We start from the raw sequence: 72089 nt of genomic DNA, 5'->3' as shown, positions 1-72089 counted from the left end.
ACCCACACATGGGTATACGCTTCCTCATTTCGGCTGTTTTATGTTCTTCTCCTTATCCTCAGCCTCCACCACCACTATACCACCAGGGTGACCGTGGTCCGTGTTGCCATTATTGAAAGTTCCTCCGTCCTTATTTTTGTCAGCTTTTGCTTGGAAGGCATAAGCAAAGACTGTGGGAGACCCACTCCCCAATAATGGGAATAATATTTTTAAAATGCTGTACTGTATGGCTCTTGTAAGGGGCATTAAAAGCGTCTTGTTAAGCTACTGCGACCTCCACCACTTTTCCGAGGAGCATTAAAACCGTCTTGTTAATCTACTGGGACTTCCACATCTCTTCCAAGGGCCATTCAAACCGTCTTGTTAAGCTACTGGGACCTCCACGTCTCTTCTGAGAGGCATTAAAAGCGTATTGTTAAGCTACTGGGACCTCCACGTCTCTTCTGAGAGGCATTAAAAGCGTATTGTTAAGCTACTGGGACCTCCACCACTTTTCCGAGGGGCATTAAAACCGTCTTGTTAAGCTACTGGGACCTCCACCACTTTTCCGAGGGGCATTAAAACCGTCATTTTAAGCTACTGGTACCTCCACGTCTCTTCCAAGGGGCATTCAAACCATCTTGTTAAGCTACTGGGACCTGCACCACTTTTCCAAGGGGCATTCAAACAGTCTTGTTAAGCTACTACGACCTCCACCACTTTTCCAAGGGGCATTAAAACCATCTTGTTAAGCTACTGGGACCTCCACTTTTCCGAGGGGCATTAAAAGCATCTTGTTAAGCTACTGGGACCTCCACCACTTTTCCGAGGAGCATTAAAACCATCTTGTTAAGCTACCGTGACCTCCACGTCTCTTCCAAGGGGCATTCAAAGTGTCTTGTTAAGCTACTGGGACCTCCACCACTTTTCCGAGGGGCATTAAAAGCATCTTGTTAAGCTACTGGGACCTCCACCACTTTTCTGAGGGGCATTAAAAGCGTCTTATTAAGCTACTGGTACGTCCACCACTTTTCCGAGGGGCATTAAAAACGTCTTGTTAAGCTAGTGGGACCTCCACGTCTCTTCCAAGGGGCATTCAAACTGTCTTGTTAAGCTACTGGGACCTCCACGTCTCTTCCAAGGGGCATTCAAACCGTCTTGGTAAGCTACTGCGACCTCCACCACTTTTTCGAGGGGCATTAAAAGCGTCTTATTAAGCTACTGGGACCTCCACCACTTTTCCGAGAAGCATTAAAACCGTCTTGTTAAGCTACTGGGACCTCCACGTCTCTTCCAAGGGGCATTCAAACCGTCTTCTTAAGCTACTGGGACCTCCACGTTTCTTCCAAGGGGCATTCAAACCGTCTTGTTAAGCTACTGGGACCTCCACGTCTCTTCTGAGAGGCATTAAAAGCGTATTGTTAAGCTACTGGGACCTCCACCACTTTTCCGAGGGGCATTAAAACCGTCTTGTTAAGCTACTGGGACTTCCACCACTTTTCCGAGGGGCATTAAAACCGTCATTTTAAGCTACTGGTACCTCCACGTCTCTTCCAAGGGGCATTCAAACCATCTTGTTAAGCTACTGGGACCTGCACCACTTTTCCAAGGGGCATTCAAACAGTCTTGTTAAGCTACTACGACCTCCACCACTTTTCCAAGGGGCATTAAAACCATCTTGTTAAGCTACTGGGACCTCCACTTTTCCGAGGGGCATTAAAAGCATCTTGTTAAGGTACTGGGACCTCCACCACTTTTCCGAGGAGCATTAAAACCATCTTGTTAAGCTACTGTGACCTCCACGTCTCTTCCAAGGGGCATTCAAAGCGTCTTGTTAAGCTACTGGGACCTCCACCACTTTTCCGAGGGGCATTAAAAGCATCTTGTTAAGCTACTGGGACTTCCACCACTTTTCTGAGGGGCATTAAAAGCGTCTTATTAAGCTACTGGTACGTCCACCACTTTTCCGAGGGGCATTAAAAACGTCTTGTTAAGCTAGTGGGACCTCCACGTCTCTTCCAAGGGGCATTCAAACTGTCTTGTTAAGCTACTGGGACCTCCACGTCTCTTCCAAGGGGCATTCAAACCGTCTTGGTAAGCTACTGCGACCTCCACCACTTTTTCGAGGGGCATTAAAAGCGTCTTATTAAGCTACTGGGACCTCCACCACTTTTCCGAGAAGCATTAAAACCGTCTTGTTAAGCTACTGGGACCTCCACGTCTCTTCCAAGGGGCATTCAAACTGTCTTCTTAAGCTACTGGGACCTCCACGTCTCTTCCAAGGGGCATTCAAACCGTCTTTTTAAGCTACTGGGACCTCCACGTCTCTTCTGAGAGGCATTAAAAGCGTATTGTTAAGCTACTGGGACCTCCACCACTTTTCCGAGGGGCATTAAAACCGTCTTGTTAAGCTACTGAGACCTCCACCACTTTTCCGAGGGGCATTAAAACCGTCTTTTTAAGCTACTGGTACCTCCACGTCTCTTCCAAGGGGCATTCAAACCATCTTGTTAAGCTACTGGGACCTGCACCACTTTTCCAAGGGGCATTCAAACAGTCTTGTTAAGCTACTACGACCTCCACCACTTTTCCAAGGGGCATTAAAACCGTCTTGTTAAGCTACTGGGACCTCCACTTTTCCGAGGGGCATTAAAAGCATCTTGTTAAGCTACTGGGACCTCCACCACTTTTCCGAGGAGCATTAAAACCATCTTTTTAAGCTACTGTGACCTCCACGTCTCTTCCAAGGGGCATTCAAAGCGTCTTGTTAAGCTACTGGGACCTCCACCACTTTTCCGAGGGGCATTAAAAGCATCTTGTTAAGCTACTGGGACCTCCACCACTTTTCCGAGGAGCATTAAAACCATCTTGTTAAGCTACTGTGACCTCAACGTCTCTTCCAAGGGGCATTCTAACCGTCTTGTTAAGCTACTGTGACCTCCACGTCTCTTCCAAGGGGCATTCAAACCGTCTTGTTAAGCTACTGGGATCTCCACTTCTCTTCTGAGGGGCATTAAAAGCGACTTGTTAAGCTACTGTGACCTCCACCACTTTTCCGAGGGGCATTAAAACCGTCTTGTTAAGCTACTGGGACCTCCACGTCTCTTCCAAGGGGCATTCAAACTGTCTTGTTAAGCTACTGGGACCTCCACGTCTCTACCAAGGGGCATTCAAACCATCTTGTTAAGCTACTGCGACCTCCACCACTTTTTCGCGGGGCAGTAAAAGCGTATTTTTAGCTACTGGGACCTCCACCACTTTGCCGAGAAGCATTAAAACCTTCTTGTTAAGCTACTGGGACCTCCACTTCTCTTCCAAGGGGCATTCAAACCATCTTGTTAAGCTACTGGGACCTCCACGTCTCTTCTGAGAGGCATTAAAAGCATCTTGTTAAGCTACTGTGACCTCCACAACTTTTCCGAGGGGCATTAAAACTGTCTTGTTAAGCTACTGGGACCTCCACGTCTCTTCCAAGGGGCATTCAAACCGTCTTGTTAAGCTACTGGGACCTCCACATCTCTTCCAAGGGGCATTCAAACCGTCTTGTTAAGCTACTGGGACCTCCACGTCTCTTCCAAGGGGCATTCAAACCGTCTTGTTAAGCTACTTGGACCTCCACGTCTCTTCCGAGGGGCATTAAAAGCGTCTTGTTAAGCTACTGTGACCTCCACCACTTTTCCGAGGGGCATTAAAACAGTCTTGTTAAGCTACTGGGACCTCCACTTCTCTTCCAAGGGGCATTCAAACCGTCTTGTTAAGCTACTGGGACCTCCACGTCTCTTCCAAGGGGCATTCAAACCGTCTTGTTAAGCTACTGCGACCTCCACCATTTTTCCAAGGGGCATTAAAACCGTCTTGTTAAGCTACTGGGACCTCCACCACTTTTCTGAGGAGCATTAAAACCGTCTTGTTAAACTACTGGGACCTCCACGTCTCTTCCAAGGGGCATTCAAACCGTCTTGTTAAGCTACTGCGACCTCCACCACTTTTCCTAGGGGCATTAAAACCGTCTTGTTAAGCTACTGGGACCTCCACCACTTTTCTGAGGAGCATTAAAACCGTCTTGTTAAGCTACTGAGACCTCCACGTCTCTACTGAGGGGCATTAATAGCGTTTTGTTAAGCTACTGTGACCTCCACCACTTTTCCAAGGGGCATTTAAACCGGCCAGTTAAGCTACTGGGACCTCCACGTCTCTTCCAAGGGGCATTCAAACAGTCTTGTTAAGCTACTGGGACCTCCACTACGTTTCTGAGGGGCATTAAAACCATTTTGTTAAGCTACTGGAACCTCCACCACTTTTCTGAGGAGCATTAAAACCGTCATGTTAAGCTGCTGGAACCTCCACGTCTCTTCTGAGGGGCATTAATAGCGTCTTGTTAAGCTACTGTGACCTCCACGTCTCTTCCAAGGGGCATTCAAACCGTCTTGTTAAGCTGCTGGGACCTCCACGTCTCTTCTGAGGGGCATTAATAGCGTCTTGTTAAGCTACTGCGACCTCCACCACTTTTCCAAGGGGCATTAAAACCGTCTTGTTAAGCTACTGGGATCTCCACGTTTCTTCTGTGGGGCATTAAAAGCGTCTTCTTAAGCTACTGTGACCTCCACCACTTTTCCGAGGGGTATTAAAACCGTCTTGTTAAGCTACTGGGACCTCCACCACTTTTCCAAGGGGTATTAAAACCGTCTTGTTAAGCTACTGGGACCTCCACATCTCTTTTGAGGGGCATTAATAGCGTCTTGTTAAACCACTCTGAACTCCACAGCTCTTCCAAGGGGCATTGATATGTTGTTTTTAATTAACTCTAACCTCCACGACTCTTCGAACGGGCATTGCAGTTCCTCTTAATTTTTGGCAGCTTTTTCTTGGAAGGCATAAGCAAATACTATGGGAGACCCACTCCCCAATAATGGGAATAATGTTTGTAATATGCTGTACTGCATGGCTCTTGTAAAGGGCATTGCAAGCTCCTTCGTCCTAATTTTTGGCAGCTTTTGCTTGGAAGGCATAAGCAAAGACTATGGGAGACCCACTCCCCAATAATGGGAATAATGTTTGGAATATGCTGTACTGCATGGCTCTTGTAAGGGGCATTGCAAGTTCCTCCGTCCCAATTTTTGGCAGCTTTTGCTTGGAAGGCATAAGCAATGACTATGGGATACACACTCCCCAATAATGGGAATAATGTTTGTACTATGCTGTACTGTATGGCTCTTGGAAGGGGCATTAAAAGCCCCTCTTCCGAGGGGCATTCAAACCGTCTGGTTAAGCTACTGGGACCTCCACGTCTTTTCCGAGGGGCATTAAAACCATCTTGTTAAGCTACTGTGACCTCCATGTCTCTTCAAAGGGACATTAAAACAGTCTTCTTAAGCCACTCTGAACTCCACAGCTCTTCCTAGGGGCATTGAAATGTTGTTTTTAATTATCTCTAACCTCCACAACTCTTCCAACGGACATTGCATTTCCTCCTAATTTTAGTCAGCTTTTGCTTTTCAATGCAAAGGCGAATACTAAGGGAGACCCACTCCCCAATAGTGGGTAGAAGGTTTTTAGTACGCTGTAATCCACGTCTGTTTCAAGGGGCATTGCAGTTCCTCATAATTTTTGGAAAGCCTTCCATTCACTGTTTAGGCCAACAGTGTACAGGAGACCCAGTTGCTATAAATGAAAAAAACTGTTTAGTTAAGGCCCTCTGACCTCCATGTCATTTCCAAGGTACATTGGAGTGCCTCGAAATTTTTGGTAGGCATTGCACTCACTGTATGCCCTATAACTGTGTAGCCAAACCGCTCCTTTTGTTACAGAAACATATCCTACAAGACATATGTGGTTGACTGGCCTGATATTGATGTGAATGGTCCCTGTTCCACCTGCTCTCCTTTGCCACCACCTCATCCATCATTCATCACCTGAAGCTTTGTTTTAACGGGAGTCATAGAACTGGGATAGTAGCAGGAAAACATCCAGCAATCCTCGGAGGAGGTAGGATATGCGCCAAAACGCTGACCACCTCAGGCCTTGCCGCTACTACATACATGCGCTTGCATTCCAACAAAACAAAGCAGATGCTAACTTGTATCATCATCATGGTCCTCACCTTGGCACTCTCAACTCCCCTGATGGAGAAGCCAGGGCCCACCGGAGGAGTCTGGTTCTCTGGTGGGCTCGTCCAATGCTGCCCTAAAGCAGGCCAGGCTAAGAAAAGTGTGTGGGGGGATGTTCCAAGGAGAAATAGGGGCGGCTGGGGACCGTTTATGGACACCCGGCTGCCCCCAGGCGGCTGGCGACCGATTATGGACACCCGGCCGCCCCCTGGCGGTTGGGGACCGAGTGTGGACACCCCGCCCCCGGGCGGCTGGGGACTGAGTATGGATACCAGGCCGCCAACGCTGCCATGACATGGTGGCCAAATTCCGCCTCCACATGCCTAAAAGGCCCAATTTCAAGTGCAAGCAAGCAGTATGGTATTGCAGTCTGGGGGTGGGTGGGTGGTTGGCTGCATATTTGCGCTTGCATTGCAAGGAATGGGGGAGGTACAATTGAACCCTGCCCTGGGACAAGAACTTGCACGGGGATAGTTGCAAGTCTGCATCTTCTGATGCGGCAAGGATGACTTCTGATGGGCACACTTTTAGGCAGTGACCGGGGAGTCAGAGATGCTTCCAGGGGTCTTCCCCATGCTGTCTCCATGTCTTTTCAGCACTGTATGCATGTGTCACACAGCACATGGCCAGATAAGGTTGTAAAATGTTAAAATGACATTTCCCGGTGAATGCATTTGTCACGGTTGAAGCAATACTAAAGTGCAAAAACGCATTAAAAATGCTACTTGTGAACATAGCCCAAGGTGTGGAGGAGTATTTTTTATTTTTTTTGTTATTTATTTTACCTTATACACAAGTCTTTACCCTGGAAAGGAACTTCCTTAACATATTTCACAGGAAAGCAGTTTCAGTTTAGTTTTTGAACGTTTTATTGTGAGCCCTTAAAAGTGGCTTAATACCTCTGACCACGTTGTTGACAGAAGTGACCTGGGGGTCAGAAATGCTTCCTGGGGCGATCCCCATGCTGTCCCCATGTCATTTGAGCACTGTCACTATCGTTTTGGGCACTTGTTAGGCTTTTAAAAGACAGCCGGGGATGCCGCCGCGAAAATGCTCGGGTCTCCCATAGACTAACTGTTAGAACCTTGCTGTTAGGTTTTTTTTCCTTTGCTGGTCACATGACCTTGTTGGCCTATTTAATCCTGCTCCGCCCTTCTGGCTTTGCTGGACTTCATTGTATATCTACTTTCTAGCTAGCCTGTGCTCTGTATCTACTCTGTTAGTTTGCTTGGTCTACGGACCTCTATGTTCTATCTATTTTGTTTGTTCGTCTGTCTGCTACTATTTCTGTTAGGAGGTGTCCCATATTCCTCCCAGTCCTTAGTACTTGTAGGGATTCCCTCCCCACATCTATAGGTCTTCGTACAGACTAGATTAGGACTTTAGCAGGTCTGATCGCAGGATCAGGTTCCCTGTTACATCGTAGGGATTCAGCTGAGTCCTATAGTAGGGACAGATCTCCTCTCTTTCCTTAGCTTTGGTAGCAGAACATAACAGTAAGTCCAGCCTGTAAATTCTCTAAGGAAAGATTTTTTTTTGTTCCATCATGGTGTCAGTTCAGGATTTGGCTAAACACCTGCAGGGACTCTCTCTGGAAGTGGCCGAGCTCCGTCAGCACGTGAGTAACTGTCCTGGAGCATATTTCTTGGAGCCTAAGGTATGTTTGCCGGATTTATTTTTTGGTGAACATCGAGAATTTTTTTCATTTAAAAATGCTTGCTTATTGTATTTTCGTTTGAGACCCAAGTCCTCTGGGGATGAATCCCAGCGCGTAGGGTTCATAATGTCACTTTTGCGCAAAGAGCCTCAGGAGTGGGCCTTTTCTTTGCAACCTAGTGATACATGCTTCAGATCAGTGGATAGTTTTTTTTCTGCTTTAGGACTATTATATGATGATCCTGACCGTGTGGCATCAGCTGAGACTGAGTTGAGACGTTTAAAACAAGGATCAGGTAATATGGAAAAATATTGTACACATTTTCGTCGTTGGTCCACTCAAACAGGGTGGAACGATTCTGCTCTGAAAAGTCTATTTCTTGCTGGGCTCAGTGAAAGGGTTAAAGACCTGCTAATTGCTTATCCTACACCTGAGGATTTGCAACAGGCTATGCAATTAGCTATACGGGTGGATAGAAGACTGCGTGCTAGGGTTAATGAGAGCAAATCCTCTGCTATGTCAGTTTCTGGTTATGATAATGTGTGTACTAACAGTGGTGAACCGATGGAGATTGGATCGGTGGCACCTCGCTCTCAAGAAAAACACCGTCGTTTTTCAGAAGGCTTGTGTTTCTATTGCGGGAAATCTGGTCATTTGATTAAAGGCTGTGAGCTTCGTATGAAGAAAGAAAAAAAAATGGTCAGTCACGCCCGTATTGCCTGTTTAAATTCCAAGGGTATATTTTTAGCTGCTTCCACGATTGCTCAGGAAAAATTAATGGAATTTCGGGTGTTTGTTGATTGCGGGTCTACACTGAATGTAATTGATGGGGGATTCGTGGAAAAACTCAATTTAAAACCTGAACCTTTATCATCCCCCATTGCTGTGGTTTCTGTGGATGGCTCCCCTTTGAAGAATATTACTCTCAAGGTCTGTGAATTTCCTCTCACTATTAATGGTGTTCACCATGAGAAATTGGATTTGGTAGTGTTGAATAACTTGCCTTCTCCAGTAATATTGGGTTTGCCCTGGTTAAAATTTCACAATCCTGTACTGGATTGGTCTACCAGTGAAATTAAATCCTGGAGCCATAAATGTTATGACAAGTGTTGTAACGGGCGTATTGCAGCTTTGGATAGGGGAGAATTGCCTGTTCCTATTCAGGATTTTTGGAGAGTTTTTTCTGAGAAAGAATCGCAGGTTTTGCCTCCCCATAGAGACTATGATTGTTCTATTGAATTTGTCCCTGGAGCGACTCTTCCTAAAAGTCGTTTATTTAACCTTACTATTCCTGAGAGGAAGGCTTTGGAGGAATACATACAGACAAGTTTGGCCGCCGGTCACATTAGGCCCTCTAAGTCTCCTGTGGCGGTTGGATTTTTTTTTGTAAAAAAAAAGGACGGCGGTTTACGTCCTTGTCTGGATTTTCGTGAGATTAACAAAATTACGGTACGCAATCCTTACCCACTGCCATTCATTCCTGATCTGTTTAACCAGTTATTGGGGGCCAAGTGGTTCTCTAAAATTGACCTTAAGGGGGCATACAATCTGTTGCGCATGAAGGAGGGTGATGAATGGAAGACTGCTTTTAACACTCCTGTGGGTCATTTTGAGAATCTGGTTATGCCTTTTGGTCTTACTAATGCTCCTGCATTTTTTCAGAATCTGATTAATGACATCCTTAGACCTTTGATCGGTAAAAATGTGGTTGTGTATTTGGATGACATTTTGATTTATTCGCCAGATCTGGAGTCTCATTGGCGGAGCGTGCGTGAGGTATTACAGTTATTAATGGACAATTCGCTTTTTGCTAAGCTGGAGAAATGTGAGTTCGCTGTACAGAGAATTAGTTTTTTGGGCTACATTATCTCCAGCAAAGGTTTTGAGATGGATCCGGTTAAGGTTCAGGCTGTGCAGGAATGGCCTAGGCCTATTGGTTTGAAATCGATACAGAGGTTTTTGGGTTTCGCCAATTACTATAGAAAATTCATAAAAATTTTTTCTAGTATTGTCAAACCTCTGACTGATCTCACCAGGAAAGGTGCTGATGCGGTTCAGTGGTCTTCTGAGGCCATTGAAGCTTTTGTGTATCTCAAGGAGAGGTTCACCTCTGCTCCCATCCTTATGCAGCCTGATGTTACTAGGCCGTTTTTGGTTGAGGTTGATGCTTCCTCTGTGGGGGTTGGCGCAGTATTGTCTCAGGATAACGGGGATGGATTACATCCCTGTGCCTTTTTTTCAAAAAAATTTTCGGAGACTGAATTGAATTACGATATTGGTAATCGGGAATTATTGGCTATTAAACTCGCATTTGAACACTGGCGCCACTTCTTGGAAGGTGCGGAATTTCCCGTTCAGGTTCTTACGGATCATAAAAATCTGATATATCTTGACGCTGCCAAGCGCCTGAATGCCCGTCAGGCTAGGTGGGCACTGTTTTTCTCGCGGTTTAATTTCTCCGTTACTTACATCCCTGGTACTAAGAATGTTAAGGCGGATGCCTTGTCTCGCAGTTTTTCTCCCATAGTCGGTGCTGAGAAAGAGGAAAACATTTTACAAGAAGGTGTTGTGATAGCTGCTTTAGACTCCGTTTTGGAAGATGAGATTCTTAAAGCTCAGGAGAATGCCCCATCTAACACTCCTCATGGGAGGTTGTTTGTGCCTGGGACCTTTAGGAGAGATTTGTTTGTTGAGTGTCACGAATCTCGGTTGGCAGGTCATCCCGGAATCTCTGAGACCAAGAGACTGGTGGGTCGCAGTTTTTGGTGGCCTGGATGGCAGAAGGAAGTCATTAAGTGGGTGCGCCAATGTACTATATGTGCTAGATCTAAGTCCTCACATACTCCTGCTGCGGGGTTGCTTTGTCCTTTGGAGGTCCCCAGTGCTCCTTGGACACATTTGGCTATGGACTTTATAACTGACCTTCCCCCCTCTGAGGGTTTTACTGTCATCTGGGTGGTCGTGGACCGTTTTAGCAAGATGTGTCACTTGGTTCCCTTCGTCAAACTGCCCTGCGCTAAAACTCTCGCTAAGGCCTTTGTCAAGGAAATTGTCAGACTTCATGGCGTTCCGACTGACATTGTTTCTGATAGGGGTCCTCAGTTCGTGGCTCGTTTTTGGCGTGCCTTTTGTGACAGGTTGGGAATTCATTTGTCGTTTTCGTCCGGATATCATCCTGAATCTAATGGCCAGACAGAAAGGAAAAACCAGGATGTTGAGCAGTTCTTGCGTTGTTTTGTGGCAGACAATCAAGAGGGGTGGTCTGAGTTTCTGCCACTTGCCGAATTTGCTCTGAACAATCATACATCTTCTTCTGCTGGTTGTTCGCCTTTTTTTTGTTGTTCTGGGAGACATCCGTCGTTTGGGTCGTTCTCCAAGTTGGGATCTGCCGTGCCTGAGGAGGAGAATTTTTCCGGTGATTTGGAAAGAGTTTGGACGGATGTGCGTGGTAATCTTCAGGAGGCCAACAGAAAATCTAAAGACTACTTTGATAGGAAACGACAGGAGGTTTTGTTCGCTGTTGGTGACATGGTTTGGTTGTCCTCTAGGAATCTGCGGTTAAGGATTCCTTCTAAGAAATTGGGTCCCAAGTTTGTAGGGCCCTTTAAGGTGCTTCAGGTTGTCAACCAATCTGCTGTTAGGTTGGAGGTTCCTACCTCCTGGAGAATTAATCCGGTCTTTCATGTCTCTCTGTTAAAAAAAGCTGTTGTGTCGGATGGTGACGCCTATGCCTCTGTTCCTCCGGTGGTGGAGGACAGGGAATATGAAATTTCTCGCATCCTTGACTCTAGACGGTATAGAGGTAGTTTGCAGTATCTTGTGGCCTGGAAAGGTTTCGGACCCGAGGATAACTCTTGGGTGAGGTCAGATGATGTTTCCGCGTCCAGACTTATCAGAGCGTTTCACAGGAGATTTCCTGATAAGCCTGGTCCTAGGGGATCCGGAGGATCCTCTTAGAAGGGGGGGTACTGTTAGAACCTTGCTGTTAGGTTTTTTTTCCTTTGCTGGTCACATGACCTTGTTGGCCTATTTAATCCTGCTCCGCCCTTCTGGCTTTGCTGGACTTCATTGTATATCTACTTTCTAGCTAGCCTGTGCTCTGTATCTACTCTGTTAGTTTGCTTGGTCTACGGACCTCTATGTTCTATCTATTTTGTTTGTTCGTCTGTCTGCTACCATTTCTGTTAGGAGGTGTCCCATATTCCTCCCAGTCCTTAGTACTTGTAGGGATTCCCTCCCCACATCTATAGGTCTTCGTACAGACTAGATTAGGACTTTAGCAGGTCTGATCGCAGGATCAGGTTCCCTGTTACATCGTAGGGATTCAGCTGAGTCCTATAGTAGGGACAGATCTCCTCTCTTTCCTTAGCTTTGGTAGCAGAACATAACACTAACATTGGGCTCGTGGCTCAGGTCGAGCAACCGAGTATCATGGCGAGCTCGGCCCGAGCTTTGAGCACCCGAGCATTTTAATGCTCGCTCTTCACTACTAAATACCCTTCATTATTTATTATTTTTGCACTTTGCGATTTACCCATTTACTTCTAGTTACTTGGGTATTTTGCTTGCCTTTGGTTTTTCTTTGTCTAGTGTCCTTGTGTGAACATGCATTTACATTTTGCATGCACATCAATTTATGTTTCAGTTCAGAATTCTAGGTTTTTTCTTTGTAGTTCAGTGTGCTTTAGTACATATTAGGGTGTGGCCACCCTTTGTCTGAGCTGAAATGTTTATTCTGCCTCAGGTCTATGCTTCTACTAGGGGGTCAGTCTCTCTGCCCTTATCCATATGTACGTCACTTGACAAATGGTAAGGTTTTAATATTAGAGTTAGGACTGTCCCATAAGGGTTGCTATGACGTGGCGGGATAGCTTTTACATTATTTTGATCAAAATTATGTTAACTAAATACCCTTCATTATTTATTATTTTTGCACTGTGCGATTTACCCATTTACTTCCAGTTACTTGGGTATTTTGCTTGTCTTTGGTTTTTCTTTGTCTAGTGGCCGTGTGTGAACATGCATTTACATTTTGCATGCACATCAATTTATGTTTCAGTTCAGACTTCTAGGTTTTTTCTTTATATGATATATATGCTGTATGTGCGGGAAGGGAGCTTGTCTGTACACTGCTTGCTATGTGTGGGGGAGGGAAGCTGTCGGACAAAGAGGGGTCCTGCAAACATCCAACTAATGGCCCCCCATATATATTACAGGAAGGTAGGTCAAACCCAAGGATTTTTGCTGGAGCAGCCGACCATGTGCTGTGTATGGGGCCATCTCCCCCACACATATAACCACATTCATGTATATGGGGGAGTCGGGATGTGTTGTGTGGACAAGCGTCCGGTCTAAAGCTAACTAGTGTATGGGCATCTGAGACTAAGGCAAGTTATCATCCAGAAAGTCATTCTCCAGCCTGCTGCAAAAATACCGGATAGAGAAAGGCTTTTATCACCTAAGCCAGATCTCACTGGAGGGGAAGCAAGAAGAAAAAAGGAGAAATGTAAAATAAGACACAAGTTCAGACAGTTGTCATCCAAAACTTTATCTGGTATCGACCAAGAAAATTACAATCAGTAAAAGTATAATCCACATTTAGGAAAAACACAGATGAGCTGCGGGACCATCGCTTCTTCTTCTGGGACTTTTTGGCGGACAGGTTGCTCTGCTGTCGGAGGCCTTTCTTGTTCTTGGACTTCTCCTTCATGTGGATTCTGAAGACTAGGAGGCTCCTGAGGGTCCATCTCTCCTGCCGGCAGCTCAGAGTGACTTGGAGATATGTTTCCTTCAGTCCAGGAAAGCAAGAGAGGAAAAAGATGAATGTGATGTAATAACAAGACAAACCTAAAAAAAAACATGTATAAAAAATCATGTAACTGCAAACTGCACAAAAATGACCCCAATAACATAAGTGCTGTAGCATTAAAGAACCTGCAAAACGAGTGGTGTGAAAAGACCTGCGACTTGTCAGAAATATGTAATGTTTTGTCTAAAATGACAAAAAAAAAGAAAAGATTCAAGGGATCAGCAGCATTTTATAACAGGTAAAAAATATACAAATTTGTGACAAGTGACCGGTATTAAGTATTGTGGATGATAACCAGACGTTTATTTCAAATGAAGAGTTTAATGAACGTCTTGTATTCGGCCAATTGGAACCTTCCCGGAAATGTCTGCGCCGGTGATAAAATCTACTTACTAATAGAGTTCCCGACTGGACACAAAGAACTGCAGCTCATGGAGGAATGAAGCTTCTTTCCTTCTCAGCCAAGAACTTCTTATACCAGTCCCGTACGGCCTCTATCATGTCCTGATATCTAGCAGAAAGAGAAAAAATCAATTATAAACTAAATAAAATTTATTAAAGAAAAAAAAACCTCCTGCGAACATGAAGCATTTGTAGCAAAGCACAGCCATTATTTACAGAGCACAATTGTTTTACTTTATTCTATATTAGTGGCCTCTCTGTGCAAAAACTTGTGGGAAATTACTGCAGCACTAATATTGTCCACCCAGAGAGCACCCAAGTATTCCCCAATTTCTGACTCCACCGCCCGATTGCCCCCACAAGCACAATGCTGCACCGCTGTCACCTGCCTGGTACAGGCTCCTTTATAGGGTCCTTTCAGCTGTTGTTCACCAAGATGTGAAGTAATCCGAGTACAGGGTTTCCCATGTCTGAGTGCAGGGGTGGAGAGCAGAGAGGATCAGACAGGGACAGGCCCATACACAGACTGCTGGTATATAGAGGACAAATCTCACTGAACAGCAGCCACAAGAAGCTTCTGGATGGGGGCAGTGGGGGTGAGACAGCACTTCAGCAACGTGTTTGGGAGAGAAGGAAGAAAATAAGCAAATGAAGAAAATTTATAAAGTTCACAAGTCTGCAATGTGAGGAGGATAATTACATGAAGAAAACCCTCTAGGTGCAGCGTCCGCAACCGGAAAACCGCCCAAGGTCCACCTGTGTCATCAGCGCCCCCCTGCTGGACCCCTAATCAGTTGTACTGCAGACTCTGATGATTGATAGTGACACTAGGTCAGCTCTTTCCCAATGGCGGCACTAGCTGACCATCCTGTGGATAGGACAGGTGCCGGATCATTCAGTCCTTTCCCTCTTCCCCAACGTGAAGCAAACATCCCTCTGACCAGACAAACATCCCCCTGACCAGACAAACATCCCCCTGACCAGGCAAACATCCTCCTGACCAGGCAAACATCCCTCTGACCAGGCAAACATCCCTCTGACCAGACAAACATCCCCATGACCAGGCAAACATCCCTCTGACCAGGCAAACATACAACCCCTTTTTTTCTTTCCCATTTTACTTGCTTTATTAATTTCACCTCCAACATTACTGACAACTCCAAGTTCAATAGTTTGATAGTCTCATCTCCTGCCTTTGTATGTGGAGGAGGCAATAAACAGCCGTATACATCCTAAACCTGTCACAAGGACTTTCTCTGCAACTCCCTACTCTCAGCTGTCCCCCTGTAACAATCCACCTTTTTCTCTTTCTCGCTCATACATTTCAGACACTTTATTAACATGTTAATCATATTTCCAAACTTACTGCATTCCACTTCATCTGATCGTACATCACCGTTTAAAAGAATCACAATCACTTACTTGTCTGCTGCGGTAATTCTTGGATTGTTTTCTTGCTGTTGCTTGGTCTTATTTTGCTGTTTGCTGTCCTTAAACCACCATCTGCCGCACAGTGTCCACATCTTGTTCCACCGGGTCGCTCTTTTGATCCCTGCAACAACAGACACTATGCGAGTATGACTTCACATGTGACATTTCCAAGTCCCTTGACCATTGTGGTGCCAATGGAGTACCCCTTTTCTCGTTATCATGCCACCAAAGCACACCATTTCCAGCTAGCATGCCACCGTAGCACACCTTTTCCCGTTAGTATGCCACCGGGCACACCTATTCCAGTTAGCATGCCATCGGAGCACACCTATTCCCGTTAGCATGCCACCGGAGCACACCTTTACCATTAGCATGTGACCGCAGAACACCTTTACCGTTAGAATGCCACTGGAGCACACCTTTACCATTAGCATGCCACCGGAGCACACCTTTTACCGTTGGCTTGCCACCGGAGCACGCCACTTTCCCGCTGGCTTGCCACCGAAGCACGCCACAGTCCCGTTGGCTTGCCACCGGAGCACGCCACAGTCCCGTTGGCTTGCCACCGGAGCACGCCACTTTCCCGTTGGCTTGCCACCGGAGCACGCCACTTTCCCGTTGGCTTGCCACCGGAGCACGCCACTTTCCCGCTGGCTTGCCACCGAAGCACGCCACAGTCCCGTTGGCTTGCCACCGGAGCACGCCACAGTCCCGTTGGCTTGCCACCGGAGCACGCCACTTTCCCGTTGGCTTGCCACCGGAGCACGCCACTTTCCCGTTGGCTTGCCACCGGAGCACGCCACTTTCCCGTTGGCTTGCCACCGGAGCACGCCACTTTCCCGTTGGCTTGCCACCGGAGCACGCCTTTACCATTAGCATGTGACCGCAGAACACCTTTACCGTTAGAATGCCACTGGAGCACACCTTTACCATTAGCATGCCACCGGAGCACACCTTTTACCGTTGGCTTGCCACCGGAGCACGCCACTTTCCCGCTGGCTTGCCACCGAAGCACGCCACAGTCCCGTTGGCTTGCCACCGGAGCACGCCACAGTCCCGTTGGCTTGCCACCGGAGCACGCCACTTTCCCGTTGGCTTGCCACCGGAGCACGCCACTTTCCCGTTGGCTTGCCACCGGAGCACGCCACTTTCCCGCTGGCTTGCCACCGAAGCACGCCACAGTCCCGTTGGCTTGCCACCGGAGCACGCCACAGTCCCGTTGGCTTGCCACCGGAGCACGCCACTTTCCCGTTGGCTTGCCACCGGAGCACGCCACTTTCCCGTTGGCTTGCCACCGGAGCACGCCACTTTCCCGTTGGCTTGCCACCGGAGCACGCCACTTTCCCGTTGGCTTGCCACCGGAGCACGCCTTTACCATTAGCATGTGACCGCAGAACACCTTTACCGTTAGAATGCCACTGGAGCACACCTTTACCATTAGCATGCCACCGGAGCACACCTTTTACCGTTGGCTTGCCACCGGAGCACGCCACTTTCCCGCTGGCTTGCCACCGAAGCACGCCACAGTCCCGTTGGCTTGCCACCGGAGCACGCCACTTTCCCGTTGGCTTGCCACCGGAGCACGCCACTTTCCCGTTGGCTTGCCACCGGAGCACGCCACTTTCCCGCTGGCTTGCCACCGAAGCACGCCACAGTCCCGTTGGCTTGCCACCGGAGCACGCCACAGTCCCGTTGGCTTGCCACCGGAGCACGCCACTTTCCCGTTGGCTTGCCACCGGAGCACGCCACTTTCCCGTTGGCTTGCCACCGGAGCACGCCACTTTCCCGTTGGCTTGCCACCGGAGCACGCCACTTTCCCGTTGGCTTGCCACCGGAGCACGCCACTTTCCCGTTGGCTTGCCACCGAAGCACGCCACTTTCCCGTTGGCTTGCCACCGGAGCACGCCACTTTCCCGTTGGCTTGCCACCGGAGCACGCCACTCTCCCGTTGGCTTGCCACCGGAGCACGCCACTCTCCCGTTGGCTTGCCACCGGAGCACGCCACTTTCACGTTGGCTTGCCACCGGAGCACGCCACTTTCACTTTGGCTTGCCACCGGAGCACGCCACTTTCCCGTTGTCTTGCCACCGGAGCACGCCACTTTCCCGTTGGCTTGCCACCGGAGCACGCCACTTTCCCGTTGGCTTGCCACCGGAGCACGCCACAGTCCCGTTGGCTTGCCACCGGAGCACGCCACTTTCCCGTTGGCTTGCCACCGGAGCACGCCACTTTCCCGTTGGCTTGCCACCGGAGCACGCCACTTTCCCGTTGGCTTGCCACCGAAGCACGCCACTTTCCCGTTGGCTTGCCACCGGAGCACGCCACTTTCCCGTTGGCTTGCCACCGGAGCACGCCACTTTCCCGTTGGCTTGCCACCGGAGCACGCCACTCTCCCGTTGGCTTGCCACCGGAGCACGCCACTTTCACGTTGGCTTGCCACCGGAGCACGCCACTTTCACGTTGGCTTGCCACCGGAGCACGCCACTTTCCCGTTGTCTTGCCACCGGAGCACGCCACTTTCCCGTTGGCTTGCCACCGGAGCACGCCACTTTCCCGTTGGCTTGCCACCGGAGCACGCCACAGTCCCGTTGGCTTGCCACCGGAGCACGCCACTTTCCCGTTGGCTTGCCACCGGAGCACGCCACTTTCCCGTTGGCTTGCCACCGAAGCACGCCACTTTCCAGTTGGCTTGCCACCGGAGCACGCCACTTTCCCGTTGGCTTGCCACCGGAGCACGCCACTTTCCCGTTGGCTTGCCAACGGAGCACGCCACTCTCCCGTTGGCTTGCCACCGGAGCACGCCACTCTCCCGTTGGCTTGCCACCGGAGCACGCCACTTTCACGTTGGCTTGCCACCGGAGCACGCCACTTTCACGTTGGCTTGCCACCGGAGCACGCCACTTTCCCGTTGGCTTGCCACCGGAGCACGCCACTTTCCCGTTGGCTTGCCACCGGAGCACGCCACTTTCTCGTTGGCTTGCCACCGGAGCACGCCACTTTCCCGTTGGCTTGCCACCGGAGCACGCCACTTTTCCGTTGGCTTGCCACCGGAGCACGCCACTTTCCCGTTGGCTTGCCACCGGAGCACGCCACTTAACCGTTGGCTTCCCACCGGAGCACGCCACTTTCCCGTTGGCTTGCCACCGGAGCACGCCACTTTCCCGTTGGCTTGCCACCGGAGCACGCCACTTTCCCGTTGGCTTGCCACCGGAGCACGCCACTTTCCCGTTGGCTTGCCACCGGAGCACGCCACTTTCCCGTTGGCTTGCCACCGGAGCACGCCACTGTCCCGTTGGCTTGCCACCGTAGCACGCCACAGTCCCGTTGGCTTGCCACCGGAGCACGCCACAGTCCCGTTGGCTTGCCACCGGAGCACGCCACAGTCCCGTTGGCTTGCCACCGGAGCACGCCACTTTCCCGTTGGCTTGCCACCGGAGCACGCCACTTTCCCGTTGGCTTGCCACCGGAGCACGCCACTTTCCCGTTGGCTTGCCACCGGAGCACGCCACTTTCCCGTTGGCTTGCCACCGGAGCACGCCACTTTCCCGTTAGCTTGCCACCGGAGCACGCCACTTTCCCGTTGGCTTGCCACCGGAGCACGCCACTTTCCCGTTGGCTTGCCACCGGAGCACGCCACAGTCCCGTTGGCTTGCCACCGGAGCACGCCACATTCCCGTTGGCTTGCCACCGGAGCAAGCCACAGTCCCGTTGGCTTGCCACCGGAGCACGCCACTTTCCCGTTGGCTTGCCACCGGAGCACGCCACAGTCCCGTTGGCTTGCCACCGGAGCACGCCACAGTCCGTTGGCTTGCCACCGGAGCACGCCACTTTCCCGTTGGCTTGCCACCGGAACACGCCACTTTCCCGTTGGCTTGCCACCGGAGCACGCCACTTTCCCGTTGGCTTGCCACCGGAGCACGCCACTTTCCCGTTGGCTTGCCACCGGAGCAACGCCACTGTCCCGTTGGCTTGCCACCGGAGCACGCCACTGTCCCGTTGGCTTGCCACCGGAGCACGCCACTGTCCCGTTGGCTTGCCACCGGAGCACGCCACTGTCCCGTTGGCTTGCCACCGGAGCACGCCACTGTCCCGTTGGCTTGCCACCGGAGCACGCCACTGTCCCGTTGGCTTGCCACCGGAGCACGCCACTTTCCCGTTGGCTTGCCACCGGAGCACGCCACTTTCCCGTTGGCTTGCCACCGGAGCACGCCACAGTCCCGTTGGCTTGCCACCGGAGCACGCCACTTTCCCGTTGGCTTGCCACCGGAGCACGCCACTTTCCCGTTGGCTTGCCACCGGAGCACGCCACTTTCCCGTTGGCTTGCCACCGGAGCACGCCACTTTCCCGTTGGCTTGCCACCGGAGCACGCCACTTTCCCGTTGGCTTGCCACCGGAGCACGCCATTTTCCCGTTGGCTTGCCACCGAAGCACGCCACTTTACCGTTGGCTTGGCAACGGAGCACGCCACTTTCCCGTTGGCTTGCCACCGGAGCACGCCACTTTCCCGTTGGCTTGCCACCGGAGCACGCCACAGTCCCGTTGGCTTGCCACCGGAGCACGCCACTTTCCCGTTGGCTTGCCACCGGAGCACGCCACTTTCCCGTTGGCTTGCCACAGGAGCACGCCACTTTCCCGTTGGCTTGCCACCGGAGCACGCCACTTTCCCGCTGGCTTGCCACCGGAGCACGCCACTTTCCCGTTGGCTTGCCACCGGAGCACGCCACTTTCCCGTTGGCTTGCCACCGGAGCACGCCACTTTCCCGTTGGCTTGCCACCGGAGCACGCCACTTTCCCGTTGGCTTGCCACCGGAGCACGCCACTTTCCCGTTGGCTTGCCACCGGAGCACGCCACTTTCCCGTTGGCTTGCCACCGGAGCACGCCACTTTCCCGTTGGCTTGCCACCGGAGCACGCCACAGTCCCGTTGGCTTGCCACCGGAGCACGCCACTTTCCCGTTGGCTTGCCACCGGAGCACGCCACTTTCCCGTTGGCTTGCCACCGGAGCACGCCACTTTCCCGTTGGCTTGCCACCGGAGCACGCCACTTTCCCGTTGGCTTGCCACCGGAGCACGCCACTTTCTCGTTGGCTTGCCACCGGAGCACGCCACTTTCTCGTTGGCTTGCCACCGGAGCACGCCACTTTCTCGTTGGCTTGCCACCGGAGCACGCCACTTTTCCGTTGGCTTGCCACCGGAGCACGCCACTTTCCCGTTGGCTTGCCACCGGAGCACGTCACTTTTCCGTTGGCTTGCCACCGGAGCACGCCACTTTCCCGTTGGCTTGCCACCGGAGCACGCCACTTTCCCGCTGGCTTGCCACCGGAGCACGCCACTTTCCCGCTGGCTTGCCACCGGAGCACGCCACTGTCCCGCTGGCTTGCCACCGGAAGCACCCCACTTTCCCGCTGGCTTGCCAAGGGAGCACGCCATCATCCATTTAATAAAATGGGCCACACTTAGCTTTTTCTTTTATATAATGGGTCCATATAGTTTTTCATTGAATATATTGGGCCCTACATAACCTTACATTTAATATATATAATCGTCTTATCATGTCTGTCTGTCCTTCTGTCCAGGAAGTCCTGCGTCGCTGATTGGTCCGACCGTGGTCAATCAGCTACGTGGGATTTCAGAAAAAGATGGCGGCCATTAGCAGCTCATCTACCGCACGGAGGTCAGCGGCGATGTAGCCGGGAGATGACCGGCGCTAGCAGCAGAAGTACCCCGACCAGCGGCGCCGCTGACCTCCATGCGGCTACCGTCGGGAGATCAGCGGTTAGGGCCGCTGATCTTCCGACGGAAAGTGTGAAGGGAGGACCGGGGAGCGGCGCCACCGGTCGGGATACTTCTGCTGCGAGCAGCCGGTCATTTCCCGGCTGCTCGCAGTGGAAGTACCCGCACAGGCAGCGCCGCTCCCCTGTCCTCACTAATACGATTCGGCGGCCACGACCAATCAGCGATATTGGCTCCAAATTTAAACACCGCTCTGCACAGAGGTCAGTGGCGATGCAGCCGGTCATCTCCCGGCTGCTCGCAGCAGAAGTACCCCGACCTGCGGCGCCGCTGACCTTCATGCGGCTACCTTCGCTAGATCAGCGGCTAGGGCCGCTGATCTCCCGACGGCAAGTGTGAAGGGAGGACCGGGGAGCGGCACCGCTGGTTGGGATACTTCTGCTGCGAGCAGCCGGTCATCTCCCGGCTGCTCACAGTGGAAGTACCCGCTCCCCGGTTCTCACTAATACGATTCGCTGATTGGTCGCGGCCGCCAGCCGTGACCAATCACCGGTTTTGGCGCCAAATTTAAACATGCTCTCCGGTCCTCACTAACACGGTTCGCTGATTGGTCGCGGCCGGCCGCATACATATTCTAGAATACCCGATGAGTTAGAATCGGGCCACCATCTAGTTTAATATAATGGGCCACAAATTGCCTTCTAGTTATTACAAGAGGTCCTGCATAGTCTTCCATTTATTTTAATAGGCACCATATAACCTTTCAGCATCTGAAACAACGGATACTGAAAGCCTGTGCTAGCATTTCTTCTGCGGTGTTGCTATCAGTGTGTCAAGAGTGGGAGAAGAGGGTTGCATTGACAATCCAACACAATGGGCAGCACTTTAAACACATTTTATAAGTGGTCATAAACTTGTAAAAAATTCATGAAAGAATAAAGTTATGTTAAAACCAAGCACACCATTGTATTTTCTTATGAAATTCTCAATGAGTTTGATGTGTCACATCACCCTCTTCCCATTGAAAAAAATAAAGTTAGATCTAAAATGGCCGACTTCAAAATGGCCGCCATAGTCACCACCCATCTGGAAAAGTTTCCCCCTCCCATATACTAATGTGCCATAAACAGGAAGTTGACATCACCAACCATTCAATTTAATTTAGGTGTATCCATATAAATAGCCCACCCTGTATTATTACCATTTTTATTATTGCTGTACATACTGTAGCTTTTCATTTAATTTATTGGGCCCCATATAGGCTTCCATTTAATATAATGGGCCCCACATAGCCTTCCATTTAATTTAATGGGGTCCACATAGCCTTCCATTTAATTTAATGGGGTCCACATAGCCTTCCATTTTATTTAATGGGGCCCACATATGTTTTTATTTAATATAAAGAGCCCCACATAAGCCCCTAATTAATATAATGGGCCCCACCTTGCTTTCCATATAAAATAATGGGTCCCACATAGCCCTCCCTTTTGTTATGATGAGCCTTACATATCACACCATTTCCCGATGGTCTGCCACCGAAGTACACCATTGGCTGCTGGGGTGCCACTGGAACACACTCTTTACAGTTGGGGTGCCAAAAGAGCACACCTTTCACCATTAGCATGCCACCGGAGTACACTTTTTGCCACTGGCATGCCACTGAAGCACACCCTTTACCATTGGAGTACCATCGGGCACACCCTTTACCGTTGGTGTGCCATCGGAGAACTCTATTTCCCGTAGGCCTACCAGAGGGGCCCAATATGTGACCTTTTTTGCTTACCACCGGGGCACCCATCTTGGGCTTTTTAGCTTCCACCGGGGTGCACTCTTTGGCCTTTTAGCTTACCACCGGGGCACCCAACTTGGGCTTTTTAACTGCGACCGGGGTACACTCTGACCATTTTGCTTACCACCGGGGCACTCATTTTAGGCTTTTTTAGCCTGCCACCGGGGTGCACTTTTTGGCCTTATTGCTTACCACTGGGGCGCACTCTAGGGCTTTTTAGCCTACCACCAGGGTACATTCTTTGGCCTTATTGCTTATCACTGGGGCGCACTCTAGGGCTGCTCAGTCTGCCACCAGAGTCTACTCTTTGGCCTTTTTGCCATTGGTGTGCCACCAGAGCACACCCTATGACGTTGGAGTGCCACCGGAGCACACCCTTTACCTTTGGAGTGCCACCGGAACACACAATTTGCCATTGGCAAAAGTATAATGGACCCCCACATAGAATTCTATAAAGTATAATGGCCCCCACATAGCCCTCTATATAGTATAATGAGCCGCACATTGCCTTCCATGTACTATAATTTAATTTATTGGGCTCCACATAGCTTTTCATTTAATTTATTGAACCCCACATAACCGTCAATTTAATATAATAGGCCGCACTGGACTCCATTTAATATATTGGACCTGACATAGCCTTCCATTTAATAAAATGGGGCCAAAATATCCCTCTATTTAATATAATGGGCACCAAAAAGCCTTCCATGTTTTATATTGGGCACCACATAGCCCTCTATTTAATACAATTGGCCCCACTTAACCTTCCATTTAAAATATTGGGCCCCACATAGCTTTACATTTAATTTACTGGGCTCCATATAGGCTTCCATTTAATATAATGGGCCCCACATAACCCTCCATTTAATATAATGGTCCCCACATTGCCTTCCATTTATTATAATGGAGCCAAGATACATCTCTATTTAATATAATGGACAAAACACAGGCTTCCATTTAATATAATTGGCGCTACATAGCCCTTTATTTGATAAATGTGCCTCACATAGCCCTCCATATAATATTATGGGCCCCGCAACGCTTTCCATTTAATTTAATAGGCCTCACATAGCCCTCAATTTAATACAGAGGGCCCCACAAAACCTTCCAGATAACATAGTGGGCCCCAATATAGCTTTCTTTTTAATGTATTGGTCCCCACATAGTCCTCTATTTAATATAATGGGCCTCACATAGCCTTCCATTAAATATCATGGGCCCCATATAGAATTTATCATATACGTAGATGTCCCTTTAAGATAACGGGCCCCACATAGCTTTCCCTTTAATATAATGGGCCCCACATAGCTTTCCCTTTAATATAATGGGCCCCACATAGCTTTCTCTTTAATATAATGGGCCCCACATAGCTTTCCCTTTAATATAATGTGCACCACATTGATTTTATTATTATATAATGGGCCCCACATAGCTTTCCCTTTAATATAATGGGCCCCACATAGCTTTCTCTTTAATATAATGGGCCCCACATAGCTTTCTCTTTAATAAAATGGGCCCCACATAGCTTTCTCTTTAATATAATGGGCCGCACATAGCTTTCCCTTTAATATAATGGGCCCCACATAGCTTTCCCTTTAATATAATGGGCCCCACATAGCTTTCCCTTTAATATAATGGGTCCCACATAACTTTTTCTTTAATATAATGGGCCCCACATAGCTTTCTCTTTAATATAATGGGCCCCACATAGCTTTCTCATTAATATAATGGGCCGCACATAGCTTTCTCTTTAATATAATGGGCCCCACATAGCTTTCTCTTTAATATAATGGGCCCCACATAGCTTTCTCTTTAATATAATGGGCCCCACATAGCTTTCTCTTTAATATAATGGGCCCCACATAGCTTTCTCTTTAATATAATGGGCCCCATATAGCTTTCTCTTTAATATAATGGGCCCCATATAGCTTTCTCTTTAATATAATGGGCCCCACACAGCTTTCTCTTTAATATAATGGGCCCCACATAGCTTTCTCTTTAATATAATGGGCCCCACATAGCTTTCCCTTTAATATAATTGGCCCCACATAGCTTTCTCTTTAATATAATGGGCCCCACATAGCTTTCTCTTTAATATAATGGGCCCCACATAGCTTTCTCTTTAATATAATGGGCCCCACATAGCTTTCTCTTTAATATAATGGGCCCCACATAGCTTTCTCTTTAATATAATGGGCCCCACATAGCTTTCTCTTTAATATAATGGGCCCCACATAGCTTTCTCTTTAATATAATGGGCCCCACATAGCTTTCCCTTTAATATAAAAGGCCCCACATAGCTTTCCCCTTAATATAATTGGCCCCACATAGCTTTCCCTTTAATATAATTGGCCCCACATAGCTTTCCCTTTAATATAATGGGCACCACATAGATTTATTATAATATAATGGGCCCCACATATCCGTCCCTTTAATATTATGGACCCCACATAGATTTATTATAATATTATGGACCCCACATAGATTTATTATAATATTATGGACCCCACATAGATTTATTATAATATAATGGGCCCCACATAGATTTATTATAATATAATGGGCCCCACATATCCGTCCCTTTAATATTATGGGCCCCACATAGATTTATTATAATATAATGGGCCCCACATAGATTTATTATAATATTATGGACCCCACATAGATTTATTATAATATAATGGGCCCCACATAGATTTATTATAATATAATGGGCCCCACATAGATTTATTATAATATAATGGGCCCCACATAGATTTATTATTATATAATGGGCCCCACATAGATTTATTATAATATAATGGGCCCCACATATCCGTCCCTTTAATATTATGGACCCCACATAGATTTATTATAATATTATGGACCCCACATAGATTTATTATAATATTATGGACCCCACATAGATTTATTATAATATTATGGACCCCACATAGATTTTATTATTATATAATGGGCCCCACATATCCGTCCCTTTAATATTATGGACCCCACATAGATTTATTATAATATGATGGGCCCCACATAGATTTATTATAATATAATGGGCCCCACCTAACCCTCCAGTTTATACACTGCAGTCGCTCTCTTTCTTCTCTTCTTTACCTAGTCCAGTCTTTCGTGACGACTTCCCGCCATGATTCGTCTTTGCAGTTTGCTGTCCAGGTTTCGGCTGCTCCGCACTTTTCAGCAGATCACCGCACTCCTGAAAAACAAAAATGTTACAAATATAAGCGACTTAAATAAATAATGCCGCCCACTGTGCCACCAAATGCAAATATGTGCCACACTGTGCCCATGAGTATATCATTCACCGCAATGAAGTCTGCTCCACTGAGAATATAAATCAGTCACTAGCTTGTGCCCCCGTTATAAATAGTGTTGAGCGAGCACTAAAATGCTCGGGTGCTCGAAGCTCGGCCCAAGCTCGCCGTGATACTCGGGTGCTCGACCTGAGCAACGAGCCCATGTTAGTCTATGGGAGACCCGAGCATTTTTGCGGAGGCACCCCCGGCAGTCTGTAGAAAGCCTAAAAAGTGCCCAAAATGATAGTGACAGTGCTCAGATGACATGGGGACAGCATGGGGATCGCCCCAGGAAGCATTTCTGACCCCCAGGTCACTGTTGTCAACAACGTGGTCAGAGGTATTAAGCCACTTTTACAGGCTCATAAGAAAATGTTCAAAAACGAAAGTGAAACTTTTTTCCTGTGAAATATGTTAAGGAATTTCTTTTCCAGGGTAATGACTTGTGTATAAGGTAAAATAAATAACCAAAAACAAAAATACTCCTCCACACCTTGGGCTATGTTCACAAGTAGCATTTTTTATGCGTTTTTGCACTTTTGTATTGCTTTCAACTGTGACAAATGCATTCACTGGGAAATGTCATTTTAACATTTTACAACCTTATCTGGCCATGTGCTGTGTGACACATGCATATAGTGCTGAAAAGACATGGGAACAGCATGGGGAAGACCCCTGGAAGGATCTCTGACTCCCAGGTCACTGCCTAAAAGTGTGCCCATCAGAAGTGATCCTTGCCGCATCAGAAGATGCAGACTTGCAACTATCCCCGTGCAAGTCCTTGTCCCAGGGCAGTGTTCAATTATACCTCCCCCATTCCTTGCAATGCAAGCGCAAATATGCAGCCAACCACCCACCCACCCCCAGGCTGCAATACCATACTGCTAGCTTGCACTTGAAATTGGGCCTTTTAGTTTTGAGGAGGCCGAAGCTGGCCACTACCTCATGGCTGCTTCGGCAGCGAGGTATCCATACTCAGTCCCCAGCCGCCCGGCGGCCGGGTGTCCACACCTGGTCCCCAGCCGCCTGGGGGCGGCGGGGTGTCCATAGACGGTCCCCAGCCACCCCGATTTCTCCGCGGAACATCCCGACACACTTTTCTTAGACTGGCCTGCTTTAGGGCAGCATTGGACAAGCCCACTAGAGAAACCGACTCCATCAGGGGAGGTGAGAATGCCAAGGTGAGGAGCATGATGATGACAGAAGTTAGCATTTGCTTTGTTTTGCTGGAATGCAAGCATAAGTGTGCAACCTGCCACCAACCCACCCTGAGGCTGCAATACCATACTGCTAGCATGCGTGCACTTGAAATTGGGCCTTTTAGGCATGTGGAGGCCAGAGCTGGCTACTACCTCATGGGTGCTTCGGCAGCGAGGTATCGATACTCAGTCCCCAGCCGCCCGGCGGCCGGGTGTCCATGCTCGGTCCCCAGCCGCCAGGGGGCGGCCGGGTGTCCACACTCGGTCCCCAGCCGCCCCGCGGCCAGGTGTCCATAAACGGTTCCAAGCCGCCCCGATTTCTCCGCGGAACATCCCCACACACTTTTCTTAGACTGGCCTGCTTTAGGGCAGCATTGGACGAGCCCACCAAAGAACCCGACTTCTCCGGTGGGCCCTGGCTTCTTTATCAGGGGAATTGAGAGTGCCAAGGTGAGGAGCATGATGAGGATGATAGAAGTTAGCATCTGCTTTGTTTTCAAGGAATGCAAGCGCATGTATGTAGTAGCGGCTAGGCCTGAGGTGGTCAGCGTTTTGGCGCATATCCTACCTCCTCCGAGGATTGCTGGATGTTTTCCTGCTACTATCCAAGTTCTATGACTCTCGTTAAAACAAAGCTTCAAGTGATAAATGATGGATGAGGTAGTGGCAAAGGAGAAAGAGCAGGAGGAACAGGGACCATTCACATCAATATCAGGCCAGTCAACCACATATGTCTTGTAGGATATGTTTCTGTAACAAAAGGAGCGGTTTGGCTACACAGTTATAGGGCATACAGTGAGTGCAATGCCTACCAAAACTTTTGAGGCACTCCAATGCCCCTTGGAAATGACATGGAGGTCAGAGGGCCTTAACTAAACCTTTTTTTCCATTTATGGCAACTGGGTCTCCTGTGCACTGTTGGCCTAAGCAGTGAATGGAAGGCTTTCCAAAAATTATAAGGAACTGCAATGCCCCTGGAAACAGATGTGGATTACAGCGTACTAAAAACCTTCTACCCATTAATGGGGAGTGTGTCTCCCTTAGTTTTCACCTTTGCATTGAAAAGCAAAAGCTGACTAAAATTAGGAGGAAATGCAATGCCCGTTGGAAGAGTCATGGAGATTAGAGGTAAGGTAATTAAAAACAACATTTCAATGCCCCTTGGAAGAGCTGTGGAGTTCAGAGTGGCTTAAGAAGACGCTTTTAATGCCCCTTTGAAGAGACGTGGAGGTCACAGTAGCTTAACAAGACGGTTTTAATGCCCCTTACAAGAGCCATACAGTACAGCATCTTAAAAACATTATTCCCATTATTGGGGAGTGGGTCTCCCATAGTATTTGCTTATGCCTTCCAAGCAAAAGCTTCCAAAAATTATGAGGAAATGCAATGCCCGTTCGAAGAGTCGTGGAGGTCCCAGTAGCTTAACAAGACGCTTTTAATGCCCCTCAGAAGAGACGTGGAGGTCAGAGTGGCATAACAAGACGGTTTTAATGCCCCTTACAAGACACGTGGAGGTCAGAGTGGTATAACAAGACGCTTTTAATGCCCCTCAGAAGAGACGTGGAGGTCAGAGTGGTATAACAAGACGGTTTTAATGCCCCTTACAAGAGACGTGGAGGTCAGAGTGGTATAACAAGATGGTTTTAATGCCCCTCAGAAGAGACGTGGAGGTCAGAGTGGTATAACAAGACGGTTTTAATGCCCCTCTGAAGAGACGTGGGGGTCAGAGTGGTATAACAAGACGGTTTTAATGCCCCTTACAAGACACGTGGAGGTCAGAGTGGTATAACAAGACGGTTTTAATGCCCCTTACAAGACACGTGGAGGTCAGAGTGGTATAACAAGACGGTTTTAATGCCCCTTACAAGACACGTGGAGGTCAGAGTGGTATAACAAGACGGTTTTAATGCCCCTTACAAGAGACGCTCATTATTCTGGCATTTGGCAAATATTAAAAATGATGGTAATCCTAATTGACCTAAAATGGGAAAGGTTTATTCTGATTTCATGTCAGATATTGAGAAAAACATGCAGATGTGTCTATTTATACAGTGTATGGAAACTTCTGATTTCAACTCTGTATATATATATATATATATATATATATATATATATATATATATGTGTATAATATATACACGGCGAAGCTCACACAACACAACACCCACAGCAGAGGAACTGGCTGCACACACACCTGCTCCTGTCAGTGCTGTGAGCGCTCCTCATATCGCTGCTGGCTCCGTTCCTCATATCGCTGCTGGCTCCGCCCCTCACATCGCTGCTGGCTCCGCATCTCATATCACTGCTGGCTCCGCCCCTCATGTCGCTGCTGGCTCCGCCCCTCATATCGCTGCTGGCTCCGCCCCTCATATCGCTGCTGGCTCCGCCCCTCATGTCGCTGCTGGCTCCGCCCTTCATATCGCTGCTGGCTCCGCCCCTCACATCGCTGCTGGCTCCGCCCATCAGCCGCTCACAGTCCTCAGCAATATGGAGACATCCGCACTGATCAGAATCCTCGGGGGCGTGGCCTGTCACTGTAGTCACACAAGGGTTGTCATGGAGATCTCAAGGGAAGGCAGGTGGGCGGGGCTTAGAGCAGGAAGTAGAAGCCGTGCAGTGTGATTGGCTCCTTACCTTCTGCCAGTAATGGAGCAGATATATGGCTCCTATATAATGGAGGGGGCTCAGGAGGGGTTCCCCACCCAAAAGGTCAGGGGATGAATAATACTGGACATGAGCGAGGGCAGGAGGACATTATTCTATATTGTAAGAAATCTGATTTCTTCTTTCCTCACAGTTTTTCCTGTGCAAGGCCACATGTATTGTGCGATAATCTGTGAATATGGGGGGATCTGCTCCTCACATCCACATCAATCCCCCCACGTCTGAGCTCTCCCTTACAGGGGTCTTCTGCTCTGCACATTGATGCCGTATCCATGGAGATGACATCATGGCCGGTACATGCGGATCTCCCCGATGGGACCCTCATGTATCTGGAGGACGAGGCACTGCTGCTCCTCGGGGAGAGGGGGCACAATTCCTGTACACATGATACAGGGGCTTCTGCCATCTCTGGGCTGAGAATAATGCTGGCAGCGCGCAGTCTACATGATGTGAGGATTACAAGTCTGCAGTCACAGAGAGTCACACAGATGACTGCAGCCTTCAGCTTCACACCGGACAATCCCTTTAAATACATGTATATTGGTCTAAAAATACTTTTTACTATTTCTCTTCATGTAATATTTGCTCTGTTCGGCCTTTACCAGCTTTTTGTTTCCCAGCAGCACATTGATGGCTGCAGAATGAGTTAACTTGAGATTCAGTCAGTGAGCTCCTTATGATGTGGAGTTTCCAGCTCTTTTATTTCTGCGATGATTTATGACTGCATCAGAGATCAGCCCAACTTTCATGCTGGTCTGTGAACATAATCAGCACAGAGAAGGTCAGAATGAGCTCACTGATAAATTCTCAGTGAGCTCATTCTGCAACTAGCAATGCAAAGGAAATAAAAAAGCCAAATTGTTTATGAAACGTTATTGAAAAAATATATGTATGTATATATTTAGCCCAAAATGTCTGAGTGTCCATATCCTTAGTACCAGCACAGCTGAGGATTTGGTATAATTAGGGGCGTACATAGGAATCATGGGGCCCCATAGCAGAAGTTCTAATTGGGCCCCCCCCCAAAAAAAAATTTAAAAATGTAAATAATTGTCGGAGTCACAGAAGAGCAGATCTCACAACCTTCCAGCCTTTACATAGTAATTTTCCTCCTGCTGAAGTCCTAGATCCCTTTTTCATTGCCCATAAAGTGTGGTGCCAACAAAAGTGCCCCCCAAACACGGTATGATACCCCCATGGTGAATTCCTCCATATGCACAGTATAATGACCCTACTGTACCCCACCTCAACTCCCAGGGTAAAGTATGATGACACCAACACAGTATGATCCCCCAACCGCCCCACACCTCTACATACTCCATAGAGTACAATGCACTCGCCATGGTCCTCCACACAGTATAAGGCACTCGCCATGGTCCTCCACACAGTATAAGGCACTCGCCATGGTCCTCCACGCAGTATAATACAGTCCCCATGGTCCTCCACGCAGTATAATGCACTCCCTCGTGGTCCTCCACACAGTATAATGCATTCCTTCGTGGTCCTCCACGCAGTATAATGCACTCCCACGTGGTCCTCCACACAGTACAATGCACTCCCCCATGGTCCTCCACACAGTACAATGCACTCCCCCAAGGTCCTCCACACAGTACAATGCACTCCCCCATGGCCCTCCACACAGTACAATGCACTCCCCCATGGTCCTCCACACAGTACAATGCACTCCCCCATGGTCCTCCACACAGTACAATGCATTCCCCCATGGTCCTCCACACAGTATAAGACTCTTGCCATGGTCCTCCACACAGTATAAGGCACTCGCCATGGTCCTCCACACAGTATAAGGCACTCGCCATGGTCCTCCACGCAGTATAATACAGTCCCCATGGTCCTCCACGCAGTATAATGCACTCTCTCGTGGTCCTCCACGCTGTATAATGCACTCCCTCGTGGTCCTCCACGCAGTATAATGCACTCCCACGTGGTCCTCCACACAGTACAATGCACTCCCCGTGGTCCTCCACACAGTATAATGCACTCCCCCATGGTCCTCCACACAGTACAATGCACTCCCCCATGGTCCTCCACACAGTACAATGCACTCCCCCATGGTCCTCCACACAGTATAATGCACTCCCCCATGGTCCTCCACACAGTATAAGACACTCGCCATGGTTCTCCACACAGTATAATGCATTCCCCTATGGTCCTGTACGCAGTATAATGCAGCCCCCCATAGGGTAAAATGCAGCCCCCCCCACCCGTAGGGTAAAATGCAGCCCCAGTCCTCCAGTATTATCAGTACACAATGATTTAAAAAATAAATACATACTTACCGCTCCTCGTTCCCCGCTGCTTCAGTCTCTGCAGCTGATCACCTCAGCAGCTGCCAGCTCCACTGTCTGACACAGCGTGGCGCGTCATCATGCCGCTGCGTCAGACGCAGAGGAGGAATGATGGGAGAGGGAGTGTCACATGATGCTTCCTCCTCCAGGTTTTCGTGGGCCCCGGGCGAAAGAGTCTCAGTGGCCCCTTTAACACATCCAACCATTCATGATGCACAGATACAGCAGAGAAATTATAGATATAGATATAGTACAATGCCAAACATTTCACTGACTTCTTACATTTCATGAGTGATATCTTCTGTAAATTCTACAATAGCTCAGAAACCGGTGAATCCTGACAGCGCACAGTGCAGTCCGGACAGTATAGTCCTCCATACAGTGTAATTGCACCACATAGTCCTCCATACAATATTATGGGTACCACATAGTCCTCCATACAGTATTATGAGCCCCATATAATGCTCCATACAAAATACTGGATCCCATATAATTCACCATAGAGAATACTGCCTGGTCCCCATGTAATGCCATATGCAGACTGGACCCCATACAGAGGCCCCACAAGCCCGCTGCATCCTCCCCGGGGCGCCCACAAGCCGGCTGCATCCCCCAGGGGCCCCCACAAGCCTGCAGCACCCCCCCCCCCAGAGGACCCAGAAGCCTGCAGCATCCCCCCCAGAGCCCCCACAAGCCCGCAGCATCCCCCCGGAGCACCCACAAGCCCGCAGGATCCCCCCCCAGAGCACCCACAAGCCCACAGCATCCCCCCCAGAGCACCCACAAGCCTGCAGCACCCCCCCCCAGAGCACCCACAAGCCCACAGCATCCCTCCCAGGGCCCCACAAGCCCGCAGCATCCCACCCAGGGCACCCACAAGCCCACAGTATCCCCCCAAGGGCCCCCACAAACCCACAGCATCCCCCCCAGGGCCCCAGAAGCCCACAGCATCCCCCCCAGGGCCCCCACAAGCCCACAGCATCCCCCCCAGGGCCCCACAAGCCCGCAGAATCCCCCCCAGAGCACCCACAAGCCCACAGCATCCCCTCCAGGGCCCCACAAGCCCGCAGCATCTCCCCCAGGGCCACACAAGCTCGCAGCATCCCCCCCAGAGCCCCCGCAAGACCGCAAAATCCCCCTTAGGGCCCCCACAAGCCCGCAGCATCCCCCCCAGATCCCTCACAAGCCCACAGCATCCCCTTAGGGCCCCCACAAGCACACATTATCCCTGCATTATTCCCCAGAGCCCCTAAGATCTCCACAAGCATTAATTAACCCCACCAGACTGCCCTCCAGCATTAACCCCCCCAAATCCCTCACTCGCAAGTATCAAGCCCCCTCACCCCAAAAACAACAAGAAGAAAAGACATCAGACCTGCAATTAATAGAACAATCTCCTGTTTCTCAGCTTAGGATACTGACCTCCTCCTGCAGCTTCACCGGCAGCTCTGTCTCTGCATGAGACTCTGGCGTCTGGTGCTGAACTAGAACACGCCCCCGGAAATGACATCATACCTGGAAGGATCCCATACATTCTAGCGTCTAGGGCACGGGAAGAGGTAAGTATTGTGCCGGCCGGGGCCCTGAGCAGGAGGGGGGGCCCATGGCGCGCCGGGATGCCCGACGGCGAGTAAGCCCCCCGCCTGCTCAGGGCCCCGCCTCTTGCCTGGGTGCAGGAGGGGGACCCGATGCGGGGGTACACAGTGCAGGCGACTGCTATGGGGCCCCCCCAGCTCACGGGCCCCATAGCAGTCGCGTGGCCTGCCGCCATTGGCGGGACGCCACTGGGTACAATGGTGTCTGGCCTGGACAATCCTCTGTAAGGGAAACCAAGTCCGAACTGATAGATTTTCCCTGCACTGATACATTGTAGCAAACGGTCAGGACAGGAGGGGGATTGTCTACACTGAATACCATTGTAATAAATGCTCCGCTGCTGTCAGGATTAGATTTTTTTCAGGTTCTGGATATTAACAAGAATGATTTTATTCTCAGACAACAAGCAGAGATCTTACAAATGGCAGAAAAGTTGAATAATCCTTCATTGCAGAGAGGAGAACTTTCCTCCTGTATCCGGCGGATCGTCCTGTGGCTGAGAACAGTCTTTGCGGAGCGATTCCTCCCTATGAGGGGAACGTCGGCGCGGTGGAGCTGCTGTATCAGCCACGGAGGGGAATGAAGAGCAAGAAAGATTTATCCCTCATCCTGGAGGATCCGGAACTGAAGACTGCGGAGATCAAAGCTGAAGGTGAAGCCACATGTGATCTGTATACATCGGCAGAGGGGTCGTCACATGAGGAAATCCCCCCATATATATATGGAGATGGCGATCTGTGGGGGCCGGACACAGAATGGGTGTGTGGTGTAACCAAAGAGAACACTAAGTCAGCACAGGAGCTGTGTACACAAAACGGAAGCATTCTGCAAAGTTACTTTATTCTCTTTATCCCCTTCCCGACATCCGCAGAATTTAAGTGTCGCAATTCCAATGAGTTGTGGATTTTTGGTTCAAGTTGCCCAACGGGACCAAAAAATAATGTGATAGAAAAGGATTAAAATTAAAATTTATATATATAAAAAAAATCCTTTTAAATTTCCTCCCTCCATTTGTCAATACAAAGCAAGACTAAACGATTATATATATATATTTATTTATTTAGTATTGACACACTGACAAAAAGTCCATCTATCAAATCATAAATATATTAACCCCTACAGCAAATGCCCAACAGCAAAGATAATCTAAACACCCAATTTTTTTTTCTTTTTGGGTAATTTTACCTCCCAAAAAATGCATCAAAAAGAGATGAAAAGTTTGTAGACGGCAGAGAATGGCATCAATAACCCCCGCAGGTCGGCGAGCAGAAAGCGAACCTCGCCCAGATTCATCAGCAGAAACATGGAACAAATGCAGGGTCTCACAAAATGGTGACACAATACCGGGTTATTTATTACTGTTTGGTGACACCATAATACGGCAATTCTGGCTTCTTAATTTATTTTTCCGCTATTTAACGTGCGGTTTAAATAATTTGGGCTTTGATAGGTCGGACTTTTACAGACACGACAATATAAAATGTTTCTTTTTTAATTTCTTTTTTTTTACCTCGGAAAATAGGGGTGATTTAACATTTTTGTTTATTTTTTTTCTTTTATAAAACTTTTTTCTTTTTTTTCCATTTTTACTTTCTTTTTTTATGTCCCCTTAGGGCACTTGAACCTGCCATCTCTTGACTGCTTATTCTATATACAGTAATCCTCTAGTAATGCAGTATACAGTTTATAAGATTAAGTCCAGACTGTGGATGAACTTCACAGGAGTACCAAGATGGCAGCCATGCAGGCCTTCACCATTCCCCTGACTGCCATTGTCATCCATTTCCTGGCGATAGCGCAATATAAATGCCGCTGTTGGCTCAGGTGGCCACAGTCTACTCAAGTCGCTGCTGTCGGCTCAGGTCACCGCTGTTCTGGGCTGGCTGGCAAATTGCACACAGTAGCAACCCATCCTTATTGAGTTTTATCTGTGGCTGATTCATAAAGTGAGTAAAGGTTACAAAGCTTTAAAAAGATAAAGCCGGTGTTATGATGTAATAGTTGAGGTCAAATGCCGACTAGATTCTCATCCACTTCTATCAGTGGGCTACTCAGAGAGGTGTCTGAGACTCTAGTCAGCATGTGACCAGGCTCGGACTGGCCTGCTGGGGAATTCCCCGTTGGGCTCCACTGCAGGGCCAGCACTGACAAGAGAAGGAAGGCTCCTCCCACTCCTACCCTAGCACAGCTATGCACTTGTCTATACATCGTATGCTGTGTGTGTGGGGGGGTGTGGTTTGACTTGTCTATATACCGTATGCTGTGTGTGGGGGGGACTTGTCTATATACTGTATGCTGTGTGTGTGGGGGGGGACTTGTCTATATACCGTATGCTGTGTGTGTGGGGGGGGGCTTGTCTATATACCGTATGCTGTGTGTGGGGGACTTGTCTATATACTGTATGCTGTGTGTGGGGGATTTGTCTATGTACCGTATGCTGTGTGGGGGGGACTTGTCTATATACTGTATGCTGTGTACGGGGGACTTGTCTATATACCGTATGCTGTGTGTGGGGGACTTGTCTATATACCGTATGCTGTGTGTGGGGGACTTGTCTATATACTGTATGCTGTGTAGGGGGGACTTGTCTATATACCGTATGCTGTGTGGGGGACTTGTCTATATACTGTATGCTGTGTATGGGGGACTTGTCTATATACCGTATGCTGTGTGTGGGGGACTTGTCTATATACCGTATGCTGTGTGTGGGGGACTTGTCTATATACCGTATGCTGTGTGTGGGGGACTTGTCTATATACCGTATGCTGTGTGTGGGGGACTTGTCTATATACCGTATGCTGTGTGTGGGGGACTTGTCTATATACCGTATGCTGTGTGTGGGGGACTTGTCTATATACTGTATGCTGTGTATGGGGGACTTGTCTATATACTGTATGCTGTGTGGGGGACTTGTCTATATACCGTATGCTATGTGGGGGACTTGTCTATATACCGTATGCTGTGTGTGGGGGACTTGTCTATATACCGTATGCTATGTGGGGGACTTGTCTATATACCGTATGCTGTGTGTGGAGGACTTGTCTATATACCGTATGCTGTGTGTGGGGGACTTGTCTATATACCGTATGCTGTGTGGGGGGGACTTGTCTATATACCGTATGCTGTGTGTGGGGGACTTGTCTATATACTGTATGCTGTGTATGGGGGACTTGTCTATATACTGTATGCTGTGTGGGGGACTTGTCTATATACCGTATGCTATGTGGGGGACTTGTCTATATACCGTATGCTGTGTGGGGGGGACTTGCCTATATACCGTATGCTGTGTGGGGGGGACTTGTCTATATACCGTATGCTGTGTGGGGGGGACTTGTCTATATACTGTATGCTGTGTGGGGGGGACTTGTCTATATACCGTATGCTGTGTGTGGGGGACTTGTCTATATACCGTATGCTGTGTGTGGGGGACTTGTCTATATACCGTATGCTGTGTGTGGGGGACTTGTCTATATACTGTATGCTGTGTGAGGGGGACTTGTCTATATACTGTATGCTGTGTGGGGGGGACTTGTCTATATACCGTATGCTGTGTGGGGGGGACTTGTCTATATACCGTATGCTGTGTGGGGGGGACTTGTCTATATACCGTATGCTGTGTGGGGGGGACTTGTCTATATACCGTATGCTGTGTGGGGGGGACTTGTCTATATACCGTATGCTGTGTGTGGGGGACTTGTCTATATACTGTATGTGGGGGACTTGTCTATATACCGTATGCTGTGTGAGGGGGACTTGTCTATATACTGTATGCTGTGTGGGGGGGACTTGTCTATATACCGTATGCTGTGTGAGGAGGACTTGTCTATATACTGTATGCTGTGTGGGGGGACTTGTCTATATACCGTATGCTGTGTGGGGGGGACTTGTCTATATACCGTATGGGGGGGACTTGTCTATATACCGTAAGCTGTGTATGGGGGACTTGTCTATATACTGTATGCTGTGTGTGGGGGACTTGTCTATATACCGTATGCTGTGTGGGGGGGACTTGTGTATATACTGTATGCTATGTGTGTGGGGGACTAGTCTATATACTGTATGCTGTGTGTGGGGGACTTGTCTATATACCGTATGCTGTGTGTGGGGGACTTGTCTATATACCGTATGCTGTGTGTGGGGACTTGTCTATATACTGTATGCTGTGTGGGGGGGACTTGTGTATATAAGTGAAGAGTCTCCGCGAGCTCAAAGAACACTGGATTTTGGCTGTTGGAGCTGAAAAGAGGACATTGGTAAACCAGGGGAGGAGTCCTGAGGAGATAATTTGCATATTCCCACTGCATTTTGGGGTAAGTGAAGAGTCTCCGCGAGCTCAAAGAACACTGGATTTTGGCTGTTGGAGCTGAAAAGAGGACATCGGTAAACCAGGGGAGGAGTCCTGAGGAGATAATTTGCATATTCCCACTGCATTTTGGGGTAAGTGAAGAGTCTCCGCGAGCTCAAAGAACACTGGATTTTGGCTGTTGGAGCTGAAAAGAGGACATCGGTAAACCAGGGGAGGAGTCCTGAGGAGATAATTTGCATATTCCCACTGCATTTTGGGGTAAGTGAAGAGTCTCCGCGAGCTCAAAGAACACTGGATTTTGGCTGTTGGAGCTGAAAAGAGGACATCGGTAAACCAGGGGAGGAGTCCTGAGGAGATAATTTGCATATTCCCACTGCATTTTGGGGTAAGTGAAGAGTCTCCGCGAGCTCAAAGAACACTGGATTTTGGCTGTTGGAGCTGAAAAGAGGACATCGGTAAACCAGGGGAGGAGTCCTGAGGAGATAATTTGCATATTCCCACTGCATTTTGGGGTAAGTGAAGAGTCTCCGCGAGCTCAAAGAACACTGGATTTTGGCTGTTGGAGCTGAAAAGAGGACATCGGTAAACCAGGGGAGGAGTCCTGAGGAGATAATTTGCATATTCCCACTGCATTTTGGGGTAAGTGAAGAGTCTCCGCGAGCTCAAAGAACACTGGATTTTGGCTGTTGGAGCTGAAAAGAGGACATCGGTAAACCAGGGGAGGAGTCCTGAGGAGATAATTTGCATATTCCCACTGCATTTTGGGGTAAGTGAAGAGTCTCCGCGAGCTCAAAGAACACTGGATTTTGGCTGTTGGAGCTGAAAAGAGGACATCGGTAAACCAGGGGAGGAGTCCTGAGGAGATAATTTGCATATTCCCACTGCATTTTGGGGTAAGTGAAGAGTCTCCGCGAGCTCAAAGAACACTGGATTTTGGCTGTTGGAGCTGAAAAGAGGACATCGGTAAACCGCGCGCCGGTAGGCGCGCGCATTTTGAAGCTTTTTTTTAAGCTTTTTTCACTGTTTTCAGAACATTAACAGTAAGAACATGGAAGAGTCCAGGAGCCATTTGGTGAGCTGCATATCCTGCTACATGTTCACAGACTTGCCAGTGGAAAAGCCAAACTTCACATGCCAGAAATGCAAGCTTGTGTCCCTGTTGGAGGAAAAGTTGCGAAATCTAGAAGAGAGGTTAACTACCTTGAAAATCATTAAGGAAGGTGAAGAGTTCTTAGACAGAGCAGAATTATCTCTTCATGATTCAGAAAGAGAAGAAATTCGAACTGCACCTGACGAAACAGAGAAATGGAAGCATGTGACCCACAGAAGCAGGAGGATCGAGAGGCAGTCAGCACCCATACTGCTCAGGAACCATTACCAGGCTCTCACGCAGGAGAACCATGAAGAAATACAGCAAAATAAGACTTTGCCAGCAATGAATAACCTTGTAAGCCCTCAGAATCCTCCTGGATGGAGAAAGAAGAATGTTGTGAAGAAAAAACGGAGAGTGGTGGTTATGGGGGATTCCCTGTTAAGAGGAACAGAGGCCACTATCTGCAGACCAGACATAACCTCAAGAGAAATGTGCTGTCTTCCAGGAGCAAAAATTAAAGATGTGTCTGACAGGATATCAAGACTCTTCAGACCTACAGATCACTACCTATTCCTGCTAATACATGTGGGGACAAATGACACCGCAGGAAAGGACCTGGAAACCATCTGCAGTGACTTTGAAGACTTAGGCAAGAAAGTGAAAGAATTGGGAGCGCAGGTGGTCTTCTCATCCATCCTCCCAGTGGATGGCCATGGAACAATGAGGTGGAATAAGATTCTACAGGTGAACAACTGGCTACGTCGATGGTGCCGTCAACAAGGATTTGGATTTCTGGATCACGGAATGAATTACCTATACGATGGACTACTTGCTAGAGATGGGGTGCACCTTACGAAGACTGGAAAACATGTATTTGGAAGTCGCCTTGCTACACTCATCAGAAGAGCTTTAAACTAGAACAATGTGGGAAGGGAAGCAAAAGGCCTGAAAAAGCCATACAGCTGACAAATACTATTGAGATCTCTGCTACTGGAAGTGGAAAAGAAGAACAAAGACAAAACAATTTAAATAATAAAAATATGGGAGGAAGAGAAACCAATCACAAACTAAAATGTTTTTATACAAATGCACAAAGCATGGGCAACAAACAAGGAGAATTGGAACTACTAATGAAGGAAAAGGAATATGATGTCATTGGAATCACTGAAACTTGGTGGGACGATACACATGATTGGACTAAAAGGCTAAAAGGATACAACTTATTTGCAAGAAACAGACTTGATAAACGAGGAGGAGGTGTTGCATTGTATGTTAGAAAAGCGTATATCTGCACAGAGATTGAAGCTTCAGAGACTGGGAGTTCTGTGGAAACTGTTTGGGTAAGAATACAAGGAGAGAACAACGGAAAGGACACCATTGTAGGCATTTACTACAGGCCACCTGGGCAAGCTGAAGATATGGATGAACTCTTTATGTATCAAATGACCAAGTTCTCCAAAAAATATGACGTAGTGGTCATGGGAGATTTCAACTATCCAGACATTTGTTGGGAATCTCTCTCAAGTAAAACTAACAGGTCAAGCAAATTCTTATCCTCTCTTGCTGACAACTTTATCTTCCAAAAGGTAGGGGAGAAAACAAGGGGATCTGCTACTTTGGATCTAATCCTTATAAACAGGGAGGAAATGGTTGAGGAGGTAAAGGTGGCTGGGACCCTAGGAGGCAGCGATCATGCTATTATAGAATTTTGGATAACTAGAGGAGGAAGACATGTGAAGACTCAAACTTCAAGGTTAGATTTTAGAAAGGCAGATTTTAAGAGACTCAGAAAGAGAATAGGAGGGATCCAATGGCTGGATGTCCTTAAGGACAAAAATGTCCAGGAAGGATGGGAAATTTTTAAAAATGAGATTCTCAAAGCACAATCGTTAACAATCCCGAAAAGTAGGAAGAATGGGAAGCATTTAAGGAAACCAGGATGGATGAACACAGAACTTAAACACATGCTAAAAAGAAAGAAAGAAATGTTTATTAAATGGAAAGAGGGAGGCATATCTAAAGAAGATTATAATGCAGTCTGCAGATCCTGTAGGGCACGTATCAGGTTAGCTAAAGCTGACAATGAATTAAGGCTTGCAAGAGATGTCAAAAGCAATAAAAAAGGATTTTGGGGGTATGTCAAAAGTAAAAGAAAAGTCAAAGATGCTATAGGATTTTTACAGGATGAAAATGGAGAAATGGTAAGAGAGGATGTTGAGAAGGCCGAACTTTTTAATTCCTATTTTGCATCTGTTTTCTCTCAGAAAGAAAATGTAACATCAACTGATCTTCACTGTCCTTTTAAAGGAATAGAGGAATCCAAGTTATCTGTAAACCGAAAGATTGTGAGGGAATATTTAGCTAACATAAATGAGTTCAAGTCTCCAGGTCCAGATGAATTACACCCCAGAGTACTGAAGGAGATCGTAGAAGAAATTTTAGAACCACTCTCCATAATCTTTGAAAATTCTTGGAGAACAGGAGAAGTCCCAGAAGACTGGAGAAGAGCAAATGTTGTTCCTATCTTCAAAAAGGGGAAGAAGGTGGACCCAGGGAACTATAGGCCGGTGAGTCTGACTTCTATACCAGGAAAGATCTTTGAACAAATTATTAAACAACATGTATGTAAGTACATGGATAAGAATGAAGTGATTAACCAGAGTCAGCATGGGTTTGTAACTAACAAGTCATGTCAGACTAACTTAATTTCCTTCTATGACAGAATCACTGACTGGGTGGATCAGGGAAATGCTGTAGATATAGTATATCTTGACTTCAGCAAAGCATTTGACAAAGTATCTCACACCATCCTTATTGAAAAAATGACCAAGTATGCAATGGACCAGGCAACTGTTAGGTGGATTCATAACTGGCTTAGTGATCGGACTCAAAGGGTGGTTGTAAATGGCTTCACATCCAGCTGGATGAATGTCTCAAGTGGGGTACCACAGGGCTCCGTCCTGGGACCTGTATTGTTCAACATCTTTATCAATGATTTAGATGAAGGAATTGAGGGTAAGCTGATTAAATTTGCTGATGACACAAAGCTAGGAGGGATAGCTAATACTAGAGAAGAGAGAGAGAGGATTCAAAAAGACCTAAATAAACTGGAGCATTGGGCAGCAACCAACAGAATGGTTTTTAACAGGGAAAAATGCAAAGTACTACATCTGGGCAATAAAAATGAAAAAAGCATATACAGAATGGGAGGAATAGAGCTAAGCAACAGTACATGTGAAAAAGACTTAGGTATACTAATAGATCATAGACTGAACATGAGTCAACAGTGTGATGCAGCAGCAAAAAAGGCAAATACAATTCTGGGATGTATTAACAGAAGCATACAGTCTAGATCACGTGAAGTCATTATCGGTCTTTACTCCTCTTTGGTCAGACCTCATCTGGAATACTGTGTACAGTTTTGGGCACCACATTTTAAAAAAGACATAGACAAACTGGAGCAAGTTCAGAGAAGAGCGACCAGAATGGTGACTGGTCTGCAAACTATGTCCTATGAGGAACGGTTGCAGGATTTGGGAATGTTTAGCTTGCAAAAAAGAAGACTGAGAGGAGACTTAATAGCTGTCTACAAATATGTCAAGGGCTGTCACATTGTAGAAGGATCATCTTTATTCTCATTTGCACAAGGAAAGACTAGAAGCAATGGGATGAAACTAAATGGGAGGAGACACAGATTAGATATTAGAAAAAACTTTTTGACAGTTAGGGTGATTAATGAGTGGAACAGGCTGCCACGAGAGGTGGTGAGTTCCCCTTCAATGGACGTCTTCAAACAGAGGCTGGACAGACATCTGTCTGAGATGATCCTGCTTTGAGCAGGGGGTTGGACCAGATGACCCAGGAGGTCCCTTCCAACTCTACCATTCTATGATTCTATGATTCTACTGTATGCTGTGTGTGGGGGACTTGTCTATATACTGTATGCTGTGTGGGGGACTTGTCTATATACCGTATGCTGTGTGTGGGGGACTTGTCTATATACTGTCTGCTGAGCCGTGTATCTAATCCTATGCTGTGTGATACTGTCTACTGAGCTGTGTATCTAATCCTGTCCTGTGTGATACTGTCTGATGAGCTGTGTATCTAATCCTCTCCTGTGCGATACTGTCTGATGAGCCGTGTATCTAATCCTCTCCTGTGTGATACTGTCTGCTGAGCTGTGTATCTAATCCTATCCTGTGTGATACTATCTGCTGAGCTGTGTATCTAATCCTATCCTGTGTGATACTATCTGCTGAGCTGTGTATCCAATCCTCTCCTGTGTGATACTGTCTGCTGAGCCGTGTATCTAATCCTCTCCTGTGTGATACTGTCTGCTGAGCTGTGTATCTAATCCTCTCCTGTGTGATACTGTCTGCTGAGCCATGTATCTAATCCTATCCTGTGTGATACTATCTGCTGAGCTGTGCATCTAATCCTATCCTGTGTTATACTATCTGCTGAGCAGTGTATCTAATCCTCTCCTGTGTGATACTGTCTGCTGAGCCGTGTATCTAATCCTCTCCTGTGTGATACTGTCTGCTGAGCTGTGTATCTAATCCTCTCCTGTGTGATACTGTCTGCTGAGCCGTGTATCTAATCCTACCCTGTGCGATACTGTCTGCTGAACCGTGTATCTAATCCTGCCCTGTGTGATACTGTCTGCTGAGCCGTGTATCTAATCCTATCCTGTGTGATACTGTTTGCTGAGCCGTGTATCTAATCCTATCCTGTGTGATACCATTATGCGGGGGCATTTATGCATATAGCATTTATGCATACTTTATCGAAGTGCCATAATTTAGCAAAGTGCCCTGGCAGTTAGAAAATGGCATTGCTAATATCCATCTTTCTTCTCTTCTTACAGGTATATATTTTTCACTGCTTGTGTGATCTGTCCTGAAAACTGCATTATATCTCCATGCAATGCTCTGCAGCCTATCAATTTCTGGTATATATTTTTCACTGCTTGTGTGATCTGTCCTGAAAACTGCATTATATCTCCATGCAATGCTCTGCAGCCTATCAATTTCTGGTATATATTTTTCACTGCTTGTGTGATCTGTCCTGAAAACTGCATTATATCTCCATGCAATGCTCTGCAGCCTATCAATTTCTGGTATATATTTTTCACTGCTTGTGTGATCTGTCCTGAAAACTGCATTATATCTCCATGCAATGCTCTGCAGCCTATCAATTTCTGGTATATATTTTTCACTGCTTGTGTGATCTGTCCTGAAAACTGCATTATATCTCCATGCAATGCTCTGCAGCCTATCAATTTCTGGTATATATTTTTTCACTCCTCTAGCTTTTTTATTCCATGATACTTAAAGGTCATCACACTTACTTTAAGAGTTTATGATCCATGCCGAGTTTACTAGTCTGTTTTTTTTTTTTTTTTTTTTTTTTCCCTGCACTTTATGGTCTCCTGTTGTCTTTTAAGCTAGTGATTGATTGTTAATGAGTTAAATCTGTGCAGATCTAAGCAGATACGTCCCTATATATTGAGACTTAGTTAAGGGGAGGCATTTATGCGGGGGCATTTATGCATATAGCATTTATGCATACTTTATCGAAGTGCCATAATTTAGCAAAGTGCCCTGGCAGTTAGAAAATGGCATTGCTAATATCCATCTTTCTTCTCTTCTTACAGGTATATATTTTTCACTGCTTGTGTGATCTGTCCTGAAAACTGCATTATATCTCCATGCAATGCTCTGCAGCCTATCAATTTCTGGTATATATTTTTCACTGCTTGTGTGATCTGTCCTGAAAACTGCATTATATCTCCATGCAATGCTCTGCAGCCTATTCAATTTCTGGTATATATTTTTTCACTCCTCTAGCTTTTTTATTCCATGATACTTAAAGGTCATCACACTTACTTTAAGAGTTTATGATCCATGCCGAGTTTACTAGTCTGTTTTTTTTTTTTTTTTTTTTTTTTTTTTTTTTCCCTGCACTTTATGGTCTCCTGTTGTCTTTTAAGCTAGTGATTGATTGTTAATGAGTTAAATCTGTGCAGATCTAAGCAGATACGTCCCTATATATTGAGACTTAGTTAAGGGGAGGCATTTATGCGGGGGCATTTATGCATATAGCATTTATGCATACTTTATCGAAGTGCCATAATTTAGCAAAGTGCCCTGGCAGTTAGAAAATGGCAGTTGGACAGGGCAGGAGACAGGTAAGACATGCAAGACAAACCAACAAACTTGCTTCCAGGTCATCTTTTTGGCAAACAGTATTCACCATTTGTATCTGTGCCATTTATACTCTGGTTGCTACAATCATCCACATTCACCGTTCACCCACAAATGCGGCACACTTCATCCATATTAATCCCTCACTCCTCTCTTCTCCTATGTACAGTTGTCATGCTCTCTTCACAATGTTATACCACGCAGATCCATTCATTCCCACCATACAACGCAGGAAACGCTCTCACAAATCACTCAATCATCTGCTCACTCTCTGTATCTTCCTTCTATTAGTCGCAGGTGATATTTCTCCCAACCCAGGACCCTCCAGTAATAATAACACTAACTCTTTCCCTGTTACATTCAGAAACCCTGCTAATCTCATTAATATTCCCTGCATATCTTCTGTCTCATTCAACTGTGCCCTTTGGAATGCACGCTCAGCTTGTAATAAACTCTCTTACATCCATGACTTTTTCCTCTCTAATTCCCTCAACCTTCTGGCTCTCACTGAAACCTGGATCCAGCAGTCGGACACCACCGCCGCTGCAGCTCTCTCCTATGGTGGCCTACATTTCTCTCATACCCCGCGACCTGACAACAGATCAGGTGGAGGTGTTGGTCTGCTTCTTTCAACAAAATGTACTTTTCAGGTTATCCCCCCTGTACCCTCCCTTATCTTCCCGTCCTTTGAGGCCCACACAGTCAGACTCTACCGGCCCTTCTCCCTGCGAGTGGCGGTTGTCTATCGCCCCCCAGGTCCCCCCCGTCAATTCCTGGATCACTTTGCTGCCTGGCTTACAAATTTTCTATCCTGCGACATCCCCACGATAATCATGGGAGACTTTAACATCCCAATTGGCGATCCTCTTTCCCCATCTGCCACACATCTTTTATCATTAACCTCCTCCTTCGGCCTTTCACAGCTTGCTAATTCTCCTACACATGAGAACGGGAACACATTGGACCTGATCTTCTCCCGGCTTTGCTCAGTACATGACTTTACTAACTCTCCCCTTCCACTCTCTGACCATAATCTTCTTTCATTCTCTGTCAAGAACTGTGACTCTACTCAAGACACTCCCACCGTCCACACTTATAGAAATTTACGCGCCATTAACACCCAGAAATTTATAAAAAGGTTGCAATCATCATTGGCCCCAATCTCCTCCCTCTCATGTCCCGAATCTGCATTGAAGCATTATAACAAAATAATGCTATGCGCCCTGGATGAAGCCGCACCTCCTACACAAAGAACAATTCGGCATAGACGGCGACAACCCTGGCACACGCCTCAAACACGTCTTCTCCAGAGGTACTCCAGGTGCGCTGAACGGCTGTGGAGAAAATCAAATCTGCCCGAAGATTTCCTCCACTATAAATTTATGCTGAAAACATATAACTCTGCCCTTCACCTCTCCAAACAAACCTACTTTAACAACCTCATCATCTCACTTTCCAATAATCCTAAACGACTCTTTGACACGTTTCATTCTCTCCTCAATCAAACAGCACAGGCCCCGACCACCGACCTCAGCGCTGACAATCTGGCTAACTATTTCAAAGAAAAAATTGACCATATCCGACAGGAAATTTTCTCCCAATCCCCAAATGTTATGCATGCTCCCCCCCGCCACATTGTATCTTGCTCATTTTCTGACTTCGAACCAGTCACGGAAGATGAAGTGATCAGGCTCCTTGCATCTTCTCGCCCTACCACCTGCACCAGCGACCCTATTCCCTCACATCTCCTTCAGTCCCTTGCTCCAGCTGTCACCTCTCACCTAACTAAAATTTTCAACCTTTCCCTCTCATCTGGTATCTTTCCCTCTTCTTTTAAACACGCCAGCATACAACCATTACTTAAAAAACCATCCCTCGACCAGAACTGCACGGCCAACTACAGACCTGTTTCCAATCTTCCCTTTATCTCTAAACTCCTGGAACGCCTGGTCCACTCCCGTCTAATCCGCTATCTCTCAGACAACTCTCTTCTTGACCCTTTACAATCTGGTTTCCGCTCTTTACATTCTACTGAAACTGCCCTCACTAAAGTCTCTAATGATCTACTAACAGCTAAATCTAATGGTCACTACTCCCTGCTGATTCTCCTGGATCTCTCTGCAGCATTTGACACTGTGGATCACCAGCTCCTCCTCACTATGCTCCGCACTATTGGCCTCAAGGACACGGTTCTCTCCTGGTTCTCCTCTTATCTCTCTGACCGCTCCTTCTCTGTGTCTTTTGCCGGCTCCTCCTCCTCCCTACTTCCTCTTACTGTCGGGGTTCCTCAAGGATCAGTCCTAGGCCCCCTTCTTTTCTCCTTATACACCGCTCCTATTGGACAAACAATCAGTAGATTCGGTTTTCAGTACCATCTCTATGCTGATGACACCCAATTATACACCTCTGCTCCGGACATCACCCCTGCATTACTACAAAAGACCAGTGATTGTCTTTCTGCTGTGTCTAACATTATGTCCTCCCTCTACCTAAAACTGAATCTGTCAAAAACTGAACTACTCGTCTTTCCTCCCTCCATTAATCTACCTGTGCCCGATATTGCCATCTCCGTTTGTGGCTCAACCATTACTCCCCAGCTACAAGCCCGCTGTCTTGGGGTCATTTTTGATTCAGATCTTTCTTTCACTCCTCACATCAAATCACTCGCTCGTTCATGTCATCTACACCTCAAAAACATCTCAAGAATCAGGACTTTTCTCACCTTTGACTCGGCAAAAACTCTTACTGTCGCTCTTATTCATTCTCGTCTTGACTATTGCAACGCTCTACTAATCGGTCTCCCTCTTACTAAACTCTCCCCTCTCCAATCCGTCCTGAACGCAGCAGCCAGGATCATATTCCTCGCCAACCGCTACTCGGATGCCTCTTCCCTGTGCCAGTCATTGCATTGGTTGCCCATCCAATATAGAGTTCGTTTTAAACTTATCACGCTTACCCACAAAGCGCTCCATGCTTCAGTACCCCCCTACATCTCCTCCCTTGTCTCAGTCTACCACCCTACACGTGCCCTCCGTTCTGCAAATGACTTGAAACTAAAATCCTCCATAATCCGAACTTCCCACTCCCGTCTCCAAGATTTCTCGCGTGCTGCGCCAATTCTCTGGAATGCACTACCCAGGACAGTTCGATTAATTCCCAATACCCACAGTTTCAAGCGAACCCTAAAAACACATTTCTTTAGACTGGCGTATCACCTAAACACACTCTGTCCATCCCAGCTTTCCCCCATATTAAAATCTTCTTCAACTTCGGGTTCAAACCAACCATGCACATAAAAGCCTCTGTCAGGACTGCACACATACTGGCTGGCGACCAGTCCATGTATTATTATTTATCCTATTCAGTATATCAAGGCTGCATTATACAATATATGTACTTTTTACCTTTTGTGTCTCCCCCACTTCCTCATAGACTGTAAGCTCGCGAGCAGGGCCCTCACTCCGTTCGATATGAGATATGCTTATTCTGTATTGTCTGTATAAGTCCCCCCTAAAATTTGTAAAGTGCTGCGGAATATGTTGGCGCTATAAAAATAAACTATTATTATTATTATTATTATTATTATACCATCTGCTGAGATGTGTATCTAATCCTCTCCTGTGTGATACTGTCTGCTGAGCTTTGTATCTAATTCTATGCTGTGCTAAACTGTCTACTGAGATGTGTATCTAATCCTATCCTGTGTGATACCATCTGCTGAGCCGTGTAACTAATCCTCTCCTGTGTGATACTGTCTGCTGAGCCCTGTATCTAATCATATCCTGTGTGATACCATCTGCTGAGCCGTGTATCTAAACCTATCCTGTGTGATACCAGCTGCTGAGCTGTGTATCTAATCCTATCCTTTGTGATACTGTCTGCTGAGCTGTGTATCTAATCCTCTCCTGTGTGATACTATCTGCTGAGCAGTGTATCTAATCCTCTCCTGTGTGATACTGTCTGCTGAGCTGTGTATCTAATCCTCTACTGTGTGATACTATCTGCTGAGCTGTGTATCTAATCCTGTCCTGTGTGATACTGTCTGCTGAGCTGTGTATCTAATCCTGTCCTGTGTGATACTGTCTGCTGAGCTGTGTATCTAATCCTCTCCTGTGTGATACTGTCTGCTGAGCTGTGCATCTAATCCTATCCTGTGTGATACTATCTGCTGAGCAGTGTATCTAATCCTATCCTGTGTGATACTGTCTGCTGAGCCGTGTATCTAATCCCGCCCTGTGCGATACTGTCTGCTGAGCCGTGTATCTAATCCTCTCCTGTGTGATACTGTCTGCTGAGCTGTGTATCTAATCCCCTCCTGTGTGATACTGTCTGCTGAGCTGTGTATCTAATCCCGCCCTGTGCGATACTGTCTGCTGAGCCGTGTATCTAATCCACTCCTGTGTGATACTATCTGCTGAGCTTTGTATCTAATCCTGTGCTGTGTGATACTGTCTGCTGAGCCGTGTATCTAATCCTCTCCTGTGTGATACTGTCTGCTGAGCCGTGTATCTAATCCACTCCTGTGTGATACTGTCTGCTGAGCTGTGTATCTAATCCCGCCCTGTGCGATACTGTCTGCTGAGCCGTGTATCTAATCCTCTCCTGTGTGATACTGTCTGCTGAGCCGTGTATCTAATCCTCTCCTGTGTGATACTGTCTGCTGAGCCGTGTATCTAATCCCGCCCTGTGTGATACTGTCTGCTGAGCCGTGTATCTAATCCACTCCTGTGTGATACTATCTGCTGAGCTTTGTATCTAATCCTGTGCTGTGTGATACTGTCAGCTGAGTTGTGTATCTAATCCTATCCTGTGTGATACCATCTGCTGAGCTGTGTATCTAATCCTCTCCTGTGTGATACTGTCTGCTGAGCTATGTATCTAATCCTCTCCTGTGTGATACTGCCTGCTGAGCTGTGTATCTAAGCCTATCCTGTGTGATACTGTCTGCTGAGCCGTGTATCTAATCCTATGCTGTGTGATACTGTCTGCTGAGCTGTGTATCTAATCCTATGCTGTGTGATAATGTCTGCTGAGCTGTATCTCTAATCCTACCCTGTGTGATACTGTCTGCTCAACCGTGTATCTAATCCTCTCCTGTGTGATACCGTCTGCTGAGCAGTGTATCTAATCCTCTCCTGTGTGATACCGTCTGCTGAGCAGTGTATCTAATCCTCTCCTGTGTGATACTGTCTGCTGAGCTGTGTATCTAATCCTTTCCTGTGTGATACTGTGTGCTGAGCTGTGTATGTAATCCTCTGTGTGATACTGTCTGATGAGCTGTGTATCTAATCCTGTCCTGTGTGATACTGTCAGCTGAGCTGTGTATCTAATCCTCTCCTGTGTGATACTGTCTGCTGAGCTGTGTATCTAATCCTCTCCTGTGTGATACTGTCAGCTGAGCTGTGTATCTAATCCTCTCATGTGTGATACTGTCAGCTGAGCTGTGTATCTAATCCTCTCCTGTGTGATACTGTCTGATGAGCTGTGTATCTAATCCTCTCCTGTGTGACTCTGTCTGCTGAGCCGTGTATCTAATCCTATGCTGTGTGATACCGTCTGCTGAGCAGTGTATCTAATCCTCTCCTGTGTGATACTGTGTGCTGAGCCGTGTATCTAATCCTCTCCTGTGTGATACTGTGTGCTGAGATGTGTATCTAATCCTGTCCTGTGTGATACTGTCTACTGAGCTGTGTATCTAATTCTATCCTGTGTGATACTGTGTGCTGAGCTGTGTATCTTATCCTCTCCTGTGTGACACTGTCTACTGAGCTATGTATCTAATCCTCTCCTGTGTGATACTGTCTGCTGAGCTGTGTATCTAATTATCTCCTGTGTGATACTGTCTGATGAACTGTGTATCTAATCCTATCCTGTGTGATACTGTCTGCTGAGCCGTGTATCTAATCCCGCCCTGTGCGATACTGTCTGCTGAGCCGTGTATCTAATCCACCCATGTGATACACTCTGCTGAGCTGTGTATCTAATCCTCTCCTGTGTGATACTGTCTGATGAACTGTGTATCTAATCCTATCTTGTGTGATACCGTCTGCTGAGTCGTGTATCTAATCCCGCCCTGTGCGATACTGTCTGCTGAGCCGTGTATCTAATCCACTCCTGTGTGATACTGTCTGATGAACTGTGTATCTAATCCTCTCCTGTGTGATGCTGTCTGCTGAGCTGTTTATCTAATCCTCTCTTTTGTGATACTGTCTGCTGAGCAGTGTATCTAATCTTATCCTGTGATACTGTCTGCTGAGCTGTGTATCTAATCCCCTCCTGTGTGATTCTGTCTGCTGAGCCGTGTATCTAATCCTATGCTGTGTGATACTGTCTGCTGAGCTGTGTATCTAATCCTATGCTGTGTATCTAATCATCTCCTGTGTGATAATGTCTGCTGAGCCGTGTATCTAATCCTATCCTGTGTGATACTGTCTGCTGAGCTGTGTATCTAATCCTATCCTGTGTAATACCATCTGCTGAGCAGTGTATCTAATCCTATCTTGTGTGATACTGACTGCTGAGCTGTGTATCTAATCCTCTCCTGTGTGATACTGTGTGCTGAGCTGTGTATCTAATCCTATCCTATGTGATACTGTCTGCTGAGCAGTGTATCTAATACTCTCCTGTGTGATACCGTCTGCTGAGCTGTGTATCTAATCCTCTCCTGTGTGATACTGTCTGCTGAGCTGTGTATCTAATCCTACCCTGTATGATACTGTCTACTGAGCTGTGTATCTAATCCTCTCCTGTGTGATACTGTCTGATGAACTGTGTATCTAATCCTGTCCTATGTGATACTGTCAGCTGAGCTGTGTATCTAATCCTCTCCTGTGTGATACTGTCTGCTGAGCTGTGCATCTAATACTGTCCTGTGTGATACCGTCGGCTGAACTATGTATCTAATCCTTTCCTGTGTGATACTGTCTGCTGAGCTGTATCTCTAATCCTCTCCTGTGTGATACTGTCTGCTGAGCAGTGTGTCTAATCCTTTCCTGTGCGATACTGTCTGCTGAGCTGTGTATCTAATCCTCTCCTGTGTGATACTGTCTGCTGAGCAGTGTATCTAATCTTATACTCTGTGATACTGTCTCCTGAGCTGTGTATCTAATCCCCTCCTGTGTGACACTGTCTGCTGAGCTGTGTATCTAATCATCTCCTGTGTGATACTGTCTGCTGAGCCGTGTATCTAATCCTATGCTGTGTGATAGTCTGCTGAGCAGTGTATCTAATCTTATACTGTGTGATACTGTCTGCTGAGCTGTGTATCTAATCCCCTCCTGTGTGATACTGTCTGCTGAGCTGTGTATCTAATCCTCTCCTGTGTGATACTGTCTGCTGAGCTGTGTATCTAATCCTCTCCTGTGTGATACTGTCTGCTGAGCTGTGTTTCTAATCCTCTCCTGTGTGATACTGTCTGCTGAGCCATGTATCTAATCCTCTCCTGTGTGATACTATCTGCAGAGCAGTGTATCTAATCCTCTACTGTGTGATGTTGTCTTCTGAGCCATGTATCTAATCCTCTCCTGTGTGATACTGTCTGCTGAGCCGTGTATCTAATCCTCTGTGTAATACTGTGTTGAGCCGTGTATCTAATCCTCTCCTGTGTGATACTGTCTGCTGAGCTGTGTATCTAATACTCTCCTGTGTGATACTGTCTGCTGAGCTGTGTATCTAATCCCCTCCTGTGTGATACTGTCAGATGAGCTGTGTCTCTAATCCTCTCCTGTGTGATACTGTGTGCTGAGCTGTGTATCTAATCCTCTCCTGTGTGATACTGTCTGCTGCGCCGTGTACCTAATCCTATGCTGTGTGATACTGTCTGCTGAGATGTGTATCTTATCCTATGCTGTGTATCTAATCCTCTCCTGTGTGATACTGTCTACTGAGCCGTGTATCTAATCCTCTCCTGTGTGATACTGTCTGCTGAGCCGTGTATCTAATCCTATCCTGTGTGATACTGTTTGCTGACCTGTGTATCTAATCCTATGCTGTGTGATACTGTCTGGTGAGCTGTGTATCTAATCCTGTCCTGTGTGATACTGTCTGCTGAGCTGTGTATCTAATCCTATGCTGTGTATCTAATCATCTCCTGTGTGATAATGTCTGCTGAGCCGTGTATCTAATCCTATCCTGTGTGATACTGTCTGCTGAGCTGTGTATCTAATCCTATACTGTGTAATACCATCTGCTGAGCAGTGTATCTAATCCTATCCTGTGTGATACTGTCTGCTGAGCTGTGTATCTAATCCTCTCCTGTGTGATACGGTCTGCTGAGCCGTGTATCTAATCCTCTCCTGTGTGATACTGTGTGCTGAGCTGTGTATCTAATCCTCTCCTGTGTGATACTGTCTGCTGAGCTGTGTATCTAATCCTCTCCTGTGTGATACTGTCTGCTGAGCTGTGTATCTAATCCTCTCCTGTGTGATACTGTCTGCTGAGCCGTGTATCTAATCCTCTCCTGTGAGATACTGTCTGCTGAGCCGTGTATCTAATCCCATCCTGTGTGATACTGTCTGCTGAGCTGTGTATCTAATCATGTAATGTGTGATACTGTCTGCTGAGCTGTGTATCTAATCGTCTCCTGTGTGATACTGTCTGATGAACTGTGTATCTAATCCTATCTTTCGTGATACTGTCTGCTGAGCCGTGTATCTAATCCACTCCTGTGTGATACTGTCTGATGAACTGTGTATCTAATCCTGTCCTATGTGATACTGTCAGCTGAGCTGTGTATCTAATCCTCTGCTGTGTCATACTGTCTGCTGAGCTGTGCATCTAATCCTGTCCTGTGTGATACCGTCTGCTGAGCTATGTATCTAATCCTTTCCTGTGTGATACTGTCTGCTGAGCTGTGTATCTAATCCTCTCCTGTGCGATACCGTCTGCTGAGCTGTGTATCTAATCCTCTCCTGTGCGATACTGTCTGCTGAGCTGTGTATCTAATCCTCTCCTGTGTGATACTGTCTGCTGAGCAGTGTATCTAATCTTATACTGTGTGATACTGTCTGCTGAGCTGTGTATCTAATCCTCTCCTGTGTGATACTGTCTGCTGAGCTGTGTATCTAATCCTCTCCTGTGTGATACTGTCTGCTGAGCTGTGTATCTAATCCTCTCCTGTGTGATACTGTCTGCTGAGCCGTGTATCTAATCCTATGCTGTGATAATCTGCTGAGCAGTGTATCTAATCTTATACTGTGTGATACTGTCTGCTGAGCTGTGTATCTAATCCTCTCCTATGTGATACTGTCTGCTGAGCAGTGTATCTAATCTTATACTGTGTGGTACTGTCTGCTGAGCTGTGTATCTCATCCCCTCCTGTGTGATACTGTCTGCTGAGCCGTGTATCTAATCCTCTCCTGTGTGATACCGTCTGCTGAGCTATGTATCTAATCCTGTCCTGTGTGATACTGTTTGCTGAGCTGTGTATGTATCTAATCCCCTCCTGTGTGATAATGTCTGCTGAGCTGTGTATCTAATCCTCTCCTGTGTGATAATGTCTGCTGAGCTGTGTATCTAATCCTCTCCTGTGTGATACCGTCTGCTGAGCTGTGTATCTAATCCTACCCTGTGTGATATTGTCTGCTGAGCTATGTATCTAATCCTGTCATGTGTGATACTGTCTGCTGAGCCGTGCATCTAATCCTATCTTGAGTGATACTATCTGCTGAGCCGTGTATCTAATCCTCTCCTGTGTGATACTGTCTGCTGAGCTTTGTATCTAATCCTATCCGGTGTTATACTGTCGGCTGAGCCGTGTATCTAATCCTCTCCTGTGTCATACTGTCTGCTGAGCTGTGTATCTAATCCTCTCCTGTATGATACTGTCTGCTGAGCCGTGTGTCTAATCCTCTCCTGTGTGATACTGTCTGCTGAGCCGTGTATCTAATCCTCTCCTGTGTGATACTGTCTGCTGAGCCGTGTATCTAATCCTCTCCTGTGTGATACCGTCTGCTGAGCCGTGTATCTAATCCTCTCCTGTGTGATACTGTCTGCTGAGCTGTGTATCTAATCTTCTCCTGTGTGATACTGTCTGCTGAGCTGTGTATCTAATCCTATCCGGTGTGATACTGTCTGCTGAGCAGTGTATCTAATCTTCTCCTGTGTGATACTGTCTGCTGAGCTGTGTATCTAATCCTCTCCTGTGTGATACTGTCAGCTGAGCTGTGTATCTAATCTTCTCCTGTGTGATACTGTCTGCTGAGCAGTGTATCTAATCTTCTCCTGTGTGATACTGTCTGCTGAGCTGTGTATCTAATCCTCTCCTGTGTGATACTGTCTGCTGAGCTGTGTATCTAATCCTCTCCTGTGTGATACTGTCAGCTGAGCTGTGTATCTAATCTTCTCCTGTGTGATACTGTCTGCTGAGCTGTGTATCTAATCTTCTCCTGTGTGATACTGTCTGCTGAGCTGTGTATCTAATCTTCTCCTGTGTGATACTGTCTGCTGAGCTGTGTATCTAATCCTATCCGGTGTGATACTGTCTGCTGAGCAGTGTATCTAATCTTCTCCTGTGTGATACTGTCTGCTGAGCTGTGTATCTAATCCTCTCCTGTGTGATACTGTCTGTTGAGCCATGTATCTAATACCGCCATGTGCGATACTGTCTGCTGAGCCTTGTATCTATTCCACTCCTGTGTGATACTGTCTGCTGAGCTGTGCATCTAATCCTCTCCTGTGTGATACTGTCTGCTGAGCTGTGTATCTAATATTCTCCTGTGTGATACTGTCTGCTGAGCTGTGTATCTAATCTTCTCCTGTGTGATACTGTCTGCTGAGCTGTGTATCTAATCCTATCCGGTGTGATACTGTCTGCTGAGCAGTGTATCTAATCTTCTCCTGTGTGATACTGTCTGCTGAGCTGTGTATCTAATCTTCTCCTGTGTGATACTGTCTGCTGAGCTGTGTATCTAATCCTCTCCTGTGTGATACTGTCTGCTGAGCTGTGTATCTAATCCACTGTGTGATACTGTCTGCTGAGCCGTGTATCTAATCTTCTCCTGTGTGATACTGTCAGCTGAGCTGTGTATCTAATCCTATCCGGTGTGATACTGTCTGCTGAGCTGTGTATCTAATCCTATCCGGTGTGATACTGTCTGCTGAGCTGTGTATCTAATCCTATCCGGTGTGATACTGTCTGCTGAGCTGTGTATCTAATCCTATCCGGTGTGATACTGTCTGCTGAGCTGTGTATCTAATCCTCTCCTGTGTGATACTGTCTGCTGAGCTGTGTATCTAATCCTCTCCTGTGTGATACTGTCTGCTGAGCAGTGTATCTAATCCACTCCTGTGTGATACTGTCTGCTGAGCCGTGTATCTAATCTTCTCCTGTGTGATACTGTCTGCTGAGCTGTGTATCTAATCCTATCCGGTGTGATACTGTCTGCTGAGCCGTGTATCTAATCCTATGCTGTGATAATCTGCTGAGCAGTGTATCTAATCTTATACTGTGTGATACTGTCTGCTGAGCTGTGTATCTAATCCTCTCCTGTGTGATACTGTCTGCTGAGCAGTGTATCTAATCTTATACTGTGTGGTACTGTCTGCTGAGCTGTGTATCTCATCCCCTCCTGTGTGATACTGTCTGCTGAGCCGTGTATCTAATCCTCTCCTGTGTGATACCGTCTGCTGAGCTATGTATCTAATCCTGTCCTGTGTGATACTGTTTGCTGAGCTGTGTATGTATCTAATCCCCTCCTGTGTGATAATGTCTGCTGAGCTGTGTATTTAATCCTCTCCTGTGTGATAATGTCTGCTGAGCTGTGTATCTAATCCTCTCCTGTGTGATACCGTCTGCTGAGCTGTGTATCTAATCCTACCCTGTGTGATATTGTCTGCTGAGCTATGTATCTAATCCTGTCATGTGTGATACTGTCTGCTGAGCCGTGCATCTAATCCTATCTTGAGTGATACTATCTGCTGAGCCGTGTATCTAATCCTCTCCTGTGTGATACTGTCTGCTGAGCTTTGTATCTAATCCTATCCGGTGTGATACTGTCGGCTGAGCCGTGTATCTAATCCTATCTTGAGTGATACTATCTGCTGAGCCGTGTATCTAATCCTCTCCTGTGTCATACTGTCTGCTGAGCTGTGTATCTAATCCTCTCCTGTATGATACTGTCTGCTGAGCCGTGTGTCTAATCCTCTCCTGTGTGATACTGTCTGCTGAGCCGTGTATCTAATCCTCTCCTGTGTGATACTGTCTGCTGAGCCGTGTATCTAATCTTCTCCTGTGTGATACTGTCTGCTGAGCTGTGTATCTAGTCCTCTCCTGTGTGATACTGTCTGCTGAGCTGTGTATCTAATCTTCTCCTGTGTGATACTGTCTGCTGAGCTGTGTATCTAATCCTATCCGGTGTGATACTGTCTGCTGAGCAGTGTATCTAATCTTCTCCTGTGTGATACTGTCTGCTGAGCTGTGTATCTAATCCTCTCCTGTGTGATACTGTCAGCTGAGCTGTGTATCTAATCTTCTCCTGTGTGATACTGTCTGCTGAGCAGTGTATCTAATCTTCTCCTGTGTGATACTGTCTGCTGAGCTGTGTATCTAATCCTCTCCTGTGTGATACTGTCTGCTGAGCTGTGTATCTAATCCTCTCCTGTGTGATACTGTCAGCTGAGCTGTGTATCTAATCTTCTCCTGTGTGATACTGTCTGCTGAGCTGTGTATCTAATCTTCTCCTGTGTGATACTGTCTGCTGAGCTGTGTATCTAATCTTCTCCTGTGTGATACTGTCTGCTGAGCTGTGTATCTAATCCTATCCGGTGTGATACTGTCTGCTGAGCAGTGTATCTAATCTTCTCCTGTGTGATACTGTCTGCTGAGCTGTGTATCTAATCCTCTCCTGTGTGATACTGTCTGTTGAGCCATGTATCTAATACCGCCATGTGCGATACTGTCTGCTGAGCCTTGTATCTATTCCACTCCTGTGTGATACTGTCTGCTGAGCTGTGCATCTAATCCTCTCCTGTGTGATACTGTCTGCTGAGCTGTGTATCTAATCTTCGCCTGTGTGATACTGTCTGCTGAGCTGTGTATCTAATCTTCTCCTGTGTGATACTGTCTGCTGAGCTGTGTATCTAATCCTATCCGGTGTGATACTGTCTGCTGAGCAGTGTACCTAATCTTCTCCTGTGTGATACTGTCTGCTGAGCTGTGTATCTAATCTTCTCCTGTGTGATACTGTCTGCTGAGCTGTGTATCTAATCCTCTCCTGTGTGATACTGTCTGCTGAGCTGTGTATCTAATCCACTCCTGTGTGATACTGTCTGCTGAGCCGTGTATCTAATCTTCTCCTGTGTGATACTGTCAGCTGAGCTGTGTATCTAATCCTATCCGGTGTGATACTGTCTGCTGAGCTGTGTATCTAATCCTATCCGGTGTGATACTGTCTGCTGAGCTGTGTATCTAATCCTATCCGGTGTGATACTGTCTGCTGAGCTGTGTATCTAATCCTATCCGGTGTGATACTGTCTGCTGAGCTGTGTATCTAATCCTCTCCTGTGTGATACTGTCTGCTGAGCTGTGTATCTAATCCTCTCCTGTGTGATACTGTCTGCTGAGCAGTGTATCTAATCCACTCCTGTGTGATACTGTCTGCTGAGCCGTGTATCTAATCTTCTCCTGTGTGATACTGTCTGCTGAGCTGTGTATCTAATCCTATCCGGTGTGATTCTGTCTGCTGAGCTGTGTATCTAATCCTGTCCTATGTGATACTGTCTGCTGAGCTGTGTATCTAATCCTATCCGGTGTGATACTGTCTGCTGAGCTGTGTATCTAATCCTATCCGGTGTGATGCTGTCTGCTGAGCCGTGTATCTAATCCTATCCGGTGTGATACTGTGTGCTGAGCCGTGTATCTAATCTTCTCCTGTGTGATACTGTCTGCTGAGCTGTGTATCTAATCCTATCCGGTGTGATACTGTCTGCTGAGCTGTGTATCTAATCCTATCCGGTGTGATACTGTCTGCTGAGCTGTGTATCTAATCCTATCCGGTGTGATACTGTCTGCTGAGCTGTGTATCTAATCCTCTCCTGTGTGATACTGTCTGCTGAGCAGTGTATCTAATCCTCTCTCATGTTATGTCTTCATCTTTTAATATTTCTAACGGCACCAGGCAGGGATGCCCGCTTTCCCCTCTCCTTTTTATTCTTACACTAGAACCTTTACTACAAAAGCTCAGAGAGGAGGGGAGGATCGTTGGCATCAAATCAGCTGGTTCTGAACATAAAATCGCAGCATACGCAGACGATCTACTGATCATGACCTCTAACCCGAGAATATCTGTCCCAGTTATCCTGACATTACTCAAGGAATACGGTGCACTATCAAATTTTAAGGTGAATCTTAGCAAATCTCAAGTCTTAAATATAAATATCCCAGAACCACAAAAAACACAAATGGCAATCGGGTCCCCCTTTACCTGGTCCCCCCCATCAATACGTTTCTTGGGAGTTGAGATTTCTCCAAACCTACAAGAACTTTATAAGTTAAACTTCCCACCGCTATTGCAGAAAATCCAGAAACTTACCCCCAACTGGAATATCTCATACATCTCCTGGTTGGGTAGGAAAAATCTCCTTAAATGTATGATATGGCCAAAAATAACTTATCTAGTGCAAGCCCTTCCAATCCACCTACCTAATTATTTTTTCATTGACATACAAAAACTCCTCAGCCGTTTTTTGTGGCACAACCAAAAACCCAGACTTCCCTTACAAATATTATCCCTCCCACACTCTGAAGGAGGTATAGATCTGCCAGATCTAAAGATACTTCAACAAGCCACTCATCTCCAAAGAGTCGTGGATGGATCAGGCTCCCACCACAGAAGCAATGGATTAAAGTAGAAGAAACAATCCTTAAATTCCCCCTTAGACAGCTCATCCTCACGCCCTCAAGTAGTACTAGGTATACATCAATTAAAAACCCTTTCACCGCCACTACTTTTAAAATCTGGTCCAATCCCCATATAAGACAAATATGCTCCCCGTTTCCCTCCCCTCTCCTACAAGTTACAGACCTAGTTCTCTCCTCTCTCCAGCCCATAATGCCACAATACACAACTCAATTCGCAACTTGATAACACCACTCCAAAAAATTACAGATAATGGGGTCATGCCCTGCTTGGCAGAACTCAATCAAATGCTAGATACTATCTCTTTTCACCCCTTTATGTACCAGAAATTTATGTCTAACTTAAAACTAGTCTTTAAAACTCCAAATTATATTAGGGAAATGACTGATTTTGAAAAACTTATAGCTGCAAAAAACCCCTAAAAAAGAACGTTATCAGCTCTACAAAAACAATTATGCCTAGCCAGAACCCCTAAGAAACTGCCATATGTAATGAAGTGGGAACAGGATCTGAATAGGCCTTTCACCCCATCTGAAATTAAAAGATTACTACTAGCACCTAAAGTCTCCTCTAGATGTGTTAGAGTACAAGAGAATGGCTATAAAGTTCTCTCCAGGTGGTATATGACTCCATCAAAACTTCAGAAATGTTACAAAGGACTTGATCCTAACTGCTGGAGATGCTCTTCTGATGTGGGCACTATGCTCCACATGTGGTGGAACTGTACATTGATTAAGCCCTTCTGGACAAAAATAATTCAAACTATTAGGCTGAGTTCACACGATGCGTTTTTCGTGCGTTTCCGCGGCGTTTTTGCAGTTGCGTAAACGCCGCGGAAAAGCATGAAAAACGCATGGTAGAAGGGAAGCAATGTTCCCCAATTGAAATCCGCATGTACTGTGCCCATGATGCGGATTTTTCCTGCGGCCAGCAGGGTATGACGAGAGGTGAGTATTTCAAACACCGTAAAGCACGGGGGGGGGGGGGGGGGTTACACCGGGCCCCCCCAACTCACAGGCCCAATAGCGTTCCAGTGTCCCCAACTGTGAGTGGGGCCCCCCTCTTGCCCGGGGCCCTGGCACTTGCCCTGGTGCAATGGGTGGATATGCCGGCTCTGGCCCTGTAGCTGGTGCAGGATCAGTCTGGGGCAGGGGTCTGTATAGTAAGGTCTGAAGTGTCTCTATCTCAGGTCCGATGTGATTTGAACATTCATACAGATCGAGAGCCGATGATCTCACACTGACAGCACGACCCCAACCTGCTTGAAGGGTCCATCTGCTACAATAAATCTTTCTGATCCTCAGCAGAGCGACCATAGATAACATTCAGGATCTGGCCCTGGACTTGTCAGGAGGTGAGCAGCATCCTGCCACTTCCACACTCTACAAAAAGTATAAATCTCCTGTCCTGACCACTATCCGGAGCTCAGGCTAAGGCCACGGCCCCACTATCAGTATTTGGTCAGTATATTTTCTCAGGAGTGGGAGCCAAAACCAGGTCAGTAACAATCAGAGAAAAGGTATAATAGAAACAAGTCACCAATTCTGCATTTATCACCAACTCCTGGTTTTGTCTCCCACTCCTGTGATAAAATACTGACCGAATACTGACCAAATACTGATAGTGTGGTCGTGGCCTTACAAGAATCAAAGATGTCTGCCCTCTCGTACTGCTCAGCGGCTGAAGCTTCTCTCCGGCAGGCATAAGAACGTGGCCTGTGCCGGCTGTTCTGGGCTGCAGATGTCCAGCTGGCACATGTACACAATGAAAGATACAGGGCCGCCCTGCAGTCTGTAAAGAAGCAGCTGCTTGGCCACCGGCTTGGAGGGCATGTGCCCCTCTGGCCCACCTCGCCCCTGGTCAATATGATACCATCTTTTTCATTAGCTGGTGAGGTTAGAAGAAATTTCACTCCAAGACAGTGGATTTTGTACTTTATTCCAGTATATTTATACATAGAAAACATGGCAATGAAAAACAAGTAGATGCACGTGCATAAAAATGTCCCAACATTAATTAAAAAAACCTTTAAGATACAGATAATACTTGTATACAAAAATATTAACACATTCTCAAATTGTATATAAAGTGCACAAAAGTCAATAGCCCTGACATATAGTGTACACAGGGTCCCCCACATGGTATACACAAAATACAATGTCATCCAGGAAATAACAAAGAATAACAAATACATTTAATCTATTCTGAAATCCCATGTCTATGCAAGATAATAATATGTAAAATTCTACAGTGTCAAAGAAATGAGCTAGAGACTACTACATGGTGATGATGCCTACAAACAAGATAATGCCCAGCGAATGCTGCAAATGATACAAATATTACCAGTCACCCAATTAGAAACATGAGGTCCGGGCAAGTGATTTTCTACAGTTCATTGACCTCTATGATGACATCTAATATTTTCAATCATTTATACAGCGGGGTACATTGGGCCTCATTAATAAATCTGCTCACTAGAAAACTAGTAGCCCATACTAACCAATTAGAGCTCAGCTAAGGTTGTTTTAACTGACCTGGAAAAGTAAAAGCTGTTCTGTGATTGGCTGGGATAAGTAAAAAGGCTGTTTTAATAAATGATTCCCAATGTACCAAGCCCCGCCATAAATGTTATTGATTACAGTAGGGGCCACAATATCCCATGTGTATAGTCATCACATTCATCTTATTGTCAGCGGTTACCTTGGGACATGCTATATTGAAATGTAAGATGATATCAGTGAGGTCCATGAGGCAGAGCAGTGTGTGGTACGTGTGACATTTCCTAATATCGAGCAATCAATACTGTACCTTGGTCTGGAATGCAAAGTCTGCGTGGACAAGGAAGGGGCTCCCAGATGCCAGCTGTAAAACCCGTCGCTCCACCATCACACGCTCATCACCGTCAGCAAGCAGGGCTCTTTTGCAGATGATCTTAACAGCAAAATGTTTGCGGGTAGATGAATCTTCCGCCAGCAGGACCGTTCCATAGCATCCCCGGCCAAGCACTTGATGGAATAATAATCTCCTCTTGATGGTATCAGAGACTGTGCTTTTGGAGCCGGTTGGCCGAACACCGCTGCTTCCTTCAGCTTCTTCAGCCTTCTGCTTTAGATCCATGGGTTTCTGTCCTAATGTAATCCTTCTTCTTTTCTTCTCCTTTTTGTCCCCTGATGAGATGAAGATGGCTCCTCTCTTCTTGGCTCCCATCTTCTGACTTTCTACCTTCTCCTTTTCTTCCACTTCTTCTTTCTTCTGGACTGGTGGTTTTGTCCTGTTGACTGAAGACTTCCTCTCATCATCAGATGTGTCATGGGAAGGTCTTAGTCTCTTCGCTCCTTCTCTCCTCACCACGTTCTCCTCTACTTCTTCTTTCTTCTGGACTGGTGGTTTTGTCCTGTTGACTGAAGACTTCTTCTCATCATCAGATGTGTCATGGGAAGGTCTTCGTGTCTTCACTCTTTCTCTGCTCACCACAATCTCCTCCTCTTTTATATCCATATTATTGCTTTGCTTAGAGTTAGCCGACATCTCCTCCACTGTTGTTGGTCAATTCCAACTGTCACTTCCAACTGTCACTCAGTGCATTTCATATGGAATCATCATGCATGCACCACCACTGGTCATGTGATCAGCATCTGACCAATGATATTTAAGAGATAAATGAACATTAGCTGAGATTAAATATTCAGGTAATATTCAGATATTCTGTGGAACACAAGGTGCCACATTTACTAATAGTAATAGAACTGCACTAAGTCGCCAATTTAATTTACATTGTTACTACAGAGCATCAGATGAATGTAATATAATAAATATTAGCAAGATGTATGATTTCCATCCACTCTACGTATCATAGAAATACAGATGTACTATCTTTTTATATAGAGATGTAGCAGAAGCCATCCTGATTGTTTGCAGCATGCTATGGTGATAGAGAAGCATGCATGACTGTGCCATGCAAATGGTGAGGAGCACCAAAATGGGACATATGATTCACGTAGCCAGGGGCGTAATGTCCGCGGTCGCAGTGGCAGTCACTGCGACCGGGCCCAGGGGGGGTTGGGGCTTGTAAACGGCAGCAGAAATTTCAACAGGATGTGTGTATCGCAGGGCACAGTCGCTTCAGGTCCGTGCGTGACAAATCAGGGGCGGGCTGGGGCGGGGGCAGAGCCGGACTGGGGTGTCTGGGGCCCACCAGGGACATTGACTCCAGGGGCCCACCCACCCGGGCCCACCCTTCAGCTATTAGCAAATACCTGTTAGCCGTTATACCCATTATATTGGCGGCTCCTGCCCATCACTGTGCGCTCACCAGAACTGCGATGTACAATTACTGTAGTTTGCATTAAAGGGTTTTTATTGGTGAAAACAAGTTATCAGCGATGCACAGGTTGGGAAGGGGATCACTTATTTATTGGTGGAATCCGCACTGTCAGAAGATTGTGGCACTTTGAGTATTTGGTGAGATTTTTACCTCAGTATTTATAAGACAAAACCAGGAGTGGAGCAATCCGAGGTCATGTTTTATGCATTTCTCACCCACTCCTGGTTTTGTCTTATAAATACAGAGGTGAAAATCTCACCAAATGCCAACTTGCTTTCTCTGGTGAACCTCTGTAACTGCATCTCTGCTGCTGTGTAATAGTCACAGGACAGGGAGGGGTTAAACATCCAAGTATTTAATATCTATTGGAAATAAAGAGGTTTCCCCTTATTGATATCAGATAAAACAAATGACCAACCACAATCCACTCTACCAAGACCAATATTACCAGATAGAAGGCAGAAATACCACCACACCGTGACCAGATCACATATTACCACCACATAGTGCCCAAATAATGCCACATACAAGGCACAAATACCGCCACACCATGACCAAAGCACATAATATCACCACATAGTGATCAAATGCTACCAGATACAAGGTATAAATACTGACACACCATGAGACCACATATTACCACCACATAGTGACTGAATAATACCACATAGAAGGGACAAATATCGTCATGTCATGACCAAAGCACATAATGCCACCACATAGTGACAAATAATGCTAAAATAATAAAAATGTAAAAAAGCTCAGTATATTGGGTCAGTGTACAGGTTATACAGTGATCACCAGTGACATTATGCACAGGAGCTCTGTATATAGTGTACAGGTTATACAGTCATCACCAGTGACATTATACACAGAAGCTCTGTATATAGTGTCAGTGTACAGGTAATGCAATGATCACCATTGATATTATACACAGGAGCTCTGTATATAGTGTCAGTGTACAGGTAATACAGTGATCACCAGTGACATTATGCACAGGAGCTCTGTATATAGTGTCAGTGTGTGTGTATAGGTAATACACATACTCACCAGTGATGTCTCTAGGTGAAATTCTTTATCTGCAGACCGATATATCACATCTTCTATGCGGACTTATCTCTGCAGAAAATAACAGTTAGCTATAACTGATCACTTCCAGAGCACAAGCCACACTTTTCCCAAGATTTCTACACTGCATGAAATGACAAAATGCAACATAGTGCCGCACTACACAGTAAAAATAAAACACAAAATACATTTAGGGACTCCATCTTTAATAAAAAAAAAACATCATGAGAGATCAGAGATTATGGGGCCCAGTCAGGGATCGTACATAGAAATCATGTGGCTCAGTCAGCGGCGTACATAGAGATCATGGGGCCAATCAGGTTAGGGGTGTACATAGAGATCATGGGGCCCCCTCAGCGGCGTACATAGAGATCATGGGGCCCAGTTAGCGGAGTACATAGAGATCATGGAGCCCAGTCAGCGGCATACATAGAGATCATGGGGCCCAGTCAGCGGTGTACATAGAGATCATGGGGCCCAGTCAGCGGCGTACAAAGAGATCATGGGGCCCAGTCAGCGGCGTACATAGAGATCATGGGGCCCAGTCAGCGGCGTACATAGAGATCATGGGGCCCAGTCAGGGATCGTACATAGAGATCATGGGGCCAATCAGGTTAGGGGTGTACATAGAGATCATGGGGCCCAGTCAGCGGCGTACATAGAGATCATGGGGCCCAGTCAGCGGCGTACATAGAGATCATGGGGCCAATCAGGTTAGGGGTGTACATAGAGATCATGGGGCCCCCTCAGCGGCGTACATAGAGATCATGGGGCCCAGTCAGCGGAGTACATAGAGATCATGGAGCCCAGTCAGCGGCATACATAGAGATCATGGGGCCCAGTCAGCGGTGTACATAGAGATCATGGGGCCCAGTCAGCGGCGTACAAAGAGATCATGGGGCCCAGTCAGCGGCGTACATAGAGATCATGGGGCCCAGTCAGCGGCGTACATAGAGATCATGGGGCCCAGTCAGGGATCGTACATAGAGATCATGGGGCCCAGTCAGCGGCGTACATAGAGATCATGGGGCCGAGTCAGCGGCGTACATAGAGATCATGGGGCCCAGTCAAAGTCGTACATAGAGATCATGGGGCCCAGTCAGCGGCGTACATAGAGATCATGGGGCCAATCAGGTTAGGGGTGTACATAGAGAACATGGGGCCTCCTCAGCGGCGTACATAGAGATCATGGGGCCCAGTCAGCGGAGTACATAAAGATCATGGGGCCCAGTCAGCGGCGTACATAGAGAACATGAGGCCCCGTCAGCGGTGTACCTAGAGATCATGAGGCCCCGTCAGCGGTGTACCTAGAGATCATGGGGCCCAGTCAGCGGCGTACATAAAGATCATGGGGCCCAGTCAGCGGCGTACATAGAGATCATGGGGCCCAGTCAGAGGTGTACATAGAGATCATGGGGCCCAGTCAGCGGCGTACATAGAGATCATGGGGCCCAGTCAGAGGTGTACATAGAGATCATGGGGCCCAGTCATCGGCGTACATAGAGATCATGAGGCCCCGTCAGAGGTGTACATAGAGATCATGGGGCCCAGTCAGCGGCGTACATAGAGATCATGGGGCCCAGTCAGCGGCGTACATAGAGATCATGGGGCCCAGTCAGGGATCGTACATAGAGATCATGGGGCCCCATGAGGTGAGGCTCACACCTCCCCAGTATGGTGACCTCAGGGAGGTCTCACAGGACATCACAGGCCTTAGTACGAAGCAATACTAGAAGACTTGTGGAATTGCTTCATACTAAGGCCTGTGATGCCCTGTGGGAGCTCCTGAGGGCACCATACTGGCGAGGTGAGATCCTCACTTGGCAGTAGTAGGAGCAGCATCTCCATAGTGTGGCATTCACATCACACTACATGCTGCACTGTACAGGACTCCCAGCCGGCAGCAGGACAGATGAGGAGGTAACTGTCTGGCACCAGCGCCGGACTGGAGTACCTGGGGCCCACCAGGAAAAAATCAATCTTGGGGCCCACCAGCACCATGCAGTTACCGTATATAGGAATAACATAAGTCCACAAACTCTTTCAAAATGAATCAACTTTATTAACCAATAAATCTCTGCTGCTGTGTAGTAGTCACAACACAGGGAGAGGTTAAACATCCAAGTATTTAATATGTATTGCAAATAAAGAATGTTCCCATTCTTAATATCCGAAAAACAAATGACTGACAACCATCCACTATACCTAGACTAATAATACCATATAGAAGAGAGAAATACCGCCACACCATGACCAGAACACATACCACCACATAGTGATCAAATACTACCAAGTACAAGGTATATATACTGCCACACCATGAGAAGACCACATATTACCACAACATAGTGACTGTCTGAATAATACCACATACAAGGGACAAATACCGCCACGCCATGACCATGGCTCATAATGGCACCAGATAGTGACTGATAATGAAAATGTAAAAAAGCTCTGTATATAGAGTCAGCGTACAGATAATGTAGAGATTATCAGTGACATTATACACAGGAGCTCTGTGTATAGTGTCAGTGTAGAGGTAATACAGTGATCATCAGTGACATTATACACAGGAGCTCTGTATATAGTGTCAGTGTACAGGTAATACAGTGATCACCAGTGACATTACACATAGGAGCTCTGTATATAGTGTCAGTGTACAGGAAATACAGGGATCACCAGTGACATTATGCATAGGAGCTCTGTATATAGTGTCAGTGTACAGGTAATATAGTGATCACCAGTGACATTATGCATAGGAGCTCTGTATATAGTGTCAGTGTACAGGTAATATAGTGATCACCAGTGACATTATGCACAGGAGCTCTGTATATAGTGTGAGTGTACAGGTAATATAGTGATCACCAGTGACATTATACACAGGAGCTCTGTATATAGTGTCAGTGTACAGGTAATATAGTGATCACCAGTGACATTATACACAGGAGCTCTGTGTATGGTGTCAGTGTACAGGTAATACAGGGATCACCAGTGACATTATGCACAGCTTTGTATATAGTGTCAGTGTGTGTGTGTATAGGAAATACAGGGATCACCAGTGACATTATACACAGGAGCTCTGTATATAGTGTCAGTGTACAGGTAATACAGTGATCACCAGTGACATTATACACAGGAGCTCTGTATATAGTGTCAGTGTACAGGTAATACAGTGATCACCAGTGACATTATGCACAGGAGCTCTGTATATAGTGTCAGTGTGTGTGTGTATAGGTAATACACATACTCACCAGTGATGTCTCTAGGTGAAGTTCTTTAACTGCAGACCGATATATCACATCTTCTATACAGGACTTATCTCTGCAGAAAATAACATAGTTAGCTATAACTGATCACTTCCAGAGCACAATCCACACTTTTCCCAAGATTTCTACACTGCATGAAAAGACAAAAAAAGAAACATAGCACTGCACTACACAGTAACAGTGCTCCAGTGTCATTCTGTGCCTGCTCATCTGTCAGCAGACATATTTGTCTGATGGCAAAGATCTAAGAGAGATGAAGACAGAAGACCTATGGATTCCGTTGGGAGTGAGGATTTTTCTTTATTAAAGATGGAGTCCCTAAATGTGTTTTATTTTTAATAATAATAAAAAAAAAAAATTCTGTCTTTTTTTTTTCTGTTTACTAGAAATTGATGGTGGCTATGTCTAATTTGGCGTGAAACCATGAATTTCGGGCTTAGTACCAGCTGATAAGGCAAAGATGGCCTGGTACTAACCCTATTATTACCCAGGGTGCCACTCACCACCAGGGCCGCTGGAAGAGCCGGGTAAAGCACTTGGAAATGGTGCCATGATGAATGCGCCATTTTCAGGGGTGGCTGTGGGCTGCGATTTTCAGCGTGGAGGGCCAAGAACGCTTGGGCCTTACCATGCTGCGAATCCCAGCCCCCAGCTGCCTGGTTTTATCTGGCTAGCGATTAACATATGGCGGGAAAAAAAAAAGTTAAGTTTAAAACAAATATTCGGCTTCTCTGTCTTTTGATCGCCAGCCAAGGTAAAGCCAGGCAGCTGGGGGTGGCAGTACGTAGCTGTCTGCTTTATCTGCGGTGAGAATCAAAAATTCATTTTTAAAATTTTCTTTTCACACTTTTATATGTGACAGACCCAACAGTCAATCGCAGATGCGGTCAAAGAGGATGGGCGTCTGTGATTGGCTGTTTGAGTAATGTACAATCAGCCCATACATTCTAGTATGGTACTATGTATGGGCTGCTTTCAGGTTACTCAAGCAGCCAGTCACAGATGCCCATTCTCTGTGTCAGCGTCTGTGATTGGCTGTTGGGACTGTCACACATATAGAAGTGTGAAAATAAATAAATAATAAAACAAAAATGACATAGCACTCTGCAGAAATTTTGATTCTCAGCGCAGATAGAGGTGGCAGCCCGTAGCTGTCTGCTTTATCTGCCTGGTTTTACCTTGACTGGCGATCAAAAGTCAGGAAAGCCCAATGTTTTTTTTAAATTATTTAAAAAAATAATTTAAAAAAAAAAATGCGTGGGCTCCCGCCATATTTTGATCGGGGGGGCTGGGGGCTGGGATTCTCAGCATGGTAAGGCCCAAGCATTCTGGGCCCCCCACGCTGAAAATGGCAGCCTGCAGCCACCCCTGGAATTGGCGCATTCATCGTAGCGCCATTTCCAGGCACTTTATCCGGCTCTTCCAACGGCCCTGGTGGGGGGTGGCACGCTGGGTAATAATGCAGTTAATACCAGCTTTGTATTATCAGCTGGCACTAAGCCTGAAATTCATGGAGTCACGCCAAACTAGACATGGCCACAATGAATCTCTAGTAAACAGAAAAAAACACAACACAGAATTTTTTTTTTAATAAAAATAAAACACAAAACACATGTAGGGACTCCATCTTTAATTAAAAACAAAACCCTTGCTCTGACGTAATCCACGGATCTTCTGTCTCCAGCTCTGCTACATCTTTGCCATCAGACAAATATGCCTGCTGACAGATGAGCAGGCACAGAATAACACTAGAGCACAGTTGTCAGAGAAGTGCTCAGCTGGCCTCCAGCCGCCGACCATGTTTTCCTGTGCGTTGCAAATAATGCATACTTTCAAACACATGCCTATTTTTGCTATGCAAGTCTACGGTACATTGCGTCTGCGCTGATTTACAACGGATCCGTTGTAACGCACAGCATAAACGCAATGATAACCCAGCCTAACAGCAGCGAGAAGGGGAGACGGAGCCCTGGAGACCGCCTAGTCAGTCTACTGCTGGTACTATCATGCCCATTGCCCAGTATGTACTGCCAGCCTCTGTGGTATTAGCATTCAAGCTCACATGGCATGTCCTGCCAGCCAGCCACTGGTGTTAGTACTAGCATGATAGTACCACACCACCAGTGGCTGGGTAATGGGCATGCATGATGGTACCAACAGTGGCTGGCAGGACATGCTGGGCATGATTCATGCCTAGTATGTCCTGCCAGCCTCCTTGGTACTATCAGGCCCACCCACTATGTCCTGCCAGCCCCTGGTGATAGTACATGCTGCTGGGCATAGTACCAGTAACCAGAGGCTGGCAGCAGGACATGCTGGGCAATGGGCATGATGATAATCATGCCCATTGCCCAGTAGTATTTACTGCCAGCCTCGGCCAGGGGTCCTCCCAGTCCCCCCTCCCCCCTATCCCTTCCTCCCTCCCCTCCCCGTTTCATACTCACGCGTGGAGATGAGCTGCAGCCGCTGCCTGGAGCGACGCAGGGTCCGTACTCCACAGCGCGCACAGGAAGCAGTCCCAGGGCGATGACGTCATCACCCTGAGACTGACCTCCTGCGCACGCGCCGGCAGTGTCGCGCTGCGCAGAGGAGGCAGAGGGCCCATCACTAATCATATCGGCAGTGCTGCGAACCGGGGGGGGGCCTCTGTTCTCTGTACAGGGCCCAGGAGGTGTAGAGGGGCGGGGCTTGTGGAGTGGCCATCGGGACCCGGGGGTTTTCCCGATCCTCCGGTGGGCCAGTCCCCCCTGCAGAGGGCCATATGTATACATGCAGGTCGGCCACATCCCAGTGGTGCAGACACATCCACACTGCACCCTGTATAATTGTGCACTGCCGTCTGCTGCAGTGGTAGGAGCCGCCTGAATGCATCTTCTTCCTGCCGGAGAGGAGCTTGTGGGCCTGTGCGGTGAGGAGGTGGACGCTGCGCACCTCCTGAGAAGTATATGGCACTCCATGTATCTGTGCACATAGTATACCACTCTAGTATATAGC

General features: G+C 47.0%; 1 long non-coding RNA gene across 1 annotated transcript; it reads right to left on the bottom strand.

Annotated features, from left to right (window-relative positions):
* Positions 1-25998: 25998 nt before the first annotated feature.
* On the bottom strand, positions 25999-69152 carry LOC141217690 (uncharacterized). Its single transcript, XR_012286490.1, has 3 exons — positions 69081-69152; positions 65812-65880; positions 25999-26112 (listed from the first exon to the last, which is right to left on the bottom strand). It is a non-coding gene; the product is annotated as an uncharacterized lncRNA (long non-coding RNA).
* Between the last annotated feature and the right edge of the window lie 2937 nt (positions 69153-72089).

The sequence above is a fragment of the Phyllobates terribilis genome, unplaced genomic scaffold (assembly GCF_046119375.1).
Source record: "Phyllobates terribilis strain yellow unplaced genomic scaffold, ASM4611937v1 Scaffold_243__1_contigs__length_2969482, whole genome shotgun sequence".
Classification (NCBI taxonomy): Eukaryota; Metazoa; Chordata; class Amphibia; order Anura; family Dendrobatidae; genus Phyllobates; species Phyllobates terribilis.
This window is presented reverse-complemented; position numbering and strand designations above follow the sequence as displayed.